Source organism: Coregonus clupeaformis, unplaced genomic scaffold (genome assembly GCF_020615455.1).
Source record: "Coregonus clupeaformis isolate EN_2021a unplaced genomic scaffold, ASM2061545v1 scaf0138, whole genome shotgun sequence".
In the NCBI taxonomy this organism is placed as follows: Eukaryota; Metazoa; Chordata; class Actinopteri; order Salmoniformes; family Salmonidae; genus Coregonus; species Coregonus clupeaformis.
The window spans coordinates 568314-632500 of NW_025533593.1; the positions used below are offsets into that span (position 1 = coordinate 568314).

Genomic DNA, 64187 nt, shown 5'->3' on the forward strand with positions numbered 1-64187 from the left:
AGTGAATTGAGAAATGAGGGGAATGTGAGAGAGAGACAGAGAGAGATAGAAAGAGGGATGGAGGGAGAGAGAGAGAGAGAGAGAGAGAGAGAGAGAGAGAGAGAGAGGAAGAGAGAGAAAGTGATGGAGAGAGAGAGAGGAAAGGAGAGATAGGTGAATGTAGAAATGTAGTGAATTAATGGAATTCAGTTTTTAGCACTAAAACTCTATTTCTCCCCTCCCTCCCTCCCTCCCTCCCCTTGTCCTCCCTCCCCTTGTCCTCCCCTTGTTCTCACCCCTCCTCTCTCCCCTCCTCCTCCATCCTCCTCCTCCCCTCCTACCCTATCCTCCTCCTCCCCTCCCAAACCTCCCTCCCTCCCCTCCTTCTCCTCCTCCTCCTTCCTCCTCCACCCCCTCCTCCCTCCTCCCCTCCCCCTCCTCACCTCCTTCCTCCTCTCCCTCCTCCCTCCTCCCTCCTCCCTCCTCCCTCCTCCCTCCTCCCTCCCCTCCTCCTTCCTCCTCCACCCCTCCTCCCCTCCTCCCTCCCCTCCTTCCTCCTCTCTCCCTCCCTCCCTCCCACCCTCTCCTCCTCCCCTCCTCCCCTCCCAAACCTCCCTCCCTCCTCCCTCCTTCTCCTCCTCCTCCTTTCTCCTCCACCCCTCCTCCCCTCCCTCCCCTCCTCCCTCAATCTCTCTCCCTCCTCCCTCCTCCCCTCCTCCCCTCCTCCCACCCTCTCCTCCTCCTCCCTCCCTCCCTCCTCTCCTCCTCACCCCCTCCCTCCTCCTCCCCCCCCCCTCCTCCCTCCTCCTCCTCCCTCATCTCCCCCCCCCTCCTCTCCCCCCTCCCCCCACCTCCTCCCCCCTCCTCCCTCCCCCCTCCCCCCTCCTCCCACCCTCTCCTCTCCCCCCTCCCCTCCTCCCTCCTCCCCTCCCCCCTCCCTCCTCCTCCCCTCCCCCCTCCCTCCTCCTCCTCCCTCCTCCTCCCCCTCTCCCTCCTCCCTCCCTCCCCCCTCCTCCCTCCCTCCCTCCCTCCTCCCCCCTCCTCCCTCCTCCCCTCCCCCCTCCCCCTCCTCCCTCCCTCCCTCCCTCCTCCCCCCTCCTCCCTCCTCCCTCCCCCTCCCCCTCCTCCCTCCCTCCCCCTCCTCCCTCCTCTCTCTCTCCAGGGTGTTCACAGTGACAGCAGTGGCCCAGCTGTGTGTGTTGGGTACTATGTGGATATTTGGAATGTTCCAATTCCAAGAGGAGGGGACAGTGGTCATGACATATCTCTTCACCATCCTCAACTCTCTACAGGGAGCTCTGCTGTTCATCATGCACTGCCTACTGAACAAAACGGTAAGGTGTGTGTGTGTGTGTGTGTGTGTGTGTGTGTGTTTAACACTGTGCTTTGCTGCCCCCATCAGGTGAGAGAGGAGTATTGCACGCTCCTGTCCTGTATCTGCACACCACAGAAGAAGAGATACTCAGAATTCAGCATAACCAATCCTTCCTCCAGCCACTCCCAGGTACACACACACACAAACACAAACAGAGAGAGAGAGAGACCACTTTCAGTAGGTTAACCTCTGTCCTTGTACCATTGTGTGTCCTAGGGGTCAGGGAGTGCCCGGGGAGTCGCAGATATGATGACATCACCAATCCCCCACAATGCACCTCTTTACTCCCCCTCCCTTTCCAGGCCTGGTCAGTAGAAAATGTGCCCTACTAGCCCGGCTGGTTAGTAAAAATTTGCCCTATCTAGAACCTAAAAGGGTTCTTCGGCTGTCCCCATAGGAGAACCCTTTGAATAACCCTTTTTTTGTTCCAGGTAGAACCTTTTTGGGTTCCATCTTGATCCCTTTCCACTGAGGGTTCTACCTGGAACCAAAAAGGGTTCTACCTGAAACCAAAAAGGTGCTTCTGTGGGGACAGCCGAAGAACCCTTTTGGAACCCTTTTTTCTAAGAGTGTAGCAGCCCGACTGGTCATACCCCACTTGATGTTAACCACTGTCTTATCAAGCGTTATGTTATCAGAAGTTATATGATCTTCATGTCATCCAATAGGAATCCATATGATCTTTGTCATCCAATAGGAATCCATATTCTCTTTACGTCATCCAATAGGATAAGAGGGAGTAGGAAGTGACAATGATGCAACTTTTTCACAGTCGTTCCATTTTCACCAACATTACATTTACATTTCAGTCACTAAGCAGACGCTCCTATCCAGAGCAGCTTACAGACAGAAAATAAAGAAGGTCCTATGATCTCTGTCATCCAATCAGAAGTTATGTGATCTTTATGTCATCCAATCAGAAGTTATATCATCTTTATGTCATTTTTACAGCCACAAAAGAAAGGTACTATTTTACACCAACTCATCAAATAGACAGATGAAACCATAATCATGAACATAAGCTTTCTTCTTTTACATTTATGTGATAGATTTATAGTCATATTTATTACCAAGAGCACAAGATATGGTGACTTTTCTACACAAATAAATCCAGAGGGATTTAGAAAAAAGTCAGATTATGTGAAGATATGTGTTAGTTGTGACCTAATGGAATGTTATACTGTAACTGTTATACAGTCATTAACACTTCATAATAACTTTCAAGAATAAGTCTTTTTAGCTCAGCTCTGTAGCTCAGCTGGTAGAGCACGGCGCTTGTAACGCCAAGGTAGTGGGTTCGATCCCCGGGACCACCCATACACAAAAATGTATGCACACATGACTGTAAGTCGCTTTGGATAAAAGCGTCTGCTAAATGGCATATTATTATATTATTATAAATGATGATACATATTTATAAATACTTATAATTATTATTTCAAATGTTGTTTAAATGCTAATGGAATGGAAGGCTTGTAATGCTTACACATTCTTATAAATGTTTATAAATGCTTACAAATATGTATTTTTTTATAGTTCATAAATCGCTTGTTAAAATGCTTATTCATTATAGTTACTGTGAAGTGTTACCATAGCAACCTCTATCAGGGGTTTCATGCACCCCAAAAATCTGAGGAGGCACAAAGTATGAGAGAATGGTCTGGAGGGGGCTGGTTGGATAATTCTGCATTTTTCAAACACCTGAAACAGCTTTTTCCTGCAATCTAGAGCCATAATCATCATGCTTGATTCTATGTAAAAAAAAATATATGTCTATTTTTCTTCATATCTAAGTTTACCTCTTCAGCTGTCTGCATCCTCCTGACTGGTGCTTATTTTTAAAGAAACTAAATATGCTTCTCTGTATCTCTGCTAAAATCTGGGTAAAAGATTGAAAGGAATGTGAGTCTTATTCAGTACATTTAGTTATTGCTTGTTTTTCTATAGTCTACCAACCTTGGCAGCAGACATGCCAGCTAAGACAATTAGACAAGCTAGCTACTCTAACTCGATTGATAGCCTGAAATGGCTTCTTGGTAGCTAGTTATGAGGTTGGGAGATTGGGAACATATCTGGGCTAAAGCCAACTTCATGGAATTGCTAAGTGGCTAGTAGTATTACAGATGTATTTTATCTGTATATATACAGTACCAGTCAAAGGGTGTGCAAAAGCTGTCATCAAGGCAAAGGGTGGCTATTTGAAGAATCTTAAATATAAAATATATTTTGATTTGTTTAACACTTTTTTGGTTACTACATGATTCCATATGTGTTATTTCATAGTTTTGATGTCTTCACTATTATTCTACAATGTTTTATTTTTATTTTTTAAAGATAAAATAAATGAAAAGTTTAAATAAACTGCAGTTTTCCTGGACACAGATTAAGCCTAGTCCGGGAAAATGCTTTTCAGTCCAGGATTAAACTTAATCTGGGTCTGGGAAACCGCAGCTAAAAGTTTGTTGGACAAAATGAGTGATTTGTTGTCACTCGTGGCTCTGTCTTAAAGGTTTGTCTATTTCTGACCCGGGTCCAGCGACTATGAACCCAACACCTTAGTTGTTATGCCAAGAGATCCGAACCGCCTGACGAGGTCGCTAGGTGTTGGGTGAAGGTCGCTACAATAGATAATACAATAATATTATGAATAAAGTACTGTGCAGTTCAGTCATGGTAGAGGTTGTCTTTAGCCACAGATCTAGGATCAGTTTACCCACCCCAAAACCTAACTTCAAGGGGCAATCCGGGATTGGTAAATCTATTTTATATTTGTAAACTTTAAATAGGGATTTATAGCCATTGATTCTTGATTAATATTAATTTTAAATGCCTAATATGTTTAGTTGAACTGACGTACCCCATCAGAGCCCAAAATATAAGCTTGTGTTAATCCATTGTTTGTAAATAATGTCACATGGTTAAAAACTATAATTTTGATCTCATGGATGTTCTGTCCTTGCATCCATAGCGCCGTCTATAATTTGAAAGTGGTCACATTTCTCCAGCCCCGTCCCTCAGCTGATAACCAAAACAAGTGTCTGCATTCAATATTTTATGTATTTCTATTCTATTCTGTTGCAGTTTTACTTCAACAATCAGTTTGCTTTAGTTTATTTAAAAAATGACTTTGTATTAAATGAAGAAGAATTTTAAGCAATTATATATATTTTTAGAATGTACGATTGTTATGTCCTTCTATGAGCAGAGTTCTGAATGTAAGCACTTAGTGTTGTACTTGACTGTGTTCTCTGTAGCAGCTGTGTGTGTGTGGGTCTGCTTCGGTACATCTGTCATTTTAGCCACAATTAAATTATTGTTACAAAGAACCTACTGTAGATGTCTTCTTGCCACACACACACAGAGACACACACACAGACACACACACACACACACACACACACACACACACATAAACATACACACACACACACACACATACATAAACACACAAATTTGTCTTACTATCCTTGTGGGGACAATTGATTCCCATTCAAAATTATATTTTCCTTAACCTAATCCTAAACTTACCCCAAAACCCTAACCTCAAAACTAAACCTAACTCCTAACCCTAAATCTCTTACCTGAATTCTAACCCTAATTCTAACCCTAATTCTAACCCTAATTGTAACGCTAATTCTAACCCTAATTCTAACCCTAATTCTAACCCTAAATCTAAAAAAGCCTTTTTCCTTGTGTGTTCCGGCGAAATGTCCCCACTTGTCAGAATTGTCCTTGTTTTACTATCCTTGTGAAGACTACTGAGGGGTGTCCTACAGTGAGGGAAAAAAGTATTTGATCCCCTGCTGATTTTGTACGTTTGCCCACTGACAAAGACATGATCAGTATATCATTTTAATGGTAGGTTTATTTGAACAGTGAGAGACAGAATAACAACAACAAAATGCAGAAAAACGCATGTCAAAAATGTTATAAATTGATTTGCATTTTAATGAGGTAAATAAGTATTTGACCCCCTCTCAATCAGAAAGATTTCTGGCTCCCAGGTGTCTTTTATACAGGTAACGAGCTGAGATGTCGCGGTTTCGGCCGAGGCTGCCTCTCTTCCTTGCTCGGGCAGGCTTCGGCGTTCGTTGTCTCCGGAATACTAGCTGCCACCGTTGTATGTTTCTATGTTCGTTTGGTCTTGTCTGGAATTGTACACCTGTTGTCGTTTAGTGTCATTAGTGTCCTATAAGTTCTCGTTGTGTTTGTCAGGTGTTGTGTGTGATTGTTTTCGATGTCGTGTATTTGCTCTACAGTATACCGTTTGCTCTTTGTAGCTTTTCTCCTCTGTTAAGGAGAATATGCTCGCACATGTTTAGTGCGCCCCTTTTGTTTTACGCCTGCGTGCGGAGTTTCTCGCCTCAGGGCTTTTGTCTCGTGTATTAGTTTGTGCCTTCACTAAAGTCTTTTGGACTTATTTTCTGCGTCCTGCGCCTGATTCCAACACCACACCCACCTACAGCAAACACTGACAGAATCACACACCATTCTGAATGGAATCAGCAGGAGCCGCAGCAGCACCGGAGACGTTGGAGGATCGGGTCCGGGAGCAGAATGACCAGATCCTGCGGATCGGGACCGCCCTGCAGGATGTGATCAACACACTCCAACGCTGGGAGACCCGAGGGACACCCCCAACGCCACCTTCCCTGCCATCACCATCAGCAAGTCAGCCCATTCCCGCTCCGGAACCCAGAGGAATTCGACTCTCGCTCCCGAGGGCCTACGATGGGACCGCTGCCGGGTGTCAGGGCTTCCTTCTCCAGGTGGAGCTTTACCTGGCCACCATGCACCCGGCGCCCTCGGGACACGAGGCGTGTCCGCCCCTTATCTCCTGCCTTTCCGGCAAGGCGTTAGAATGGGCCAACGCCGAGTGAGGAGGATAGACGCTACCACCATCACATACGCTGAGTTCTCCCGCCGCTTCAGGGCGGTGTTTGACCATCCACCGGAGGGAAAGCGGCGGGGGAGCGTCTGTTCTGCCTCCGGCAGGGAAGAGGAGTGCCCAGGAGTTCGCGTTGGAATTCCGTACTCTAGCGGCGGATGCAGGGTGGAATGAGCGGGCCCTCATCGATCCCTACCGCTGTAGTCTACGTGAGGGCGTCCGTCGGGAGCTGGCCTGTCGGGACACCAGCCTCTCTTTCGACCAGTTAGTCGACATGTCCATCAGGCTGGACACCCTGCTGGCTACCCGTGGACGTCCCGAGAGGTCCGTCCATTTCACCCTCCAGCGCCTCCGAGCCGAGCCCCATGGAGCTTGGGGCGCTGGCGCTAGAGAGAGAGGAGGGGTCGGAGTACGGGGGTGTCCATCTCCTGCACCAACTGTGGTCGGGAGGACACACCGCGGCTAGGTGCTGGGGATGGCCTCCTAGGGGAGAAGACGACAGGCCCCGCACTGGGGAGTCCTTCCAGGTGAGTGGCGCCCCACTCACCCAGAGCTCTCTGTTGCGCACTTCTGTATACCTGTGCGTTTTCCACAGGTAGCACCTCATTCCCAGCATAAGGCGCTGGTAGATTCAGGCGCGGCTGGGAATTTTGTGGATAGGACATTTTGTTTAGATTTAGGGATTCCCCTTCTTCCTGTTGACGTCCCCTTCCCCGTTCATGCCCTAGATAGCCGTCCGTTGGGATCGGACTTGATCAGGGAGGTCACGGCGCCACTTAGGATGTGTGTGCAGGGGGGTCATCAGGAGATGATCCAGCTATTTCTGATCGACTCGCCTGTGTATCCGGTGGTGCTGGGCATGCCCTGGTTGAGTACCCATAACCCGTCTATTTCGTGGCAGGAGAGGGCTCTGATGGAGTGGTCTGACCAGTGTGTGGGTCGATGTTTGCGTTTCCGTAGGGGCTACCTCGGTGGAGAGTCCAAACCAGGTGCCCGCATTGCACGTTCCCCCTGAGTATGGGGATTTGGCTATTGTGTTCTGTAAGTCGAGGCGACGCAGTTGCCTCCCCATAGGCAGGGGAGATTGTGCGATAGACCTCAGGCAGGAGCTGCGCTCCCACGGAGCCATGTGTATCCTCTGTCTCAGGAGGAGAAGAGAGCTATGGAGACTTACATAGACGAATATCTGAGACAAGGATACATACGGCCCTCCACTTCCCCTGCGTCCTCGAGTTTCTTTTTTTTGAAGAAAAAGGATGGTGGGTTACGCCCGTGCATTGATTACCGTAGTCTCAATCAGATCACGGTGAAGTACAGTTATCCACTCCCGCTGATTGCGACCATGACGGAGTCATTGCACGGGGCGCGTTTCTTCACTAAATTAGATCTCAGGAGCGCGTACAACTTGGTGCGCATTAGGGGCGATGAATGGAAGGCAGCCTTTAGTACCACCTCGGGCCATTACGAGTATCTTGTCATGCCATACGGGTTGATGACGCTCCTTCAGTTTTCCAATCATTCGTGGATGAGATATTCAGGGACTTGCAGGGGCAGGGGGTGGTGGTGTACATAGATGACATTCTCGTGTACTCGTCTGCCGAGTCGAGCATGTGGCTCTGGTGCGCGAGTGTTGCGGAGGCTGTTGGAGCACGACCTGTATGTCAAGGCAGAGAAGTGTCTGTTTTTCCAGGAGTCGGTCTCCTTTTTGGGTTATCAGTTGTTCGTCAGGGGTGAAGATGGAGGTAGACCGGGTGTCAGCCGTGTGTAATTGGCAAACGCCAACCACTGTGAAGGAGGTGCAGCAGTTTTTGGGGTTTGCGAATTACTACCGGAGGTTTATCCGGGGTTTTGGACAGGTGGCAGCTCCCGTAACGTCTCTTTTGAAGGGGGGTCCGGTGCGTTTGCAGTGGTAGGCCGAGGCGGACAGGGCGTTTGGGAGGCTGAAGGACCTGTTTACCTCGGCTCCGGTGCTGGCGCATCCGGATCCCTCTTTACCATTTCAGGTGGAGGTGGGCGCGTCAGAGGGCGGTATAGAGCCGTGCTTTTATAGCGGTCCGGCACGCCCCCTAAACTCCGCCCCCTGTGCCTTTTATTCCAGAAGCTCAGTCGGCGGAGCGAAATTATGACGTAGGGGACAGGGAGCTGTTAGCCGTGGTACAGGCCCTAAAGGTGTGGAGGCACTGGCGAGGGCTCAACACCCTTTCCTCATTTTGACGGACCACGTAACCTGGGTACATCCGGGCAGCTAGGGAGACTGAACCCTCGCCAGGCGCGGTGGAATATGTTTTTGACCGGTTCGTATTTAAGATCACGTACATCCCTGGGTCACAGAGCGGTAAGGCAGACCGCACTGTCTCGGTGGTATGACACGGAGGAGAGGTCCGTGGAGCCCACTCCCCATACTGCCGGAGTCTTGTCTGGTGGCACCGGTAGTGTGGGAGTCGATGCTGAACTCGGCGGGCGTTGCGCACCCGACCCTAGTCCACCTCAATGCCCGGAGGGTCGGAATGCGTTCCGCTCGAGGTTGGGATCGATTGATCTATTAGGCTCACCACGTCACCCTCCTCTGGACATCCTGGTATCGGCCGGACAGTGCACTGCCTTAGTGCTAAGTACTGGTGGCCCACGTTGGCGAGGGATGTGAGGGTTTATGTCTCCTCCTGCTCGGTGTGCGCCCAGTGTAAGGCGCCTAGACATCTGCCTAGGGTAAGATTACTACCCTGCCCGTTCCACAACGACCATGGTCTCACCTCTCGGTGGATTTCATCACTGACCTTCCTCCCTCACAGGGAATACTACTATACTGGTGCGTTGTGGACCGGTTCTCTAAGGCCTGTCGTTTTGCTCCCTATGCCGGGCCTTCCTACTGCCTACAGACCGCGAGCGCTATTCACCCATGTATTCCGGCACTACGGGGTACCGAGGATATTGTGTCTGATCGAGGTCCCCAATTTACCTCCAGAGTCTGGAGAGCCTTTATGGAGCGGTTGGGGGTCTCGGTGAGCCTCACCTCGGGTTACCATCCGGAGAGTAATGGGCAGGTGGAACGGTGAACCAGGATGTGGGTAGGTTTCTTAGATCATACTGCCAGGACCGGCCGGAGGAGTGGGCGCGGTACGTTCCCTGGGCAGAAATGGCCCAGAATTCCCTACGCCATTCCTCCACTAACCTAACCCCTTTCCAATGTGTGTTAGGTTACCAGCCCGTTCTGGCACCTTGGCAGCAGAGCCAGATCGAGGCTCCTGCGGTGGATGAGTGGGTGCGGGCTCGGAGGAGGCGTGGAACGCTGCACCGTCCACCTGCAGCGGGCCCTCCGTCGTCAAAAGGCGGCGCCGATCTCCACCGCAGTGAGGGACCGGTGTACGCACCTGGTGATCGAGTCTGGCTCTCTACCAGAAACCTGCCCCTCCGCCTGCCCTGTCGGAAACTGGGTCGGCGGTTTGTGGGACCGTTTAAAGTCCTGAGAAGATTGAGCCGAGGTGTTTTGCAGATTACAACTACCTGTTGAGTATAAAAGTATTAACCCCTGCGTTCCATGTGTCTCTTCTCAGGCCGGTGGTAGCTGGCCCACTCCAAGAAAATGAGATCAGGGAGACTCCTCCGCCCCCATTGGACATCGAGGGGCACCGGCGTACTCCGTGCGGTCCATCTTGGATTTGAGGCGTCGGATGGGGTCTCAATATCTGGTGGAGTGGAGAGTGCGGCCCGGAGGAAAGCGGTGCTGGGTGCCGAGGAGAGACATTTTGGACCCGTCTCTCCTGACGGAATTCCATCGTAGTCACCCGACGCGCCCTGCTCCGCGTCCTCTGGTCGTCCCCGAGGCCGGAGTCGGCGCACGTCTGGGCCGCCGCGTCAAGGGGAGTACTGTTCGCGGTTTCGGCCGAGGCTGCCTCTCTTCCTTGCTCGGGCAGGCTTCGGCGTTCGTCGTCTCGGAATACTAGCTGCCACCGTTGTATGTTTCTATGTTCGTTTGGTCTTGTCTGGAATTGTACACCTGTTGTCGTTTAGTGTCATTAGTGTCCTATAAGTTCTCGTTGTGTTTGTCAGGTGTTGTGTGTGATTGTTTTCGATGTCGTGTATTTGCTCTACAGTATACCGTTTACTCTTTATAGCTTTTTCTCCTCTGTTAAGGAGAATATACCTAGCACATGTTTAGTGCGCCCTTTTTGTTTTACGCCTGCGTGCGGAGTTTCTCGCCTCAGGGCTTTTGTCTCGTGTATTAGTTTGTGCCTTCACTAAAGTCTTTTGGACTTATTTTCTGCGTCCTGCGCCTGATTCCAACACCACACCCACCTACAGCAAACACTGACATGAGATTAGGAGCACACTCTTAAAGGGAGTGCTCTAATCTCAGTTTGTTACCTGTATAAAAGACACCTGTCCACAGAAGCAATCAATCAATCAGATTCCAAACTCTCCACCATGGCCAAGACCAAAGAGCTCTCCAAGGATGTCAGGGGCGATTGTAGACCTACACAAGGCTGGAATGGGCTGCAAGACCATTGCCAAGCAGCTTGGTGAGAAGGTGACAACAGTTGGTGCGATTATTCGCCAAATGGAAGAAACACAAAAGACCTGTCAATCTCCCTCGGCCTGGGGCTCCATGCAAGATCTCACCTCGTGGAGTTGCAATAATCATGAGAACGGTGAGGAATCAGCCCAGAACTACTCAAGGGAGGATCTTGTCCAATGATCTCAAGGCAGCTGGGACCATAGTCACCAAGAAAACAATTGGTAACACACTACGCCGTGATGGACTGAAATCCTGCAGCACCCGCAAGGTCCCCTGCTCAAGAAAGCACATATACAGGCCCGTCTGAAGTTTGCCAATTATCATCTGAATGATTCAGAGGAGAACTGGGTGAAAGTGTTGAGGTCAGGTGAGACCAAAATCGAGCTCTTTGGCATCAGCTCAGCTGCGCCGTGTTTGGAGGAGGAGGAATGCTGCCTATGACCCCAAGAACACCATCCCCACCGTCAAACATGGAGGTGGAAACATTATGCTTTGGGGGTGTTTTTCTGCTAAGGGGACAGGACAACTTCACCGCATCAAAGGGCGATGGGCGGGGCCATGTACCGTCAAATCTTGGGTGAGTACCTCCTTCCCTCAGCCAGGGCATTGAAAATGGGTCGTGGATGGGTATTCCAGCATGACAATGACCCAAAAACACACGGCCAAGGCAACAAAGGAGTGGCTCAGAAGAAGCACATTAAGGTCCTGGAGTGGCCTTGCCAGTCTCCAGACCTTAATCCCATAGAAAAATCTTTGGAGGGAGCTGAAGGTTCGAGTTGCCAAGCGTCAGCCTCGAAACCTTAATGACTTGGAGAAGATCTGCAAGAGGAGTGGGACAAAATCCCTCCTGAGATGTGTGCAAACCTGGTGGCCAACTACAAGAAGCGTCTGATCTCTGTGATTGCCAACAAGGGTTTTGCCACCAAGTACTAAGTCATGTTTTGCAGAGGGGTCAAATACTTATTTCCCTCATTAAAATGCAAATCAATATATAACATTTTTGACATTCGTTTTTCTGGATTTTGTTGTTGTTATTCTGTCTCTCTCTGTTCAAATAAACCTACCATTAAAATTATAGACTGATCATGTCTTTGTCAGTGGGCAAACGTACAAAATCAGCAGGGGATCAAATACTTTTTTCCCTCACTGTACATACCTGGTTTGAGGAGTTAGCGAGGTAACTTTGGCCAACTCTGAGTTCAACTCGGGATAACCGGTCATACGAAAGTGGCTCACCTTTTAGCCAGGTAAATTTCAATGGCAACGAATCCTTCAGAACTAACCTGCTTCCGGGCTAGGCTAACTCATGGCTAACTACACTTACCCTGAATGAAATGACTGAGCCTTGGGTTGAGGACCAATGAAATCAGATTCCCTCATTCTTGCGTCATCATCCCCTTCAAACACATGGTTTCCATGTGTTTGATGCCATTCCATTACTCGTTCCAGCCATTATTATAGCCGTCCTCCCCTCAGCAGCCTCCACTGCTCTCCTTCACCCTCTCTCTCTCTTTTCCCCACCTCTACTCCACCCTTTCTCTCTACCTTCTCTCTCTCTCTCTCCCTCCCCACCTCTCCACCCACCCTCTTTCTTTCAATTCAATTTCAATTCAATTTAAGGGCTATATTGGCATAGGGAAACGTGTGTTAACATTGCCAAAGCAAGGAAGTAGATAGTAAACAAAAAGTGAAATAAACAATAAATATTAACAGTAAACATTACACTCAGAAGTTTCAAAAGAATAAAGACATTTCCAAATATCATATTATGTATATATACAGTGTTGTAACAATGTGCACTCTCCCTCTCGTTCTCTCTCCATAACCTATAGTTGCAAACGTAGCCGTGGGAATTACGGGCGCTGAAGGTGCTGCGCACCCCCTGGTGGTCAATGGTAAAACTGCAGTAATGTGTGTTTCAATAAAAAAACGATTAAACAATGTTTCTGTTGCGTTATTGATATAAATGATAATGGGATTTGGGTGGGGAAAGAAAAAAAAACATGGGATATTTATATATGGAGCCCATTCGCATGGAAGCTCTCAGCTCTGTTTTGGAAGAGTGCGCTCTTAACTATTCAGTTGTGGGGGGGGTTGGAGTCGGACACACGCTCTGCTATATGATAGACAGTTTGGTTTTTGTTAAGTCGGGTCTCCCTATCTCCCTCTCTATCCCTCTCCCTCTCTCTCCCCCTTGTGGTGGATATCAAGTGATCTGGGGCAGTGCTCGCAATAGTTTTCCACTTCTATTTTCTATTGGTTTACAATTCTAAACTTGGCGAAAAGGGAACATGGCATTATCTCGCCCTCAGCTCGCAGGCGTGCTCCTGCCCATGTCAAACATGTAGGTGTACTAGCCCTTTAATCTAGTAAAGCAACACAGTGCTGGGTGCAGCCCCAGAAGTGGTGCTTTCCACTGGCTGGTATTGGATCAAGGTGGGCGCTTTTCTCCACGATGGATCGCACAGCTGTCCATTTGTGCTCAGTTTTAATAAGCACAATCTTAGTTACAACACCCCTCTCATTATCTCTCTCTCTCTCACACACACACACACATTGTAATTATGCAGTACAAATAAATGTGCGCTCTGTTCACAACCGTATGTATTCCTAGGCAGTTTGGGTGTTTCAAGTTTTGGGAAGCTTACATTTTATCCTACCATTTCTACCGATCTACGTACCAGTTATGATTTTCATATGCGCATTTTCGTGGAACAGTTTCCTTTCAATAATAACGTGTTCATTTCGCAAAATCACTGTCACGTGATTGAAATACAAATCGGAATTTAAATGATTAATAGAAGAGCACAGACCCTCCCATATGGACACATTGACTCACCATGAGCCATTGGCCAACCTGGTCTCAGAGCATTTCGTATTATTCTGTATGTAACTCTGTAACACTCCCGTTTACATTTTTAGTAATTTAGCAGGCGCTCTTATCCAGTCGCATACATTATTTATTTATTTTTCATACTGCCCCCGTGGGAATCGGAACCCCACAACCCTGGCGTTGCAAACACCATGCTCTACCAAATGAGCTAGATCCCTCCCCTACCCTGGGCCGAGCTGGGCCAATTGTGTGCCGCCCCATGGGTCTCGGCCGGCTACGACAGAGCCTGGATTCGAACCAGGATCTCTAGTGGCACAGAGATCTAGCCTTAGACCACTGCGCCACTCACCTAGTATGATATTTTTAAGTTTGTGGATGTCCATCACCCATTTCGTATGATATGTTACGAACTACAATTCGTATTATATGTTCGAATTTGAAAACATATAATATGTTAAGTATTTGCAAAATGTACTATATGTTGTGAATTTGCAAAAGCGATGATATGTTACAAATTCTAGCTATGTGGCTGGGTGGCTAACATTAGCAAGCTGGCTAACATTAGCTGAGGCTGGGGGTTGGGGTTAAGTTAAGTTTGGGAGTTAGGTTAAAGAGTTAAGGTTAGGTTGGGAGAAGGGTTAGCTAAAAGGGTTAAGGTTATGATTGGGAGAAGGATTAGCTAAAAGGGTTAAGGTTAGGGTTAGGGAAGGATTAGCTAAAGGGTTAAGGTTAGGGTTGGATTAGCTAAAAGCGTTAAGGTTATGATTAGGAGAAGGATTAGCTAAAGGGTTAAGGTTAGGGTTGGGGGAGGGATTAGCTAAAGGGTTAAGGTTAGGGTTAGGGGAAGGGATTAGCTAAAAGGGTTAATGTTAGGGTTAGGATTAGCTAAATGGTTAAGGTTAGGTTAGGGGAAGGGTTAGCTAACATGCTAAGTAGTTGCAAAGTAGCTAAAAAGGAGTAAGTAGTTAAAAAGTTGCTAATTAGCTAAAATGCTAAAGTTGTCCATGATGAATTCGAACTCGCAACCTTTGGGTTATATACCCACCTGTCCACCTAACCAACCACCCTATTAAGTATCCATCTGTTTTATGTAAGCAAACCAAATGTAACATATCATACTAATTTCAGTGTGCGGATTTACATTGACTATGTTACGTCTAGTCCATGATACCAGGCTGCATTGGCGGCTAAAGAAGTGAGTGCATGGAACTGAGAGATAGCCTAGGCCAACATAGCAGTGGGCTTAAAACTTCCATCATCAAGTAAAAATACATAAAACCGACAAATAAAAACAGTAGAAAATATCCAGATGAAAATGCAGGTTCATTCAATCACATTCATCTCTCTACTCCACCTGTCTGCCTCCCTTTCTATCTGTCTTGGCTTGAGCTATTGCTAGTGAAGTGCAACATTGTATCAAATCAATCAACTGGGTCCAAAATGCATAAATAATGGTATGAAATAAACCAAAACTTGTTTCTCACAAGTGTAGCAGGTTGTGAATTCTGCAAACAACGTTTCCACTCCGAGAATGAGAACGGTAAGTGACTGTAGGCTTAATCAATCCATGCATTAACATAAATTAATGTAACCAAATTATGGTATTAATGGTACATTTACTACTGGTGAAATGTGTAATGGGAGAATTGATTAAAAAAATCAACAATCAAAGGGAAACACGCTTGTGATTTTAAACAATCCACAACTTTAACAGTTTAAAAGGAGCTAATGATCCTCTGTGGCTAAGGCATGCTGTCTGGTGAAGTTTAATTATTTTATTTATTTCTGTATAGACAGGAGTAATTATACAATTTTGGCAAATGTATTTTTAATTTACTTTAGGCTGCAGTGACTACTGTTATCGAATATTGTCCTATGCTTGGGCTACTCATCACATTAGGAGTTGTATTTTATTGTTAGCCTGCAAATGCTTTATTATAAAGAGGTTGGGAGAGAGGAGGGGAGAGAGAGTCAGAGAGAGAGAGAAACACTCAGCACCCCCTACAGAACATCTTCCTGCGGCTTGTGGTTGCACAACTGTTCCACCGCCAGCGATCAACTTTACATTTCGAAATAACTGAACTGAATTGTGCTGGCAGAAGAGTGCGTGACTGATACCCTTGCCACAACTCTCTGGTACCGTCGACCAATAGCGAACGGGCTCAGTTTGACTGGCAGCTACCGGAGCCAATTATGGGCTCGGATGGCCCGATGCCCGTGACGTTTGGGCCGGGTTTATTTTGGGGATTTGCTGAAAGAGTGAGAGAAGAGATAGAGAGAGATACCTGTGTTATCCGCGGCTGAACTTTGTAAAGATTTTAGTTTTTCACTTTGGTGTTTTATTGATCTATTGCGTTACTTTCTTACATTCATGGGTTACTTTCTGTTGGTTGTAGTTATGCGATAGGCTGACTGTACATCAACAGTGAAGTTTAGCTTGCTGTTTCTAGCTCCAGTTAAACGAAATAAGCAACAGCAACCTAGGGGTACCGGTGGAGTAGTCGGGTGCTTAGCCGAGAAGTGCTCTTATCGTGGCCGCCGACACACAGAGTCCGCTATCTGCAACGGATACGTAGCACCCTGAACAGGGGTTGAACACATCACGTAGCCGGTCAAACTATCATACAGGTGAGCACCACTATTCATAAACATTGGGGGTAGCGCCAAATTCATGATATTAATAATAAACATTTACATTTGGATATTGTCTTTTAACAATTACATGTATATACCATTTAGAGCAAGGGATAACTCCTGAGTGGCGCAGTGGTAACTGTGTCACTAGAGATCCTGGTTCGAATCCAGGCTCTGTCGCAGCCGGCCGCGACCAGGAGACTCATGGGCGGCGCACAATTGGCCCAGCGTCGTCCAGGGTAGGGGAGGGAATGGCCGGCAGGGATGTAGCTCAGTTGATAGAGCATGGCGTTTGCAACGCCAGGGTTGCGGGTTCGATTCCCACGGGGGGCCAGTATAAAAAAATAAAATAATAATAATGTATTCACTAACTGTAAGTCGCTCTGGATAAGAGCGTCTGCTAAATGACTAAAATGTAAATGTAAAATGGATGGGCAACTTTAATGAGGCAACAAAACATCAGCGGAGAGAACATTTTGACGTTTTAGAGTTAAAGATTTTAAGTTAAAGATTTTGCAATTCTATAACTAATTTCCTGCAATTCTACACATTTTGCCATAGGGTTGATACATGTTTGATGTGTGTGTCTATATGTACGCCTTGGGGAGTGTTATACCCCCAAAATATTGGCATGTTGGAGATGTTGAAGCAAATAAGAAACATTATGGATGTTACATGAAGTGGACAAGGTTCTTGGGGAGACTGAACTTAACCCTGAAAAAAGAATACTGACAATGGAAAAGAAAGCAGTTGTAACCAGATTAAAAACTTGCTGGAAGTTGCTTTACAGAGAAAGTTTCAAGATTAACCAGTGTAAGGCGTTGACTAACTGTGGTTGTACATTGACTAACTGTGGTTGACTTTCCCTCAGAATCTCTTGGATATGATGGAAATCAGTATGTTGACTTCATTGTTTAAAAAAAAATTCCTCAATACATTTCAATGTGTGTTTTGCTAACTTCCTAGGCAATAATATATGTATTTTACATTTGTCATATACAATGAATTCATTCAGTCATAGATAGTTATTGTGTGTAGTTATAGTGTACTACTTTTGCCCAGGGCCTAGGAACCCTATTCCTATGTGGTGCACTACTTTTGACCAGGGCCCATGACTTTCTCTTTATAGTGCAATATAATGAAGGATGTAGTGTATTACCTAATAATCCTCTGTTGACCAGGTAATATAATGAAGGATGTAGTGTATTACCTAATAATCCTCTGTTGACCAGGGTAATATAATGAAGGATGTAGTGTATTACCTAATAATCCTCTGTTGACCAGGGTAATATAATGAAGGATGTAGTGTATTACCTAATAATCCTCTGTTGACCAGGGTAATATAATGAGGATTAGTGTATTACCTAATAATCCTCTGTTGTTGTTCTCCTCTCTCCTCCACCTTCCTCCTTACTTCCTCCTTGTTGTATCTCCATCTCTCCCCTCTCTGTTCTTCGTCCCACACTTTCCCCTCACATTCCTCCTCCTCTTCTATGCCTCCCTCCCCTCTCTCCTCTTCCCCTCCCCTTCCTCCTCTCTTCTCGCCTCCCCTCCCCCTCTCTCCTCCTCCCCTCACATTCCTCCTCTCTTCTCGCCTCCCCTCCCCTCTCTCCTCTTCCCCTCACCTTCCTCCTCTCTTCTACATTGCTTTTCCCCTCTCTCTCCATCCCTCTCCTCTTCTCAACTCCCCCTGTACCCTTTCTCACCCGCTCCCTTGCTTCCTCCCCCTCTCCATTCCTCCCCTCTCCATATCACCCCCCTCTCCATTTCACCCCCTCTCCATTCCTCCCCCTCTCCATCCTCCCCCTCTCCATTTCTCCCCCCTCTCCATTTCACCCTCTCCTCCCCCTTTCTCCTCCCCTCGCCACTCTCTCACCTCCTCCCTCCCTCCCCTCCTCCCTCCCTCCCTCCCCCTCCCTCCCCTCTCTCTCCTCCCCTCTCCCCCACCTCCTCTCTCCCCTCCCCACCAGTAATAATGCTGCTTGGCAGTGTGTCTGCATCTCTGAGATCCATAGGGGTGGTGCTCAGTTCTGTACCCTGGTCGTGGACCCTGGCGGCTGAGTTAGGACTGTACCTCACCCGGGGATGGAGGTTCCTCTATGTGGCTCTACGAACCGCCAAGAGAGACCTAATGTTAGTGTGGCTGTGAGAGAGAGGGAGGGAGGGAGGAGGAGGGGAGGAAGTGGTTGGAGTGGGATGTCTATCTGTCTGACTTGCTGTCGGTCCTCCTCCTCCCTCCCTCTCCCCCTCTCTCCCTCTCTCCTCTCTCCCCAGCAGGTCTATATGTGCTGCTGCGTGTTATACTGCATCCGGCAGCACCTCCGTAACAACAGTACTGTACCTTCCATGTTTGCCCATACGGTGGCGCTATACCCAGACAAGCCTGCGCTGGTCTGGGAGTCTCCGGAGAGGTATGTTATATTAATTATATCAACAACAAACAAATTATAGTTTTTACTGTAAAAGTGTGAGTCCTGGTGAAATACACTTTAAATACATTGTGATATGATTTACATTTACATTGTTGAATATACACTACCGTTCAAAAGTTTGGGGTCACTTAGAAATGTCCTTGTTTTGAAAGAAAAACAATAGTTTTGTCCATTAAAATAACATCAAATTGATCAGAAATACAGTGTAGACATTGTTAATGTTGTAAATGGCTTTGTAGCTGAATGGCTGATTTTTTTATACAATATCTACATAGGCGTACAGAGGCCCATTGTCGCAACCATCGCCTGTGTTCCAGTGCGCGTTTGTTTGCTATATGCCTTTGTTGTAATGTTTTGGCGCCAAACTGGTGGAGTGTGAAAAAAAGTCAGCAGTGAGGTAGTAAAATAATGCTATTGTTGATATGTTTTTTCATTAATTAGGCTTTTACTTTTGCCGTCTGCTTCCCTAGAAACTCATGGGTAATATACAAAATGAATATATTACACAGATATAAAAAATTAATAATATACGAATACATTCTTTAAACGTTATTCAAGCATAAATTACCAAAGTTAGAATTGATTGCCATAGATTACCTGTTAGTTACTAAAATTACAGAAGATTCCGGGTAGCTTTGGTAAGGTTAGCGGTAGCTTTGCAACCGTATTTTATCACAGTCATTGCAAGTAGGCTATTGGATTGAGTGGGACGTGTAACAGGCCAGCCCTAGCGCAGCTCGGGTGGCTCGGTTTGGAGCCTAAGCGCCAGCTCGGTGTGGCTTCGGTTTGGAGCCTAGCGCAGCTCAGTGTGGCTCGGTTTGGGCCTAGCGCAGCTCAGTGTGGCTGGTTTGGAGCCTGGCGCAGCTCAGTGTGGCTCGGTTTGGAGCCTGGCGCAGCTCAGTGTGGCTCGGTTTGGAGCCTGGCGCAGCTCAGTGTGGCTCGGTTTGGAGCCTAGCGCGCAGCTCGGTGTAGCTCGGTTTGGGCCTACGCGCAGCTCAGTGTGGCTCGGTTTGGAGCCTCGCGCAGCTCAGTGTGGCTCGGTTTGGAGCCTGGCGCAGCTCGGTGTGGCTCGGTTTGGTTTCTGTGAATCAGGCTTATATGTATTGTAGAGAACTCAGGGTGGTGGCCTTGACTGGAACTCCATGGTTCCAGTGACTGTCCACCCAACACTTTAGCCATTGACGTCAAGTGATCTGAACCCCCTTGGCGAGGTTGCTGGGTGATGGCCTTAAGGTTCGCTACAGTCTTTTTATATTTGTGAAATAAAAACATTTCTTCCTTCAGGTGTGGACCTTCAGGAGCTGGCAGGGCGATGCCACCAGGTTGCCCATTGGGCACGGACACAGGAGCTGGGAAGGGGGACGTGGTAGCCCTCTGCCTGGAGAGTCGCCCCCTAGTGGTGGTGCTGTGGATGGGCCCTGGCGCAGGTAGGCTTTGTTTTCATTCATTCCATTTTAAAGTTTATTTAATTTTAATTTACTTTTATTTAATAGTAATTTAATTTGGATTTTAATGTCTCACTTTCTTTTATACATTTATTTATAGAGGTATATCCCATTGAGATCACATATGTATTTTACGAGGGAGAATTCTGTTTTGTTCAGTAAAAGTGTTTTGTTAATGTGATGTTTTGAAAGCGATATTTAAGTAAAGTTTGGTCTGGTTTCATTGGAGGTGGGTGTGGGGCGGCCCTCATCAACTTCAACCTGCGCAGTGATTCGCTGCTTCACTGTGTGGGTGTGTCCAGAGCGAAGGGGTGGTGTTTGGGGTGGAGCTAGCAGAAGGTAAGAAGGGAGAAGAGGAGGATAGGGTTAGGGAGGAGGCAGAAGAGGGTGAGGGAGGAGAGGAGAAGGGACCTAATTGTTCAATTTTGAGAGCAGCTTCTGTCAGTCAAATCTACTTTGGATACTAATGACCAATGTCCTCCCCCTCCCTCCCTCCCCCCCCTCCTCCCTCCCTCCCTCTATATCTGTGTTGGAGGTGTCTTGTTCTCTAGACCAGTCTATGGTACTGTTCAGTACTGGGCTGGTCTGGGTGAGGACCACCCTGCCCTCTCTACCCTCTCAGCCCAAAACCTGGACTCTTTACTGGCCTCCTTTCCCCGGGACCCCCCTCCTGTCACACACGTCAAGGGATTCAATGGTGAGACATTGGCCCCAGGGTGGATGTGTGTGTGGGACTGGTGTGTGTGTGGGACTGGTGTGTGTGTGGGACTGGTGTGTGTGTAGGACTGGTGTGTGTGTAGGACTGGTGTGTGTGTGGGACTGGTGTGTGTGTGGGACTGGTGTGTGTGTAGGACTGGTGTGTGTGTGGGACTGGTGTGTGTGTGGGACTGGTGTGTGTGTGGGACTGGTGTGTGTGTTGGACTGTGTGTGTGTAGGACTGGTGTGTGTGGGACTGGTGTGTGTGTGGGACTGGTGTGTGTGTGGGACTGGTGTGTGTGGGACTGGTGTGTGTGTGGGACTGGTGTGTGTGGGACTGGTGTGTGATAGGATCTTGCAGTACATTTTACAACATGCTCATAGCAACAGAGAACAGCTATAGAGTTACAGTAGCAAGCTCTTGCATGGCATCCTCTACCCCCCCATCACTTTCTCTCTTTGTCTCCCTCTTTCTCTCCCTCTCTCTCTCTCTCTCTCTCTCAATTCAACTCTCTTTTCTCCCTCTCTCTCTCTCTCCCCCTCTCTCTCTCTCTCTCTCCCCCCCTCTCTCTCTCCCCCCTCTCTCTCCCTCTCCCCTCTCTCTCTCTCTCCCTCTCCCCCTCTCTCCCTCTCTCTCCCCTCTCTCTCTCTCGCTCTCTCTGTGTGTTGACTCTATCTCCCCATCATTCCTAAGGTGATGATGATCAAGCCTGTTCATGTTCATTTGCTGACACTCTTACTGTATTCCAACTATCTACAGGGGCCTGTCTGTACAGTGGGGAAAAGGATTTGATCCCCTGCTGATTTAGTACGTTTGCCAACTGACAAAGACATGATCAGTCTATAATTTTAATGGTAGGTTTATTTGAACAGTGAGAGACAGAAAAACAACAAAACAATTCAGAAAAACGCACATAAAAAATGTTATAAATTGATTTGCATTTTAATTAGGGAAATAAGTATTTGACCCCTCTGCAAAACATGACTTAGTACTTGGTGGCAAAACCCTTGTTGGCAACCACAGAGGTCAGAGCGTTTCTTGTAGTTGGCCACCAGGTTTGCACACATCTCAGGAGGGATTTTGTCCCACTCCTCTTTGCAGATCTTCTCCAAGTCATTAAGGTTTCGAGGCTGACGTTTGGCAACTCGAACCTTCAGCTCCCTACACAGATTTTCTATGTGATTAAGGTCTGGAGACTGGCTAGGCCACTCCAGGACCTTAATGTGCTTCTTCTTGAGTCACTCCTTTGTTGCCTTGAACGTGTGTTTTGGGTCATTGTCATGCTGGAATACCCATCCACGACCCATTTTCAATGCCCTGGCTGAGGGAAGGAGGTTCTCACCCAAAATTTGATGGTACATGACCCCGTCCATCGTCCCTTTGATGCGGTGAAGTTGTCCTATCCCCTTAGCAGAAAAAACACCCCCAAAGCATAATGTTTCCACCTCCATATTTGACGGTGGGGATGGTGTTCTTGGGGTCATAGGCAGCATTCCTCCTCCTCCAAACACGGCGAGTTGAGTTGATGCCAAAGAGCTCAATTTTGGTCTCATCTGACCACAACACTTTCACCCAGTTCTCTTCTGAATCATTCAGATGTTCATTGGCAAACTTCAGACGGGCCTGTATATGTGCTTTCTTGAGCAAGGGGACCCTGCGGGCGCTGCAGGATTTCAGTCCTTCACAGCGTAGTGTGTTACCAATTGTTTTCTTGGTGACTATGGTCCCAGCTGCCTTGAGATCATTGATAAGATCCTCCCGTGTAGTTCTGGGCTGATTCCTCACTGTTCTCATGATCATTGCAACTCCACGAGGTGAGATCTTGCATGGAGCCCCAGGCCGAGGGAGATTGACAGTTATTTTGTGTTTCTTCCATTTGCAAATAATCGCACCAACTGTTGTCACCTTCTCACCAAGCTGCTTGACGATGGTCTTGTAGCCCATTCCAGCCTTGTGTAGGTCTACAATCTTGTCCCTGACATCCTCTTTGGTCTTGGCCATGGTGGATAGTTTGGAATCTGATTGATTGATTGCTTCTGTGGACAGGTATCTTTTTATACAGGTAACAAGCTGAGATTAGGAGCACTCCTTTAAGAGCCAGGTCTGCCTCTGTTAAGTATTTATGCATAGTACATTAACTCTACCCACATGTACATATACTCCAACTACTACTGTCGGGTGCCCCCGCACATGACTATGGTACCCCCCTGTATATATATAGCCTCCCCTACTGTCATTTATTCTATTGTATATATAGCCTCCCTACTGTCACTATTTTTACTTCTGCTCTTTTTTTCTCAACACTTTTTTGTTGTTGTTTTTATTCTTACTTTTTTGTTTAAAATAAATGCACTGTTGGTTAAGGGCTGTAGTAAGCATTTCACTGTAATGTCTGCACCTGTTGTATTCGCGCATGTGACCAATAAAATTTGATTTGATTTGATTTGATTTGATTTGATTTTTGATTTATAAAAGACACCTGGGAGCCAGAAATCTTTCTGATTGAGAGGGGGTCAAATTAAATTAAAATTATAGACTGATCATTTCTTTGTCAGTGGGCAAACGTACAAAATCAGCAGGGTATCAAATACTTTTTTCCCTCACTGTATCATGCACATGTTTTGTTCTTCTATCCTCGTAAAATAGATTTTCAAAATGGTATTTCCCCTAACCCACTAACCCTAACCCCCTTACCCTAACCCTAACCCCTAAGCTTAAAATAGCCTTTTTCCTCATGGGGAGGTGGGAAATGTCCCCACAAGGGACAATTTTCCTTGTTTTACTATCCTTGTGAGGACCTTTAGGTCAACACACACACACACACACACACACACATACACTGTGTAGCGTGACAGACCGGGTCTTGACCTTTGACACATACTGGATATATACCTTTCTCTCTCTCTCTCTCTCTCTCTCTCTCTCTCTCTCTCTCTCTCTCTCTCTGCCTCTCTCTCTCTTTCTCTTCCTCTCGCTCTCTCTTTCTCTCTCTCTCTCTCTCTCTCTCTCTCTCTCTCTCTCTCTCTCTCTCTCTCTCTCTCTCTCTCTCTCTCTCTCTCTCTCTCTCTCTCTCTCTCTCTCTCTCTCTCTCTCTCTCTCTCTCTCTCTCTTCTCTACCCATCTCTCCCTCCCAGTTTTCTCTCTCTCTCTCATTCATTCTGTACTGGCCCACACTTGATTGGTATGCAACCTTTACCCCACTTCCCTAGGCCCCTCCCCTTTATGTCTGTCTGTATCAATTTCAATTTAAGGGCTTTATTGGCATGGGAATGTATGTGAACATTGCCAAAGCAAGTGAAGTAGATAGTAAACAAAAGTGAAATAAACAATAAATATTAACAGTAAACATTACACTCAAAGTTCCAAAGAATAAAGACATTTCAAATGTCATATTATGTATATATACAGTGTTGTAACAAAGTACAAAAGGGAAAATAAATAAACATAAATATAGGTTGTATTTACAATGGTGTTTGTTCTTCACTGGTTGCCTTTTCTTGTGGCAACAGGTCACAAATGTTGCAGCTGTGATGGCACACTGTGGTATTTCACCCAGTAGATAAGGAGTTTATCAAAATTGGGTTTGTTTTCGAATTCTTTGTGGATCGCAGGAGGTTAGGAAGTGCAGCTCAGTTTCTACCTCATTTTGTGGGCAGTGTGCACATAGCCTGTCTTCTCTTGAGAGCCAGGTCTGCCTATGGTGGCCTTTCTCAATAGCAAGGCTATGCTCACTGAGTCTGTACATAGTCAAAGCTTTCCTTAAGTTTGGGTCAGTCACAGTGGTCAGGTATTCTGCCACTGTGTACTCTCTGTTTAGGGCCAAATAGCATTCTAGTTTGCTCTGTTTTTGTAAATTCTCTCCAATGTGTCAAGTAATTATCTTTTTGTTCTCATGATTTGGTTGGGTCTAATTGTGTTGCTGTCCTGGGGCTCCGTGGGGTCTATTTCTGTTTGTGAACAGCTTGTCTCTCTCGGTCTCCGCTCTCTCGCTCAACTCTCTCTCCCCTCTGTCTGTATTTCCGTATTTTTCTGCCTGCCTATCCCCCCCCACCCCAAATCTCTTCCTGTATCTCTCTCTCTCCCCTCCCTCTCTCTGTCTGTATTTCTGTATGTTTACCCTAGATGCCCCTCCCTCCCTACACACACAAACACACACATGGGTTCTCAGTGTTTGTATAGTGTTATCTAAAGGACAAACACACACTGACTTCAAACAAGCATTCAGACTGGACCAGTTCTCTCTCTGTGTGTGTGTCTGTGTGTGTGTGTCTGTGTGTGTGTCTGTGTCTGTGTCTGTGTGTGTGTGGGTGTACCCTCTTCACCCTCAGAATATGTCATGTAGTGGGTTTGAGTTCAACACACACACAGAGACACACAGACACACAGAGACAGACACATAGACACAGAGACACACAGAGACACAGAGACACACAGACACACACACAGACACACACACAGACACAGACATACAGACAGACACAGAGACACACAGAGAGACACACAGAGAGACACACAGAGAGACACACAGAGAGACACACACACACAGACACAGACACACAGACAGACACAGACACACAGACAGACACAGACACACACAGACACACACAGAGACACACACACACAGACACACAGACACACAGACAGACAGACACACAGACACACACAGACACACACAGACACACAGACAGACAGACACACAGACAGACAGACACTGAGACACACAGACACACAGAGACACACAGACACACACAGAGACACACAGACATAGAGACACACAGACACAGAGACACACAGACACACACTGAGACACACAGACACACATACACACAGACAGACCCACAGACAGACACAGACAGACAGACAGACAGACAGACAGACAGACACATAGACACCCACAGACACACATACCCACAGACAGACCCACCGACAGACACACCGACAGACACATAGACACAGAGACACACAGACAGACAGACGGACAGACAGACACAGAGACACACAGAACACAGACACTCAGACAGAAACACACAGACACACAGACAGACACATAGACAGACACACAGACACACAGACAGACACACAGACACACAGACAGACACACAGACATAAAGACACACAGACACTCAGACAGAAACACACAGACACACAGACAGACACACAGACAGACACACAGAGACACACAGACAGACAGACACACAGACACAGACACACACAGAGACACAAAGACACAGAGACACACAGACACACACAGACACAGACATACACACAGACATACACGCACACGCAAAACGCACACACACACACAAACACACACACAAACACAAACACACACTGACAATTGGATCTGTGACTACGAATGAATCATTCAATTCAATGATAATGAGTCACTATGACTCATAATGTGATATACTTGTCTGAGTGAGTAAGAGTCTGAAAAGGTAGAATAATAACATGAAAATGTGTGTGTGTGTTAACTTTGTGATTAACATCTTACAACTGCTGTAATAACCATTCCCTCCCTCCCTCCAGATAGACTATTCTATATCTATACCTCTGGTACAACAGGAATGCCTAAGGCTGCTATTGTGGTGCATAGTAGGTGAGTGACACCTAGTGTGTTCTAGTTAGTGTCTTCTAGTGTTCTAGAATGGTGTTAGTGTGTTCTAGTGTGTTCTAGAATGGTGTTAGTGTGTTCTAGTGTGTTCTAGAATGGTGTTAGTGTGTTCTAGTGTGTTCTAGAATGGTGTAAGTGTGTTCTAGTGTGTTCTAGAATGGTGTTAGTGTGTTCTAGAGTGTTCTAGAATGGTGTTAGTGTGTTCTAGAAATGTGTGTAGTTTGTTCTAGAATGGTTCTAGATTGTTCTGTGTGTATGTTATCAGGTACTATCGCATCGCTGCCTTTGGGTTCCATTCCTTCGGCCTGCGTCACGATGACATAATCTACAACTGTTTGCCTCTCTACCACTCCGCTGGTATGTACTCATCATTGTGTGTGTGATAGGATCTTGGAGTATTATTACAACATGCTCATAGCAACAGAGAACAGCTATAGAGTTACAGTAGCAAGCTCTTGCATGTCATCCTCTACCCCCCCCCATCACTATCTGTCTCTGTCTCTGTGTGTGTGTGTGTGTGTGTGTGTGTGTGTGTGTGACCTCTCTCTAGGTAACATTATGGGTGTGGGACAGTGTCTGCTCCATGGGTTAACTGTTGTAGTGAGGGAGTAAATTCTCTGCTAGCCGTTTCTGGGACGACTGTGTCAAGTACAACTGCACGGTGAGTTTATCAGCCAATACACACAACAACAATGGGAGGTCTGAGACCTTGAACCCAACTGAGGTGAATGAGCCGTTCAGACAGGGTTTTGTTTAATGGGTTGTTTTTCTGTTGTTGATGTAACATAATTGTTTTGTTAAAGGTCCAATTCAGCCATTTTTCTCAATATCAAATCATTTCTGGGTAACAATTTTCAATTAAAATGGTCAAAAAGGAACAAAAATAGCTTCTTAGCAAAGGGAACTTTCTCAAGCAAGAACTTTGCTAGGACTGTCTGGGAGTGGTCTGAGTGGGGAGGGGAAAACTGAAAACGTGCTGTTATTGGCAGAGAGGTTTGGAACTCTCTTTCTTATTGGTCTATTAACTAATTTACCGCATGGTGATGTCACCAGGCAGGCCAAAACTCCATCCCACTAAAACAAGCTGATATTTCAGCCAGTCTTTTCAAACAGCTCTTACACTAAAAGGGCATTATCACAATTTCACAGTATTATTCCAACTTTATAGTGTGGAAATATAAAACACAGGAAAATCACGTTTTTGACTGCACTGGGCCTTTAATACCAGTCAGTGGTTGGGGTCGTGTATAGCACTTTGTGACATCTGCTGATGTAAAAAGGGCTTTATCAATACATTTGATTGATTGATTTATAGTGGGGTGGCGGGAGAATTACAATAATCTGTATTCTTAATTTTTGCATCGGACAATATACAAAGTTTCTTGAAAGATAATTAGAAAAATACAATTTTATTGAGTACATTTATTTATTGGTTATCTTAATTTTGAAAAGAGAGAACCTTCAATTTATTACATTTTTTATTTGTATATATATATATATATATATATATATATATATATATATATATATATATATATATATAGTATGTATGAGAGAGATTTAAGGTTGTCATTAGATTTGGGGGTTTGGGGTGAAAAAAATGGGGTCCCCGCTGAAAAGGTTTGAATACCACTGCTCCAAGTGTATCCTTTTGCCACAAGATGGTGTGGTTGTGCAAGAGATTTGTGCCCACTTCAATTCTACTTTGTGTGTGTATGCATATACACTGAGTGTACAAAACATTAAGAACCCTTTCCATGACATAGATTGACCAGGTGAAAGCTATGATCCCTTATTGATGTCACTTGTTAAATCCACTTCGATCAGTGTAGATGAAGGGAGGAGACAGGTTAAAGCAGGATTTTTAAGCCTTGAGACAATTGAGACATGGATTGTGTACGTGTGCCATTCAGAGGGTGAATTAGCAAGACAAAAGATTGAAGTGCCTTTGAACGGGGTATGGTAGTAGGTGCCAGGCGCACCGGTTTGTGTCCAGAACTGCAACGTTGCTGGGTTTTGCACGCTCAACAGTTTCCTGTGTGTATCACGAATGGTCCACCACCCAAAGGACATCCATCCAACTTGGACACAACTATGGGAAGCATAGTCCATGCCCCGACAAATTGAGGCTATTCTGAGGGCAAAAGGGGGAGGGTGCGGGCGACTCAATATTAGATGTTCTTAATGTTTGGTATACTCAGTGTATGTGTGTTTGTGTGTGTATCAGTGGAGGCTGATGGGAGGAGCTATAGGAGGATGGGCTCATTACAATGACCCCGTCCTCCTATAGCTCCTCCCACCAGGTGTTTCTCTCCATCCACAGGTGGTTCAGTATATAGGTGAGATGTGCAGGTACCTGTTGGCCCAGCCAGAACGTCCCTCCCAGGTGTGTCACCGTGTGCGTGTTGCCGTGGGTAACGAGCCTCCGCCCCGCCGTGTGGGAGAGAGTTTACACAGCGCTTCAGGATTCACCAGGTGGCAGAGTTCTACGGCGCCACCGAGTGTAACTGTAGCATCGCAAATATGGACGGAAAGTGTGTGTGTGTGGGGGGGAGTGTGTGTGTGTTCTTATGTTATGTCATGTCATTATTATCTGTGATGTAAATGTAATGGTGTGTTGTGTGTTTCGGCATGTGGCCCTCTGGGCGTGTGTCCATCCGTGTGTGTGTGTGTGTGTGTGTGTGTGTGTGTGTGCCAGGTGGGTGCGTGTGGGTTCAACAGTCGATCTGCCCAGTGTGTACCCCATCAGACTGATTCAGGTGAACGAGGGGACGGTGGAGCTAGTACGGGACAGACCACGGGCTCTGTATACCCTGTCAACCTGGTGAGAACACACACTATCTATCTTTCTATCTATCTATCTATCTATCTGTCTGTCTGTCTGTCTGTCTGTCTGTCTGTCTGTCTGTCTGTCTGTCTGTCTGTCTGTCTGTCTGTCTGCAGTGCATTCGGAAAGTATTCAGACCCCTTGACTTTTTCCACATTTTGTTACGTTACAGCCTTATTCTAAAATGGATTCAATTGTTTTTTCCCCTCATCAATCTACACACAATACCCCATAATGGGTTTTTATAAATGTTTGCAAATGTATTACAAATAAAAAACTGAAATAGAACATTTACATAAGTATTCAGACACTTTACTCAGTACTTTGTTGAAACACCTTTGGCAGCAATTACAGCCTCGAGTCTTGGGTATGACGCTACAAGCTTGGCACACTGTCACGCACGTTGACTGATGACTCGTGGAACCAAGGCGCAGCGTGATAAGCGTACATCTTTAATTAGTACTTAACACACGAACAAAACCAAAACAACAAACCAACGATACGTGAAGTCCTGAGGTTACACACACCAAACCTTTACGGATCAAGATCCCACCAACTAACTGGTGCCAACAGGCTGCCTAAGTGTGGTCCCCAATCAGAGACAACGAGCTACAGCTGTCTCTGATTGGGAACCACCCTGGCCAACATAGATCAACACGATCTAGAACAAAAACATAGAAAACTAAACAATGAAAATCCACACCCTGGCTCAACATTTAAGAGTCCCCAGAGCCAGGGCGTGACAGTACCCCCAAAGGCACGGACTGCGACCGCTACACAAACACAAGAGGGTAGGGGCCGGGTGGGCATTCTGCCTCGGAGGCGGATCCGGCTCCGGGCATGACCACCACCTTTTCTCCACCTCCCGTTGCGCCCCTGGTCTGGTCTGGCCCCGCTGACTGGAGCTGGACTCGACGACGGTGGACCAAACCTTACCAGCTCCGGACTGGAGCCGCTGGCCGAGCTGGACTGGACACCGGTGGAGCGGATTGCTCTGACTCCCGGAGTGGAGCAGCTGACCGGTGCGGACCAGGCACCGGTGGAACAGGCACGGGCCATGCCGGACTGGACACACGCACCACTGGCTTGGCGCGGGGAGCAGGAATGGGCTGGACCGGGCTGACCGCGCACCACTGGCTTGGTGCGGGGGAGCAGGAACGGGCCGGACCGGGCTGACACACGCGCACCACTGGCTTGGTGCGGGGAGCAGGACCAGGCCGGACCGGGCTGGCGGCGCGCACCACTGGCTTGGTGCGAGGGACAGGAACAGGCCGGGCTGGACTGGGAACATGCACCACTGGCTTTGTGCGGGGAGCAGGAACAGGCCGGGCTGGACTGGGAACACGCACCACTGGCTTGGTGCGGGGGAACGGGGCGACGGACCGGGCTGGCTGACGCGCACCACTGGCTTGGTGCGGGGAGCAGGACCAGGCTGGACCGGGCTGGCGGCCGCGCACCACTGGCTTGGGTGCGAGGGGCAGGAACAGGCCGGACCGGGCTGGCGACGCACCACTGGCTCGGTGCGCGGGACAGGAACAGGCCGGGCTGGACTGGGAACACGCACCACTGGCTTGGTGCGGGAAGCAGGAACAGGCCGGGCTGGACTGGGAACACGCACCACTGGCTTGATGCGGGGAACCGGAACGGGCCGGGCCGGACTGTGGAGGCGGACTGGAGGTCTGGAGCGGAGAGCTGACACAACCCGTCCTGGCTGAATGCCTATTTCCACACAATATGTGTGAGGCATCAGCACAGGACGTACAGGGCTGTGCACTCGTACTGGCGCTACAGCACGTGGCACTGGCGCAGGATATACGGGACCGAGGAGGCGTACTGGAGGCCACGAGCGTTGAGCTGGCACACCCCGTCCTGGCTGCATGCCCATCTTAGCACGACACGTGCGTGGTGCTAGCACCGGACGTACAGGACTGTGCCGGAACACTCGCGGCACAGTACGTGGCTCCGCATAACACGGAGCCTGCTCAGTCTCACGCTTCCTAGCCTGAGTACGGGGAGTTGGCTCTGCTCTAACTCTAGGCTCCGCCAACCACCCTTTTAGCCCCCCCAAAAAAAATTATTGGGGCTGTCTCTCGGGCTTCCTCCTCGGCCGGTACCCTCTGCGTTGCCGCTGCTCCTCTCTGTAGCGCGCCTCCACAGTCTCCTCCCAAGGACGGCGATCCATTCCGGCCTGAATCTCTTCCCAAGTCCAGGAACCCTTCCCGTCCAGGATCTCCTCCCAAGTCCAGGCTGTCTGTTCCTGGACACGCTGCTTGGTCCACTTTAGGTGGGATCTTCTGTCACGCACGTTGACTGATGACTCGTGGAACCAAGGCGCAGCGTGATAAGCGTACATCTTTAATTAGTACTTAACACACGAACAAAAACCAAAACAACAAACCAACGATACGTGAAGTCCTGAGGTTACACACACCAAACCTTTACGGATCAAGATCCCACAAACTAACTGGTGCCAACAGGCTGCCTAAGTATGGTCCCCAATCAGAGACAACGAGCTACAGCTGTCTCTGATTGGGAACCACCTGGCCAACATAGATCAACACGATCTAGAACAAAAACATAGAAAACTAAACAATGAAAATCCACACCCTGGCTCAACATTTAAGAGCCCCCAGAGCCAGGCGTGACACACACCTGTATTTGGGGAGTTTCTCCCATTATTTTCTGCAGATCCTCAAGCTCTGTCAGGTTGGATGGGGGAGCGTTGCTGCACAGCTATTTTCAGGTCTCTCCAGAGATGTTCAATCGGGTTCAAGTCCGGGATCTGGCTGGGCCACTCAAGGACATTGAGACTTTTCCGAAGCCACTCCTGCGTTGTCTTGGCTGTGTGCTTAGGGTCATTGTCCTGTTGGAAGGTGAACTGTCACCCCAGTCTGAGGTCCTCAGCGCTCTGGAGCAGGTTTTCATCAAGGATCTCTCTGTACTTTGCTCCATTCATCTTTCCCTCGATATTGACTTGTCTGCCACTGCAAAACATCCCGCAGCATGATGCTGCCACCACCATGCTTCACCGTAGGGATAGTGCCAGGTTTCCTCCAGACGTGACGCTTGGCATTCAGGCCAAAGAGTTCCATCTTGGTTTCATCAGACCAGAGAATCTTGTTTCTCATGGTCTGAGAGTCTTTACGTGCCTTTTGGCAAACTCCAAGCGGGCTGTCATGTGCCTTTTACTGAGGAGTGGCTTCCGTCGGGCCACTCTACCATAAAGGCCTGATTGGTGGAGTGCTGCAGAGATGGTTGTCCTTCTGGAAGGTTCTCCCATCTCCACAGAGGAACTTTAGAGCTCTGTGAGAGTGACCATCGGGTTCTTGGTCACCTCCCTGACCAAGGCCCCTTCTCCCCCGATTGCTCAGTTTGGCCGGGAGGCCAGCTCTATGAAGAATCTTGGTGGTTCCAAACTTCTTCCATTTAAGAATGATGGAGGCCATTGTTCTTGGGGAACTTCAATGCTGCAGATTTTTTTTGGTACCCTTCCCCAGATCTGTGCCTCGACACAATCCTGTCTTGGAGCACTACGGACAATTCCTTCGACCTCATGGCTTGGTTTTTTCTCTGACATATACTGTCAACTGTGGGACCTTATATAGACAGGTGTGTGCCTTTTCCAAATCATGTCCAATCAATTGAATTTACCACAGTTGGAAACATCTCAAGGCTGATCAATGGAAACAGGATGCATTTGAGCTCAATTTCGAGTCTCATAGCAAAAGCTCTGAATACTTATGTAAATAAGGTATTTCTGTTTTTCATTTTTAATAAATTTGCAAATAATATATAAAAAAATTTATGAGGACATTTTAGAATAAGGCTGTAAACATAACAACATTTTGAAAAAGGGAAGGGGACTGAATACTTTCTGAATGCTCTGTATCTAACTCTATACCCCCCCAGGTGAACCAGGTCTCCTGGTTGGTTGTATAAACCAGAATGATCCTTTGAGGAGGTTTGATGGTTATGCCGACCAGAGCGCCACCAATAAGAAGATAGCTCACAACGTCTTCAGGAAGGGAGACATGGCATATCTCTCAGGTAGATACATCTCCTCTTTAGATACATAGAGATACATCTCCTCTTTAGATACATCATCTCCTCTTTAGATACACAGAGATACATCTCCTCTTTAGATACACAGAGATACATCTCCTCTTTAGAGACATAGAGATACATCTCCTCTTTAGAGATATAGAGATACATCTCCTCTTTAGATACACAGAGATACATCTCCTCTTAGAGCAATAATCTCCTCTTTAGATACACAGAGATACATCTCCTCTTTAGAGACATAGAGATACATCTCCACTTTAGATACACAGAGATACATCTCCTCCTTTCTCTTCTTCCCTCTCTCTTTTTTCTATTTTTCTGTGTCACTCTCATCTCGTTCCCTCTTGCGGTCTCTCTCTCAAACTAACGCTCCATCTCAAAGTGTAGAGTTGCAGGAGATGAGCTTTAAAACTTCACAATTTTCTCTCTGCCGCATGGCAAAATGTGTAGCATTGTAGGAAATGAGCATTAAAACAGCAAAATCTTCTCTCCACCAACAAGAGTGGTGTGAACAGTTTGGGGTTCAATCTGAACCTTTGCCACCTAGGACATTTGTATGGCCCGGACCACTTGAGGACCCCTGTGTAATAGAGACCAGTACTGGAGGTACTGTTGGAGGTTTCAGTGAGGAGGTAGACAAATGGACCCAGTGCATTGCCCGTGGTGAGGGCTTTTAATGGGGGAAATCACAGTGCCATGCTATATACACTGCTCAAAAAAATAAAGGGAACACTTAAACAACACAATGTAACTCCAAGTCAATCACACTTCTGTGAAATCAATCTGTCCACTTAGGAAGCAACACTGATTGACAATACATTTCACATGCTGTTGTGCAAATGGAATAGACAACAGGTGGAAATTATAGGCAATTAGCAAGACACCCCCAATAAAGGACTGGTATTGCAGGTGGTGACCACAGACCACTTCTCAGTTCCTATGCTTCCTGGCTGATGTTTTGGTCACTTTTGAATGCTGGCGGTGCTTTCACTCTAGTGGTAGCATGAGACGGAGTCTACAACCCACACAAGTGGCTCAGGTAGTGCAGCTCATCCAGGATGGCACATCAATGCGAGCTGTGGCAAGAAGGTTTGCGGTGTCTGTCAGCGTAGTGTCCAGAGCATGGAGGCGCTACCAGGAGACAGGCCAGTACATCAGGAGACGTGGACGAGGCCGTAGGAGGGCAACAACCCAGCAGCAGGACTGCTACCTCCGCCTTTGTGCAAGGAGGAGCAGGAGGAGCACTGCCAGAGCCCTGCAAAATGACCTCCAGCAGGCCACAAATGTGAATGTGTCTGCTCAAACGGTCAGAAACAGACTCCATGAGGGTGGTATGAGGGCCCGACGTCCACAGGTGGGGGTTGTGCTTACAGCCCAACACCGTGCAGGACGTTTGGCATTTGCCAGAGAACACCAAGATTGGCAAATTTGCCACTCTTCACAGATGAAAGCAGGTTCACACTGAGCACATGTGACAGACGTGACAGAGTCTGGAGACGCCGTGGAGAACGTTCTGCTGCCTGCAACATCCTCCAGCATGACCGGTTTGGCGGTGGGTCAGTCATGGTGTGGGGTGGCATTTCTTTGGGAGGGCGCACAGCCCTCCATGTGCTCGCTAGAGGTAGCCTGACTGCCATTAGGTACCGAGATGAGATCCTCAGACCCCTTGTGAGACCATATGCTGGTGCGGTTGGCCCTGGGTTCCTCCTAATGCAAGACAATGCTAGACCTCATGTGGCTGGAGTGTGTCAGCAGTTCCTGCAAGAGGAAGGCATTGATGCTATGGACTGGCCCGCCCGTTCCCCAGACCTTAATCCAATTGAGCACATCTGGGACATCATGTCTCGCTCCATCCACCAACGCCACGTTGCACCACAGACTGTCCAGGAGTTGGCGGATGCTTTAGTCCAGGTCTGGGAGGAGATCCCTCAGGAGACCATCCGCCACCTCATCAGGAGCATGCCCAGGCGTTGTAGGGAGGTCATACAGGCACGTGGAGGCCACACACACTACTGAGCCTAATTTTTGACTTGTTTTAAGGACATTACATCAAAGTTGGATCAGCCTGTAGTGTGGTTTTCCACTTTAATTTTGAGGGTGACTCCAAATCCAGACCTCCATGGGTTGATACATTTGATTTCCATTGATAATTTTTGTTTTTTTGAGCAGTGTACAATAACAAACATAAACCATGACTGAACAGGAAAACTGGGGATGAATGAATACATCCAATAATTACTGAGCTCTCAAATGAACCAGGCTTGAACCATGCCTGTAGCAACCTGTCCCCCTGGGAATGGCCAACAATAACATAACCCAACAACAGGATAAATCGTGCTTCAGACCACGGACCTCGTTTGACAATTGGCACCCCCTAACGCAGCAGGAAGAAATAATTCACCTCTTCAATAAATGAGGAAGTAAACAGGGAAGTTTGTAACATATATATATTCCAGTAGAAATAGTGATGTCAATACGATGTGCACTTTGGAAGGCAAACTGACGAAAAGACATGAATGGAAAGACTAAATAACACACCACAGAAGGACATTACATCATAGACACATGACATCATAAACACATGACATCATAAACACATGACATCAGAAACACATGACATCATAAACACATGACATCGTAGACACATGACATCATAAACACATGACATCATAAACACATGACATCATAGACATATTCAATAAACTGCCTTTTCAGAAAGCCAGAAATCGTTTCGGTGTCTGGGGCTATTAAACAGTAAGGTATCAGACTGACACCAGCTCCATGACACCCTCCTCTACATCTTCACACATAATGTTGGTTTTCTGTACTGAATTAAACCTCTCTATCCCACCTTCACCTGTCCCCACAACAGGAGGTTGGTGGCACCTTAATTGGGGAGGACGGGCTCATGGTAATGACTGGAGCAGAATCAGTGGAATGGTATCAAATACATCAAACACATGGTGTCAAGGTGTTTGATGCCATTCCATTTGCTCCATTCCAGCCAATATTATGAGCCGTCCTCCCCTCAGCAGCCTCCACTGGTCCCCACACATCTCTCTCCTCCCTCTCCCATCCCTCCTCTCTCCCCTCCCTCTCTCCTCCCTCTCCCCTCTCTCTCTCCCTCTCTCCCCTCTCTCTCTCCCTTTCTCCCCTCTCTCCCCTCCCTCCTCTCTCCTCTCCCCTGCCTCCTCTCCCCTCCCTCCTCTCTCCTCTCTCTAGGTGATGTGTTGATGATGGATGATCTGGGTTATATTTACTTCTGGGGCCGTAGTGGAGAGGGTTACACATCTCACGTATAAACACTCTTTCTGCCCCCCTCTTCTCTTTCTCTGTCTCTCTCTCGCTCTCTCTCTCTCTCTCTCTCTCTTTCTCTCTCTCTCTCTCTCTCCCTCCCTCTAGGTGATGTGTTGGTGATGGATGATTTGGGGTACATGTATTTCCGGGACCGTAGTGGAGACACGTATCGCTGGAGAGGAGAGAACGTCTCGACTACGGAGGTCGAGGCAACACTCAGCGGTCTGCTGGGACAGACTGACGTAGCAGTCTATGGAGTCACTCTGCCAAGTAATGCACATGACATAGGTGTCTATGTAGTGCCTGTGTCAGGTTATATACATGACATATGGTCTATGTAGTGCCTGTGTCAGGTTATATACATGACATATGGTCTATGTAGTGCCTGTGTCAGGTTATATACATGACATATGGTCTATGTAGTGCCTGTGTCCGGTTATATACATGACATATGGTCTATGTAGTGCCTGTGTCAGGTTATATACATGACATATGGTCTATGTAGTGCCTGTGACAGGTTATATACATGACATATGGTCTATGTAGTGCCTGTGTCAGGTTATATACATGACATATGGTCTATGTAGTGCCTGTGTCAGGTTATATACATGACAAAAGGTCTATGTAGTGCCTGTGTCAGGTTATATACATGACATATGGTCTATGTAGTGCCTGTGTCAGGTTATATACATGACATATGGTCTATGTAGTGCCTGTGTCAGGTTATATACATGACATATGGTCTATGTAGTGCCTGTGTCAGGTTATATACATGACATATGGTCTATGTAGTGCCTGTGTCAGGTTATATACATGACAAAAGGTCTATGTAGTGCTTGTGTCAGGTTATATACATGACATAAGGTCTATGTAGTGCCTATGTCAGGTTATATACATGACATATGGTCTATGTAGTGCCTGTGTCAGGTTATATACATGACATATGGTCTATGTAGTGCCTGTGTCAGGTTATATACATGACATATGGTCTATGTAGTGCCTGTGTCAGGTTATATACATGACATATGGTCTATGTAGTGCCTGTGTCAGGTTATATACATGACATATGGTCTATGTAGTGCCTGTGTCAGGTTATATACATAGTATAGTTAAAACAAGACAGTCCCTGTACTTTATATACTACCAGGCTATATACTAAATATGACAAAGAAACATGACAATGAAGTCCCTTTGCCAGGTAATAAACATGAGATGGTAAAAAAAAAGACACTATACTGACCTCTTTTAAAATGTACCTGTGTCTGTCTACAGGTGTGGAGGGAAAGGCTGGGATGGCAGCCATTGCTGAGGGTGCGGATCAGTTTGACTTTGATGTGTTCTTGGGGGCGGTGCAGAAAGCCCTGCCTCCCTACGCACGCCCACTCTTCCTCCGGCTCCTTCCCCAGGTCGACACCACAGGTGAGACGGGCGCACGCAACATGCAGTCCAATGGACACACACACACACACACACACACTTCCTCATCCCCCCCTCCCTCTCTAGGCACCTTCAAAATCCAGAAGACCCGTCTGCAGAGGGAGGGATACGACCCTCGGCACTCTGCTGACCGGATCTACTTCCTCAACAGCCGTGCAGGATGTTATGAGGTTGTTACTGAGGAGTTGTATATTGCCATTACAGAGGGAAGAATGTCTCTATGAGAGGGAGGGAGGGAGGGAGGGAGGGAGGAGGGAGGGAGGGAGGGAGGGAGGGAGGCTGGGAGGGAGGGAGGGAGGGAGGGAGGGAGGGAGTAGTGAACTTTTGGGGAGAGGGGACATAATGAACACCTTGACTCAGGATGGTCTTCGTTGCTATGGCAATAGTGAGACCAGATTGTGATGTACTTAAGGTCAATGGCCTTACGAGTCCAAAAAGCTGTGTGTGTCTGCGTACGTGTGTGTGTGTGTGCCCATGCGTGTGTTGCTGCTAGAATGAATCTATTACTGCTGGCCTGAATCTAGTAGTCTGGGTAGGAGCAGATATGGACAATATAAAATATGAGACTTAACGTACTTCAGAAAGCCATAATAAACTGAAAGTCAGCGTTAGGCAGCTGTCATTACAATCCAATAGAGATTCTCTCACCAGCGAACACCTGCCTTCTTTAAGTTCTTTCTGAGATATCTACACACGTGTACCCAGCTGCCTGCCTTCATAGGCTGCTTTTACACAGGCAGCCCAATTCTGATCTTTTCCCACTAATTGGTATTTTGACCAATCAGATCAGCTCTATTGTCAATAATTGGCCAAAGTTCAGATTTGGGCTGCCTGTGTAAACGCAGCCTTATACTCAGCTAACATGTGCCTTCGTAAGGCTCAGGGGGAGACCCAAGTGGCACCCTATTCCCTATGTAGTGCACTACTTTAGACCACGGGCCATAGGGCTCTGCTGGGTCAAAAGTAGTGAACTATATAGGGAATAGGGTGCCACTTGTGTCTAACGTCCTTACCTTCTGATCATGGCCATATTCAGTGTTTGCCATGTTTAAAGGGGCAATCTTCGATTGCTACATCCATTTTTGTGCTTTTAAATTCATGACATATAGCCATTGATCCTTGAAGAATATAACTTACAAATGCTTAGTCTAACTGTGTAACCCACATCAGAACCCCAAATATAAGCTTGTTTTACTCCAGTGTTAGTAAACAATGTTAATTTAAACACTATATAGCCTCATAACATGGTTCAAACTATAATGTTGATATCATGGATGGTCAGTCCTTGTCTTTTGAATTTGAGAATGGTTCCATTCCTCACAGAAAACAGTGGCGGCCGCTTCATCGTTGTTTGAACTGCAGATGTCCCTTTAAGGGCGCGGAAATCGGTGGCCATTTTGTTTGACTATAATGTGATGGAAGAACCGATACAGGTCTTCTAGGGCTTGTCTATTGCTTACATGGCTGCATCCCAAATGGCACCCTATTCCCTATATAGTGCACTACTTTTGATCTTAGCCCAATAGAGAATAGGGTGCCATTGTAGCTGTGCTTGTGAGACACTACACTGCACTTTACTGTAGTGTCTAGTAGTCTGTTTTATCTTGTCTTGGGTTGGGTTGGGGGGGAGAATTATGAATTTGATATGAATAAATGTTTGTATAAAAAAAGTGACTATTGGGATGTATTAATTTGTGTGTGAATTTGTAAAGCATAGTGTTTGTATGTGTTAAATCACTCAAACAATATACATTTATTTTGTCTTTATTCAAAACACATTACATTGGGAGACCTGAGATGCAACATTACCTCCACTATAATACACTCAACAATGTGTGTATTACAACATTACACAGAAATGCTTGTAAGACATACCAAATATAGTGTGTTGATCTAATCAATGACAGCAGATCAGAGATCTAGTCTGTGGAGGTAGGGGATCTAGTCTGTGTTGGGTGATCTCGTGTGTCGGATGATCTGGGCTGGGCTGCAGGGCGACTTGATCTCTGTGTTGTTGCTTTTGGATCTCTCAGTGGATCCAGTGGATCCTGTCCTCCTGACCTGGACTAGCGGCCTGTCCTTCGTGATGTGGTAGCTTCCATTGGATCTGGTGTTGGTGATCTGCTTTGGAACAGTGGATCCAGTCTGTGGGATCTTGCCCTTTCCCTTTCCGGTGGATTTAGTCTTTGGGATCCGGACCATCTTTTGAGCGGATCCGGTATTTGACGTTTTGTCAGGGGATCTTGCCTCTTGGTTCTGGTCAGTGGTTGGGATCTTGGGAGATTCGGTCATTGGGATGTGGGCTTCGACAGGGGATCCGGTTTCTGTCAGCTTGCTGTCATCAGTGGATCTAGTCCCGGAATCCTCTCCCCCATTGGATGATCCGTCGTGTGGGATCTGGTCTCCATCGTCCTCCCCAGGGATAGGATCTAGCTCTACCTCCACACACACTCTCTGGGGTAACACCACCAGCCAGCACTTAGAACAGCTGCTCTCGAAGTACGGGTACAGCGTCTCTGTGAAGCGGTGAGTAAAGGTGAACAGGAGTTTGTCCCTCATCGCGTCCCAGAATTCCACCTGACCCTCCTCCCAGTCCAGTAACACCTAAAGATAACATAAAACGTCATTGTCCATTAGCCACTAAATGGAAACTGGTTATTTGAAATGAAGTTGACATTTTTTTCTTGTGTGTCCCCTCCAGGCTAGGAGATGATGGACTTTTCTGTAACAAATGATCAATTAAGAAAAAAGGACATCTGTTGTTGGCGCTCTGGTTTACAGGGTAAAACTACAGCAACAGACAGAAACAGGACATCTGTTGTTGGCGCTCTGGTTTACAGGGTAAAACTACAGCAACAGACAGAAACAGGCAGAAGACTAAGTTAGACACACAGGGTCAACAGTTCATTAAGTAAATCTATTTTATTATATTCTAATACTTGTGGATGTGCCTCTCCACCCCCTCAAGTGCCCCCTCTATCTAACTATGGCCCCACCTTGATCCTGTGAAAGGGGCGGGACCAGTCCAGAGGGAGGGTGGTACAGGGTGTGGTCATGGCACGGTACGTTCCGTTCCGTAGGCTGAGGGTCCATAGCCCCTCCTCCGGACACGCCTCAAACTCCTCCCTCCTACGCACCGATTGGCTGGCCACACCAACTGTCCAGTTGCTGCTCTCGCCAACCTTGAAGCAGGATATATTTGTTATTTTTAATAGTATTATTATACTCATGTATATTTAAAATTATATTTTGAATTGTAATGACAAACGTAACAGCCCTGATACCTGCACACTGTTGAATATTCCTCCTATTGCATCAATAAAACTGCAAGAACCTCCATCAGTGTGCGTGTATGGACCCTGGTCAAATGTAGTGCACCAAATAGTGAATAGTGTGCCATTTGGGATGCATCCTCAGTCATTAAGTGCCCCACCTCCACGGTCCAGCAGTGGGTGCCGGCGCTGAATCCTTCCCAGCCCAGAGTGCAGGCGTACGGGTCGAATCTCTCCGGGTTAGCAGGCTGGATCTGGATCATCTCCTTGCCCAGCTGGACAGAGGTTAGCCCAGGGGAGAGGACCAGAGACGGGCAGGACGTGGTCGGGTCCAGGGTTACTGGAGCTGGAAGGGGAGGGGTTGGGGGAAGAAGTGGTGTGGGGGAGGAGGTGTGTGGGGGGGAAGAGATGGGGACATGGGGAGGGAAAGTGAGAGGGGGAGATAGGACACATGCACACACACACACACACCACTCCGCCTCTCCCCCCAGACTCACTGTAGGGGGCTATGTGCAGCATGTTGTTCCAGACGGTGTATCGGAGGTTGGCCAGGTGTTTGGACGGGTCTATCAGAGGACCACACACCTTCTCTGGCTCCCCATGACTCTGCCACGTCCTACACACCACACACACACGCTCTATTCTGTTACAGGGCTCAGTGTGCGTGTGTGTCTGTGTGTGTGTCTCTGTGTGTGTCTGTGTGTCTGTGTGTGTGTGTCTGTGTGTGTGTGTGTGTGTGTCTGTGTGTGTGTGTGTGTGTCTGTGTCTGTGTGTGTCTGTGTGAGTGTGTGTGTGTCAAAAGGAAAATGAAAGAGGCATACAGAGAGAGTGAGAAATAGACAGAGATAAATAGAGAGATAGAGTCTGCATACCTCTTTACTGTCTCCTGGTAATTCTGTAAGACAAAAGCAATGTCTTATTATCACAATTACGCCAATGCACAGTATGCCATCACACACACACACACACACACCTGCAGAAAGGTGATGTCATCCCCCTCTTCCTTGATCTCCTCCTCAATCTCTCGGATGGTTTTAGCCAGGAACTCCATCTCTTTTCTCATTCTTTCTCTCTTCTCCTTCATCCCTTTCTTCCTCTCCTCCTCTTCCTCCCTCAGCCTGGCTAGCCTGGCCTCCTCCTCCTCTCTCAGGAACTGGTGCAGCTGTTTAAACTCCTCCTTGATCTGCCTCTCTGTCTGCTGGGCGTGGCTCTGGGGAGGGAGGGAGGAATGGAGGGGGGAGGCAGGGAGAGGGAGGGAGGAATGGAGGGGGGAGGCAGGGAGAGGGAGGAATGGAGGGGGGAGACAGGGAGAGGGAGGGAGGAGTGGAGGAATGGAGGGGGGAAGCAGGGAGAGGGAGGGAGGAGTGGAGGAATGGAGGGGGAGGCAGGGAGAGGGAGGGAGGAGTGGAGGAATGGAGGGGGAGGCAGGGAGAGGGAGGACACATTGTTGAGAGGTGCACAAATGTGATAACTTTTTGACAGCTGAATTTGTGGCAACTCATGTAAAAAGGGCTTTATAAATACATTGATTGTTTAATTTTGATTGATTAATTGACAGACCGACAATGCAAGTCGTACCTGGTTGTGTTGGGAGGCGTGTTCAAAGATCCGCGTAACCTTCTCAAACCTCCTGCTCTTCCCTAGAAGCTTACCCAGTGAAGAGTTCAGCTCCCCCTGGTGGGCAGTAGGAAGAATGACAACTAGCGTATCACAATACAATACATGTATACATTTTTTTCGTTCTTTATTTTTGTGTCCATAAAAGCCCATATAGGGACTGGTGTTGAACATTTGCTAGTAATACTTAAGCGCAATGCATCGGACGATTTTTTGTGCAACGTGTCAATGTGTTTGTACTTGTCCCTATCCAAATAAACCAAATAAAAAAAATGCAAAAGTGATTGATTATGATAAACGCTATCTGCCTCCCCAATGCAAACTAGTTAAAAAATGTAAATATATGTTTTTTTACGTTTCTGAACGACGCACCATACCCAGGGGAGAACTACTCCCTCTCATTGAAGCCACGGAAGTTCGACCGCGGTACCGCAGACATTGTTAGCAGAAAACAGGATCCTCCATTATAGTGAATGGGGAAATAGCAATCTTCATGGTCAATCCCCCCCACCCAAAAAAAAAAAATCGAAGACAATCATGGTACCAATAATTGCTTCTAATACACCAGATGTATGTCCTTGAACCGACTATTTTAAAATCGTACACATAAGAAGTTATAAGGATCATTCGGTTGATACTGGAAGCCTGCAGTACCCCGGTCGGCCTTCAACTTGAGTTACTCAGAGGGGGCAGCACTGAGCTGGCCTGCAACGTCACTTCCTGGAGTAGCAAACTGCACATGTTATGTCTCCATGAAATGCCATCTTAACTGACTTCATTTGGCTTCAATGTGCTATTGACTCTTCCCATAGGAATGAATGGTGTCACTCGATGGCTTTGCCCATTCTTTTTACAGTCATTGACCCATGCTACGGGTTCGCCCGGTCACTTGACAGGCCATATTCAATATTGGCAGTACAGTATTGTGTTTCTAAACCATTTCTGTACCAGTGACTGGCGAGACAGGGTCCTCCTCCTCTTGTTTAACCAGCTCATGTTTAAAACATATACAATATGTAAAAACATCAATGGAGATCAGTGGAGGCTGGTGGGAGGAGCTATAGGAGGACGGGCTCATTGTAATGGCTGGAATGGAATAAATGGAACGGTATCAAACACATCAAACAAATGGAAACCATGTGTTAGACTCCGTTCCAATTATTCCATTCCAGCCATTACAATGGGCCCGTCCAGCCAACAGCTCTCCCCACCAGCCTCCACTGCTGGAGCTCCAACTCACCACTATCACTGTGCCTCTGCTCTACTTATTTTGTTTGCCTCCCTGTTGTGGCGTCTACCTGTCTCAGCATCATCTCTGCTGTCACTCTGTGCTTCTTCTTGTTCTGCCTGTATGTTATAAAAGTCACGCTAATGACATAGGCTATATTGCAAATGAGTGCCAGTTCTGTGTTCCCCTGAATCAACGCCTCCCCTAAGTGTTAACCTCCTAGAGTCTAAGCCAGGGAGAAACTATTTGATTAAACTTTGAATTTGGCCTTACTGCTATTAGCCCATAGAAACACATTGAATTCATACAGACAGTCCCCCACAAAAAAATCTAAAAGAAGTTTGCTTAGAAGTGTCTGTCCTATATCTGAGAGATATAAGAGATATCTAACAGAAGTTTGTTTAGAAGTGTCTGTCCTATATCTGAGAGATATAAGAGATATCTAACAGAAGTTTGTTTAGAAGTGTCTGTCCTATATCTGAGAGATATAAGAGATATCTAACAGAAGTTTGTTTAGAAGTGTCTGTCCTATATCTGAGAGATATCTAACAGAAGTTTGTTTAGAAGTGTCTGTCCTATATCTGAGAGATATAAGAGATATCTAACAGAAGTTTGTTTAGAAGTGTCTGTCCTATATCTGAGAGATATAAGATATATCTAACAGAAGTTTGTTTAGAAGTGTCTGTCCTATATCTGAGAGATATAAGATATATCTAACAGAAGTTTGTTTAGAAGTGTCTGTCCTATATCTGAGAGATATAAGATATATCTAACAGAAGTTTGTTTAGAAGTGTCTGTCCTATATCTGAGAGATATAAGATATATCTAACAGAAGTTTGTTTTGAAGTGTCTGTCCTATATCTGAGAGATATGAGATATCTAACAGAAGTTTGTTTTGAAGTGTCTGTCCTATATCTGAGAGATATAAGAGATATCTAAAAGAAGTTTGTTTTGAAGTGTCTGTCCTATATCTGAGAGATCAGGATTTTTTTTTTACACATATTTACCCCCTTTTTTAGGCACTAAACTACTTCCAGGTAAACTTCCATTAATTTTTTTAAACTGGTACTGGGGTACCTTCAGACGAGTCTTGTGAGGCTTGTCGCCGTCCCAGAGCGAAACAACCGTCATGTACGTGTCCGTGAGTCTCACCTTTCCATAGAGGGGTCATATTACTATATAGCCCAAACTGTTCGGACGCTAAAGACAGAAGTTGGCATATCGGCGGTACCGACCTCAGACGAGAATTAACATAATAAAATCAATTCCCATCTAAATCTGTCTGTTTAAGCTGCAGATATCTGTTTTTTTTAAATGGGCTGCGTCTCAATCCACCCCATCCGCCTATGTCAGCCTTCAGCATCTGTGGTGAAAGGTGGCCGAGCTACAGCAGTGTTTGTCAGACCAGGAGACATCCCGAAAATCGTGAGAAGACAGAAAACGTGAGAACTATGAACTAATACGAAAGATTGACCACTCTATGCTCTACGACCCCCACAAGCCCCACGGGAACTCGTCTGAAGTCGGTACCATCGATGTGCCAACTTCAGTCTGTAGCATCCAAACCATTTGGGCTACAAACTAATATGACCCCACCAGTGTCATGGGAGTCGTCTAAAGGTAACCCAATACCGGTTTAAAAAATGTATGGTAGTTTTGTGGCAACAAAAAAAAAGGTGTTAAATGTATCCCACATTTTTTTGCTCCTAGATATAGGACAGACACTTCAAAACCTTATTCATTATGATTTCATTTTGGACTGTCTTTTTTGCCATTTATGAATGTGTTATTCAATGTGTTTCTATGGGCTTTTGTAGCAAAGGACAAATTCCATATTTTATCAAGTAATCTTTGCATATATATTTTTTTATATATACCTACAGGGGTCCTACAATTCCAAATCAAATAGCTATTTGATCCACGGTGTGACCATCTTAACACAATTCCATATGTTAGTTTAGTAGAACCCCAGGTGGGTGGAGATTTCACTTAAGGACCAATGGAATGGTCTAAAATGTACTAACTCCACCCATCCAGGGCACCAGGCCATGCAGAACCAACTCGCCACTGTAAGACTCTGCTTACTACTGGATACGGAGTGGCTGCCCATTGGTGGACAATTTAAATCATGTGCCGTCTATCAAATCGTGTGGTACTTCACTTGAGAAGCAAAATAACAGTTGTAGCCTAGGTTACACAGATTGTTTTTCCCCCAATGCAAAACTCATGCCAGGTGGGGAGTTACATGCAGCTATCTCGGCAGCATATTCCACACAAGCAAGACACAGACAGACAGTCTACACAGCAATTTAATGTTCTGTTTTCAGCATCATTACAAACACTGGCTAAGCAGGGGACAGACAAGCAGTCAAAATAGTAGTGTTCTTTTTCAGCATCTCAGGCTAAGATATGACACCATTACTATAAAGATTACATAATCACAAAAGGTAAACGTGTGGTTAAAACGCAGATTATTTTGCCCCAATGCAATGCCCTGCTTCTGCAATATCCTTAGTTACACCAGACAGAGAAGGTTGTATCCTTCTGCTACTGTAATATCCTTAGTTACGACAGACATAGCAGGTTGTAGCCTTCTACTACTGTAATATCCTTAGTTACAACAGTCAGAGAAGGTTGTAGCCTTCTGCTACTGTAATATCCTTAGTTACGACAGACAGAGAAGTTTGTAGCCTTCTGCTACTGTAATATCCTTAGTTACGACAGATATAGCAGGTTGTAGCCTTCTACTACTGTAATATCCTTAGTTACAACAGTCAGAGAAGGTTGTAGCCTTCTGCTACTGTAATATCCTTAGTTACAACAGTCAGAGAAGGTTGTAGCCTTCTGCTACTGTAATATCCTTAGTTACGACAGACAGAGAAGGTTGTAGCCTTCTGCTACTGTAATATCCTTAGTTACAACAGACAGAGAAGGTTGTAGCCTTCTGCTACTGTAATATCCTTAGTTACAACAGACAGAGAAGGTTGTAGCCTTCTGCTACTGTAATATCCTTAGTTACAACAGACAGAGAAGGTTGTAGCCGTTTGCTACTGTAATATCCTTAGTTACACCAGACAGAGAAGGTTGTAGCCTTCTGCTACTGTAATATCCTTAGTTACAACAGACAGAGAAGGTTGTAGCCTTCTGCTACTGTAATATCCTTAGTTACGACAGACAGAGAAGGTTGTAGCCTTCTGCTACTGTAATATCCTTAGTTACAACAGTCAGAGAAGGTTGTAGCGTTTATCCTTTATTACGACCCATGATCTTGGCTGTCTAACTGACGACAGTCTATATTGGCTGTCTAACTGACGACAGTCTATATTGGCTGTCTAACTGACGACAGTCTATATTGGCTGTCTAACTGATGACAGTCGGAGCACATCTCTTTGCTGATGGCGCGTTTGACTTTGAATGCGAGTTTGACCTCAGCTCAGCCTATCAGAAAATGGGCCAGCCCAACTTGGTAGGGGGGCCAGCTGTTGCCCACTGATCGAGAAGGGTCCATTGCACTGATCAGCCAAAGGCTTATTAGTATAACTGAGAAATTGCGCAAAAATGGTAAAAATATATGTGTATTAACAGGTCCATGGGCCACAGGCCATGTCACCCTTTTCATTTTTGTATTTTTATATAAAAACAATATACATGTGTGTCAATTTCAACCAGCCCACCCAACAAAATAAATCTGGCTTCTATCCTGTATGTGTTATTTCATGCTCTTTCAGGTTCCCTAACTGACTAATGTCTTCTCCTCCAGTGTGTGTATTGTCTCATGCTTTTTCAGGTTCCCTAACCGGGTAAATGTCTTTTCACACTGAGAGCAGTGGTAGGTCTTTTTTTCTGTGTGTGTTCTCTCGTGATATTTAAAGCCCCCTAACTGGGTAAAAGTCTTTCCACACAGGGAGCACTGGTAGGGCTTTTCTCCTGTGTGTGTCCTCTCGTGTGTTTTCAGGTTCCATAACCAGGTAAAACCCTTTCCACACTGGGAGCATTGGAAAGGCTTCTCTCCTGTGTGTGTCCTCTCATGCTCTTTCAGATGGGATGACTGGTTAAATTTCTTTTCACAATGAGAGCATTGGAAAGGCTTTTCTCCTGTGTGTGTCCTCTCATGCTCTTTCAGCTTTGATAACCATTTAAAACTCTTTCCGCACTGGGAGCAGTGGTTTGTCTTCTCCTCCTGTGTGCGTATTCTCTCATTATTTTTCAGGTTCCCTAACTGGGTAAATGTCTTTCCATTCTGAGAGCAGTGGTAGGCATTTTTTTCTCTGTGTGTCCGCTCATGATATTGAAAGCCCCCTAACTGGGTAAAAGTCTTTCCACAAATGGCACATTGGTAGGGCTTTTCTCCAGTGTGTGTTCTCTCATGCTCTTTCAGCTTTGATAACCAGGTGAAACTCTTTCCACAGTGGGAGCAGTGGTGTGGTCTCACTGGTTTAGGCGTCTCTGGGTCTGGTTCCCCTGAAGGACACTTCCCACTGTCAGAGGGAGAGTCTGGCCTCTCTCCTGCCAAAGACAAACAGAGTATTTAGTTAAACAGAAATGAAACCGCCACATTATTAAACTATCTTCCTATGAGGTTTAATCCAGACTAGATCCCAAATGGTAAATTTGGATCCTGATTGGTTGATAGCCGTTAGTTATTCACAATAATCCACAGGTAATGCCTGTTAAATGGATATTTCGGGATTTTCACAATATCTACTTCCCCAGAGTCAGATGAACTCATGGATACTATTGTTATGTCTATGTGTGCAGTCTGAAGGAAGTTGCTAACTAGCCCTAGCAGAATTGCTAACTAGTGTTAGCATAATGACTGGAAGTCTATGGTATCTGCTAACATGATTGCAGAAACTACCTCCAACTGCCTTCATACTTGACACAGAGACATAAAAATTGTATTCACAAGTTCATCTGACTCTGGGGAAGTAGATATTGATAACACAATTGAGATTTAAAAAAACAAATGATTTAAATAATGTTTTAAAAAATTATAATTTTGCTCTCATGGGCAAACAACTGCAGAGTTTGAGCCCCTGTTAAAGTGTGTACACCATTGATAAAGATGAAGAAAAATGACTGTCTATAATAAATAATACACATTCTGAGCTATATTGTCTGCTCCAAAAAATTGGGAAATTATATTATTTTATACTATTACAATTGATTTTGTTTAACAAGTAATAAAACATTCTCAAAAAGGGAGGGGTCAAAATTATGGACATCTTGGTTTTCAATTCCTGAAACTCCTCTGTTCTCAATACCACTGGTGTGCATGGCCAAAGAGCTCTATTTTAACGTAATCTGGCCAAAGCACCGGTTCCAATCCAAGTGCCAATGCTGGTTAGAAAACTCCAGGCCTTTACATGTATTGGATGACATGAAAATAGAGCCTTTTGACCGCGCACACCAGTGGTGGGTTTGGCGTCGAAATGAGAATGCATGAGCAGAAAATAACCCCATCCCTTCTGTAAAATATGGTGGTGGATCTTTGATGTTATGGGGCTGTTTTGCTTCCACTGGTCCTGGGGCCCTTGTTAAGGTCAACGGTATCATGAACTTTACCCAGTACCAAGATATTTGAGCCAAAAACCTGGTTGCCAGGAGGCTGACACTTGGCCGCAAGTGGATCTTCCTGCAAGACAATAACCCCAAGCACACATCAAAATCCATAAAGAAATTGATAATTGGCCACAAAATCAACATTTTGCAATGGCCATCTCAATGACTTGAAACCCATTTGAAAAGCTGTGGTTTGAATTGAAAAGGGCAGTCCATAAGAGATAAAAAGATTTCAAAGATCTGGAAGGATTCTGTATGGAGGAATAGTCTAAGATCCCTCACAACGTGCTCGCCAACACTTTATAGAAACACATGGCTCAGTGCCGTTATTCTCACAAGGTGAAGTATTGAAAGGTAATGAAAACAGAGGTGTCCATCATTTTGACCCCTAACTTTTTGCGAATAAAATGAACACTACCTTTGAGAAATCACTTTCTCTGAGCAATTGTATAAAATAATTCCTCCATTTTGTGAGCATACACTATAGGCTAGCTCAGTATTTGAATAATGTATTGTTTTCTTGATCTTTATCAACCATCAAGGCCTTAATCATGACTCTCAGTTCCATTACATTACACATAATTCCATTATTTTACTTTTTGATTTGTGTGTATTGTTGTGAATTGTTAGATACTACTGCACTGTTGGAGCTAGGAACACAAGCATTTCACTACACCCGCAATAACATCTGCTAAATGTGTGTATGTGACCAATAACATTTTATTTTTATTTGATAAAGAATCATTGGACGAAGGCGTCTTCTGTATGGGGGAGTTTTGTTAAGAGCCCCGACGCTCGGTCTGAACATTAACAAGCATCACTTGAGGTACGGTTTTGGAAGCATAAGGACCTTATTTTTCATATCAGCAAGAAATTATATATATATATATATATTTTTTTTTTTAAGGTTCCATTGACACACCTTTATAGGGTTAGGGTTCCCACACGGCCATCGCCATGGTTACAGCACGTGGTCACAGATAACAGACGGAAGACAGAGTCGACTACTTGTGCTAATTAGCCATCCGTGTCTCCTAACACCTGTGTGTGAACAGAAGACGGACGCCACAAACGTGTTGTCACTGAAAAAGACTGTTGGCTGCAACTGTTTAAACTACAGAGATAGACGGAGGACTCATCTTTGTATCTGTGCCATTATAGCGTCTGTGACAGCATTGGGCAGCACCATTGAGGCTATATCCATTTTGAAGTAGTCCATTTTCTTCTTCACAATTGGCTGATCCCTCCTGATGACCCGGTTGGACATGGACCTTCCAGTTCTCTGCTGCCAATGACTGGAACGAATTGCAAAAATCTCTGAAGCTGGAGACTCTTATCTCCCTCAATAACTTTAAGCATCAGTTGTCAGAGCACCTTACCGATCACTGCACCTGTACACAGCCCATCTGAAATTAGCCCACCCAACTACCTCATCCCTATATTGTTATTTATTTTGCTCTTTTGCACCCCAGTATCTCTATTTGCACATAATCTCTTGCACATCTAGCATTCCAGTGTTAATACTATTGTAATTATTTTGCACTATAGCCTATTTATTGCCTTACCTCCATAACTTGCTACATTTGCACACACTGTATATATATTTTCTGTTGTATTTTTGACTTTATGTTTTTTACCCCATATGTAACTCTGTGTTGTTTTTATTGCACTGCTTTGCTTTATCTTGGCCAGGTTGCAGTTGTAAATGAGAACCTGTTCTCAACTGGCTTACCTGGTTAAATAAAGGTGAAATAAATAAATAAATAAATAAATAAATGACTCCAACTGGGTCACCAGGAGGGCTCAGCCAATGAAGTTGGAAATCCCACCCAGTTGACTACATTAAAAATGGTGGAAGCCGTCAATGGCGCTATCCATGCTAATACAGCCTTTTGGCCACTAGAGGCCTCTATCGCGCTCTATGGTTAAAATAGTGTACAGCAGTGGAGGCTGGTGGGAGGAGCTATAGGAGGACAGGCTCATTGTAATGGCTGGAATGGAATTAATGGAACGGAATCAAACGTATGGAAACCACGTTTGCCTCTGTACCATTAATTCCATTCCAGCCATTACAATGAGCCGGTCCTCCTATAGCTCCTCCCACCAGCCTCCACTGCTGTACACTATTTTAACCATTTGTGAAATGATTTTGATGTGATATGAAACTAAAGGGATTTATGTTTCTAGAACCGTACAGAAATTGAGAACCGATTCACGTTTAGATGGCGTTTTTGGCTGCCAGAGCCAATTCGCCTCTAAACAGAACATTAAAGGTCAGGCTATCACTCCACTAGCTAACTTTACTTACCGGTGTTAATCACATCTCCTGTCTTTTCTTCTTCGTCTTCCAATGTGACAGTAACCTCCCCCTGCTCCTTCACTCCAAAAACGACATCCTCCTCTTTCTCATCCCCCTCCTTCTCTTTCACTTCTTTAACTCCTTTCACTGTGACGTCCTCCTCTTCCTCCTCTTCTTTCACGACAATATTAAGCCACAGACCCTCTTTCTCCGTCCAGCAGACCTCCTGTTCTTTAGCAGTGGGGGAGTAGCTTAGTGAGCTCATGGTCGTGGATGTTAGCTAGCTAGTTAGCATAAACAACTAGCCTAGTGCTAACTTAACCAGCCAGCTAGATGACTAACAACGTAAATGCGAAATTAAACAGGGTAACTAGTAGATACGACAGACCTGTGTTTAAAATACAGCGACTTCCCATACACCGAAACCGTCTAAAGAGCTGCTATGTTGGCTAGCAAGCTACGGAGGTGCCTGACCAGCTTCTTCTACTTCTTCGGGGATTTATAGGCGGTTGGCATCCAACGTTAATGGTGCATTACCGCCACCTACTGTACTGGAGTGTGGTCCAGAGACGGGAGGCATTAAATCCTGCCGGCCCTTTACAAATAAATAAAAGATTGGAGACTGTATATAATTATGTTCTACTTAGTATGCTCTTTAAACAGTGGTTTAGTGACAACTTTTTTAGTTGCCAGCGCACAAAAAAAAAAAAAAAATGGTGTCATAATTTCTGAATCAAAGTTTGCACCATAGCCTATAGAATAATATAATTTTATATAATCCTATGCCTACACACATTGACTTGAAGAAATGTTTGTATTTTTAATACCCTCAAATACCAAATTAGGTCTACCTAATTTCAAAATAGGCCATCATCATTGTCAATCGTGAATAATATTCTCTATGATCTGTGATAAAAGAAATGCTTCTCTGTGACATCACAGGGTAGGATTACATCACAGTATGAAAATATATACACTCACTAACTGTAAGTCGCTCTGGATAAGAGCGTCTGCTAAATGACTAAAATGTAAATGTAAATGTAAATGATTAAAAGTAAGAAAAACAGTGATTTTCAAAACCTGCAAAGAGTTTCTAGCCAGAGGGAGGGTATTCTCCTACTCCCCAGGTCACCACGAATCTCATAGTGTTTGAAAATCACTGTTTTTAAAATGTTTAAACTATTGATGATGTCATCAATAGACATTTCTTACTTTATTTTTTTTCTTCTGCAAAACGTAGAAATGTGCCGTTTTCACATATGTAGACACTGGTATTGCGCTGGAGATAATGAAAATGAGGTTGCAAAGTGGTGGAATTGCACTCAAAAACTATCTACTGAAGAACTTTCAAAATACAAAAAGTGTCACAGTATGATCCGTTTTGCTTCACACATTTAGAAAGTTCTTGACAACTTGATTGATGACATGCAAAACATGTTGGGACTGTATCAACAGTGGACTAATGAAACAAATACCAAAATATCGTTTTTGAGTTGTATTTTTCTTTAAGGCCCCCACACTGGCCCATTTTTTATTTTTTTTTACCTTGAAGCCTTTTTTGTGAACCCCCCATTATTACCCAGATAATGATAATTTTGCTAAAAAAACGAACAAGTTAGACTGGCCCACTGGGCTAAAAGTGGACCAGCCTATCTGGTATTTGCCCGAATTGCCAGATGGCCAGTCCACCCCTGCTTGTGTGTCTGTGTGGCCTCATGGACTAGGTCATGTTACTCTATGTCAGTAAGGTGTCAAGCACATGGAGACAGGAACCAAAATAACACTTCATGAGTCAAACATCTACAGGTGTAGGATCTTAATTTCATAACTCTTTTGTTGCTGAGAATTTTCCTGCACCACAGGAAATGCAGATGAGCTTAATGATTTACATACATTCACTGAAAACCTGCACATACACAGGGTTATATTAACAGTATCACACTTTTCATGTAGCCTAATTTTGGCCAGCTAATAGCCAAACCACCGATCAAGCAACATTATGGACTGAATGTTAAAACCTGTCTGCCTGTCTGACTGTCTGTCTATCTATCTGTCTGTTTTTCTGTCTGTTTTTCTGCCTTTCTGTCTGTCTGTCTGCCTGTCTGTCCGTCCGTCCGTTAGTCTGTCTCCTACCTTACAGTCAGGTACAGCCTCCGTTATGGGGTAGACTCTGTGCCCCTTGTGGGTCTCAGTCGGTCCACACTGACTGCACACCGGCTCCAGGTCATCCACACAGAACAGGGTAAACTTCTCTCCATGCTCCCGGCACAGCTCTGGATCTCCAGGGGGAAGGACGGAGTCCTCTGCCCCAGGGAGAAGGGCCTTGAGCGAGGTGGAATCCCCTGAGAGGGACCCTAAGGCTGGAGCTTCTAGTCTGAGAGCCATCATGGATTCTTTTTCTGAGCAAGAGTGGAAGAAGGTAGCGAGAAGAACGAAAATAGAGGAGGAGAGAAAGAGAGAGAAAGAGAGAGAGAGCGGGAGAGAGAGAGAGAGGGAGAGAGAGTGGGAGGGAGAGGGGAGGGAAAGTAGTATGTGTGTATACGTTGCGTTGGTATTTTGTGTTCATTGTGTGTTTGTGTGTGCGTATACATGTGTTTGTGTGTGTATGGGTGTGTGTGTGTTTGTGTGTGTTTGAGTGTGTGTGTCTATATCAGTACCTGTGTACAACTCCATGAACTGAATGTAAGATGTATGTGTGCCATAGAGGTCAAATCCAGACGTGGGTTCTAATAGTATCTGAACTCTTTCAAATACTTTGAGCGTTTGCATTAGCCTACATGTGCCAGATGGGCGGGGTTTACCTTTTTGGGACTATTCTATTGGTCCTTAACGCCAGGCAATCACAGATAAAGTTGTTTTGAATCCAGAATAGGTCAAGTTACAACCCCCCCCTCTTTCTCTCTCTCTCTCTCTCTCTCTCTCTCTCTCTCTCTCTCTCTCTCTCTCTCTCTCTCTCTCTCTCTCGCCCCCATCCTCTCTCTCTCTCTCTCTCTCTCTCTCTCACCAGACAAACCAATCCCTAGGGCCCCAATCCTTACCACGTCCGTGGTTGGTATCTGTGGGTTGAATCCTAATTTAAGCAGTGCACATGGAAGCTATACCTCACATGCACACATAACTGGAGACTCAAACTGACACTAATGCTTGATTTAATGCTTGTTCAGGTTACGAGCAACTATACCTGGGTTCAAATAGTATTTCCTTTCTTTCAAATACTTTCTGGGCTTGATTGAGCTTGCCTGACAGCAATGGAACTCACAGGCTAGTCTAAAAAAATATGAACCCCGCCCATCTGGCATTCCAGCCAGGCTAAAGCAACCAATCAAAGTATTTGAAAGAAAGGAAATACTATTTGAACCCAGGTATGGTCGCTTGTAACCTGAACATACCCTTAAATCAAGCATGAGTGTCAGTCCGAGTCTCCTGTTATGTGTGCATGTGAGGTACAGCTTCCATGTGTGCTGCTTAAATTAGGATTCAACCCACAGATACCAACCACGGACGTGACTTCGTTGCAACAGAAAGTCTGTGCACTCAAATGGCACCCTATTCCCTATGTAGTGCACTACAGCGTATAAGTATGTCTATACAGTAAGTGCTCTACAGTAAGTGCATTACTATACCATATACTTAAGATACAATTATCACATAATATTAATAATATATAAATGTAATGGTAATGTACTGTAATGTAATAGTAATGTACTAATATTATAATATCATATTTCACATAGATCGTTTTTTAAATGCTAGTGACAGGGTCAAAGGTCACACACACATCATTGGCATAAAATGTAAAAAGAGAATAAAGTTTTCCAGATTCACCTGACTGGCACATTACGTTTACGTTTCAGTCGTTAGTGGACGCTCCTATCTAGAGGGACTTTCAGTTCATTCATTCAACCTAAAGGAAAAATATTTTTGTGTTTTTTTTTAACTGGTCCACTGTTGATTCAGCCCCAACATGTTTTGCATGTCAGCAGTCAAGTTTTCAAGATATAGGACATTTCAAGATTTAGGACTCCAGACCAAAGGACAAATTTGTCCATTGCTCGTGTTTCTTGGCCCAAGCATGTCTCTTCTTCGTATTGGTGTCCTTTAGTAGTGGTTTCTTTGCAGCAATTCGACCATGAAGGCCTGACTCACGCAGTCTCCTCTGAACAGTTGATGTTGAGATGTGTCTGCTACTTGAACTCTGTGAAGTATTTATTTGGGTTGCATTTTCTGAGGCTGGTAACTCTAATGAACTTATCCTCTGCAGCAGAGGTGACTTTGGGTCTTCCATTCCTGTGGCAGTCCTCATGAGAGCCAGTTTCATCATAGCGCTTGATAGTTTTTGCGACTGCACTTGAAGAAACTTTAAAAGTTCTTTACATTTTCCGGATTGACTGACCTTCATGTCTTAAAGTAATGATGGACTGTCATTCCACTTTGCTTATTTGAGCTGTTCTTGCCATAATATGGACTTGGTCTTTTACCAAATAGGGCTATCTTCTGTATACCACCCCTACCTTGTCACAACACAACTGATTGGCTCAAACGCATTAAGAAGGAAAGAATTTCCACAAATTAACTTTTAAGAAGGTACACCTGTTAATTGAAATGCATTCCAGGTGACAACCTCATGAAACTGGTTGAGAGAATGCCAAGAGTGTGCAAAGCTGTCATCAAGGCAAAGGGTGGCTATTTGAAGAATCTCAAATATAACATATATTTTGATTTGTTTAACACTTTTTTGGTTACTACATGATTCCATATGTGTTATATCATAGTTTTGATGTCTTCACTATTATTCTACAATATAGAAAATAGTACAAATAAAGAAAAACCCTTGAATGAGTAGGTGTTCTAAAACCTTTGACCGGTAGTGTACATATTCTAATATCTTATAATATCAAAAGCAGATAGTTAAGTACTCATAAAAAATAATCTACGGTGAAGGATAAGATGGCACATGTATGCACCTTTATTTATTTAATGTATTTATTTATTTGCACATAAGAAAAAATACCAAAACGATATGATGAGAATTCAAAGGCAAAATAAATGGTGTTTACATGACAGTATTAGCTATTACCTTGGAGGACCTCCGTCTGCAGACGGGGCAGTCCTGGCTGCCCCCTGACCTCCAGGTCTCCTCCAGGCAGGTCTTCCAGAAGCTGTGGTTGCAGGAGAGGAGGACAGGGTCCCTGAAGATATTACAGCACACAGGACAGGACAGGTCCTCTTCTAGGGGAGAGAGACTGCTGGTTGCCATGGCACACAGGACAGGACAGGTCCTCTTCTAGGGGAGAGAGACTGCTGGTTGCCATGGCACACAGGACAGGACAGGTCCTCTTCTAGGGGAGAGAGACTGCTGGTTGCCATGGCACACAGGACAGGACAGGTCCTCTTCTAGGGGAGAGAGACTGCTGGTTGCCATGGCACACAGGACAGGACAGGTCCTCTTCTAGGGGAGAGAGACTGCTGGTTGCCATGGCACACAGGACAGGACAGGTCCTCTACTAGGGGAGAGAGACTGCTGGTTGCCATGGCACACAGGACAGGACAGGTCCTCTACTAGGGGAGAGAGACTGCTGGTTGCCATGGCTGTTTCAAAGCTGTGTGCCGGTGTGTGTGTGTGTGTGTCAAAGTCAGCGTCAGAGCAACTCCGTCGAACAATACACTCTCTCACTTTTCACAGAAATGAAACTTAAAATACCCCCAGAATATTGACTTTCCCTAACGATCAAACCACAGAAACCCCTGAGCAACAAAAGCAACACAAAATGTACTCAAATCAACTCTTTCCTTCCCAGAAGTTGTGTCTGTCTGAATTGTGGGCATGAGAGACGATAGATATTGTTTCAAAGAGGGCTGCAAAGGTATTTCCTCATTGCTGGCTTGTGGGCAGGGCTTGTGATAACAGGGTATTTCCTCATTGCTGGCTTGTGGGTAGGGCTTGTGATAACAGGGTGTGGTTGGGCAGACACGTAGAAAAACAAGTTCAAAGATACCAGGGGGTGGAGACATTGGAAATCAAGTTTTAGTGTGTCTGTGTGTGTGTGTGTGTGTGTGTGTGTTTGTGTGTGTGTGTGTGTGTATGTGTGTGTGTGTGTTTGTTTGTCTGTGTCTGATAGTGCCTTTGTCTGCCAGTGTGAGTGTGTGTGAGTATGTTTCTGTGTGTGTCTGTCTGCCAGTGTGTGTGTGTGTGTGTGTATGTGTGTGTGTGTGTTTGTTTGTCTGTGTCTGATAGTGCCTTTGTCTGCCAGTGTGAGTGTGTGTGAGTATGTTTCTGTGTGTGTGTGTGTGTGTGTGTGTACCATATGTCAGTGGCTGGACTCAATGTACAGTTTGCATGACCCAAATGTACGTCAACCAGATACAGTGGCAGGGCTGGGATCTGAGCTGAGCAAAACTCACTGTAGGTTTCGTCCCAAATGGCACCCTATTCCCTATGCAGTGTACTACTTTTGACCAGGACCCATAGGGTAGTGCACTATATAGGGAATAGGGTACCATTTGGGATGCAAAACTCAGTCACCAGATCATCCATTACCTTACAGTAGTCGTCTGTCTGACCAATCAGAATATACTGTGTATGGAAATAAGGGGGTTTATATGTCCATAGATTGCACTATAAAGAGTGTATTGAGAAATGTTCAACTCAAAGTATCAAGTCAAAATAAAAGTCCAAACCTGTCGCTATCCGACTGTTAACTTAGTTTGACTGTAGCTTCTATGTTTAAAGAGCCAACAGTAAATCAATAACCATTATACCCATTAAAACCCTTGTCTCCTATTTACACCTGGGTTCAAACTCTATTCTAAATCTTTAAAAAATGATTGACATTTTCCCCTAGCCTGCCTGGTTTAGTGGGTCTGCACTTTGGGGAACTGGTTCATTGGTTGCGCTGCACCAGACAAGCTCAACCAAGCCCAGGTGACGTGTTTGAAGTGATTTTGAATACTATTTGAACCCAGGTCTGTTCCTACCTCACACATCATACAGTTTACTAGCTGAGGATGTTAGCCAGTCAAAACAAGGATTAGTGCAGGCATCCCCTATGGGCCCTGGTCTAAAGTAGGGCACTATAAAGGGAACAGGGTGCCATTTGGGATGCACCTTAGAGCTATGACATTTGGAAAGTGATACGTGCTTTCGAACATACAGTACACAGTACCTACTTGCACGGTAGGAACATGTTATGGATGAATGTGTGTGCGTGTGTGTGTGTGTGTGTGTGTGTGCATGCATGCATGTGTGTGTGTGTGTGTGTGTGTTTGTCAGATTCTCAGGCAGAGTCTCAGGCACATCAGGGACAGGACTGACTGCAGTTGTCTACCAGGGATCATACACTACACTTCTTCAGAATAGATTATTAACATCAGGGACAGGACTGACTGCAGTAGTGTGTTGTACAGGAGCTGTAGTCATGTGATGTAACTACATGTTATACAGGCGCTGTAGTCATGTGATGTAACTACATGTTATACAGGCGCTGTAGTCATGTTGTGTGTGTGTGTGTGTGTGTGTGGTGTGTAGGACGTGGCACAGTCATGGGGAGCCAGAGAAGGTGTGTGGTCCTCTGATAGACCCGTCCAAACACCTGGCCAACCTCCGATACACCGTCTGGAACAACATGCTGCACATAGCCCCCTACAGTGAGTCTGGGGGGAGAGGCGGAGTGGTGTGTGTGTGTGTGTGTGTGTGTGTGTGTGTCAAGAGCAGGACAGAAATAGCAGTGTGTAGTTAACAGTGTGTTGCTGGAGGTTGTTGTTGTACGAAGGATTCTCTGTCTACGCCCCAAATGGCAACCTATTCCCTATAGAGTTCACTACTTTTTACCAGAGCCCTGTACACCTTGGTCAAAAGTAGTGCACCATATAAGGAAGAGACAGGCCATTTGAGATACAGGCTGAGTGTTTACAGTCAATATGGTAGAATACTAATGAGTTAAATGAGCCATGTGTGACAGAGAGACAGAGAGACAGAGAGAGAAGGTGACAGAGAGACAGAGAGAGAAGGTGACAGAGAGACAGGGAGAGAAGGTGACAGAGAGAGAGAAAGTGACAGAGAGACAGAGAGACAGAGAGGGAAGGTGACAGAGAGACAGGGAGAGAAGGTGACAGAGAGACAGGGAGACAGGGAGGGAAGGTGACAGAGAGACAGAGAGAGAAGGTGACAGAGAGACAGAGAGAGAAGGTGACAGAGAGACAGGGAGGGAAGGTGACAGGGAGACAGGGAGGGAAGGTGACAGAGAGACAGAGAGACAGAGAGACAGAGAGAGAAGGTGACAGAGAGACAGAGAGACAGAGAGGGAAGGTGACAGAGAGACAGGGAGAGAAGGTGACAGAGAGACAGAGAGACAGGGAGGGAAGGTGACAGAGAGACAGAGAGAGAAGGTGACAGAGAGACAGAGAGACAGGGAGGGAAGGTGACAGAGAGACAGAGAGGGAAGGTGACAGAGAGACAGGGAGACAGGGAGGGAAGGTGACAGAGTAACAAGGAGACAGGGAGGGAAGGTGACAGAGAGACAGGGAGGGAAGGTGACAGAGAGACAGGGAGACAGGGAGGGAAGGTGACAGAGAGACAGGATGAGAAGGTGACAGAAAGACAGGGAGGGAAGGTGACAGAGAGACAGGGAGGGAAGGTGACAGAGAGACAGGGAGAGAAGGTGACAGAGAGACAGGGAGAGAAGGTGACAGAGAGACAGAGAGACAGGGAGGGAAGGTGACAGAGAGACAGAGAGAGAAGGTGACAGAGAGACAGAGAGACAGGGAGGGAAGGTGACAGAGAGACAGAGAGACAGGGAGGGAAGGTGACAGAGAGACAGAGAGAGAAGGTGACAGAGAGACAGGGAGAGAAGGTGACAGAGAGACAGAGAGAGAAAGTGTCAGAGAGAGGGGAGAGAAAGAGTGTGTGTGTGTATATGTGTGTGTCAAGGGGGGGGTTGTCTAGGTGTGTGTGTGTGTGTGTGTGTATCTGTAGGTGTGTGTGTCTCTCTACGTGTGTGTGTCTGTGTGTGTCTGTGTGTGTGTGTGTGCGCGCTCGTCATTATCAAGGTCTCTGCCTAGAGGATCTGGAAGTAGCCACGCCCATCTGCAGCAGACTTAACGCCACACCCGGCAACACTTCCTGGAAACTTGCGATGACATTGTGGCCAAGGGCTCCACCGGTCTTCCAATGAAAGAGGTGATGATTGATTGATTAATTGGTTGGTTTAACTATTTTGTGTGTGTGTGTGTATGTGTATATGTGTGTCTGTGCTCTAGCTGCTAAGGCCTTTGTGCAGCCTAGCCCTGGGCTCAGCCAGGGTGTGGCAGTACCTCAGGAGGTTGGAGATGGGGCCTGCAAGGCGGGCATGGCTGGAGGACAGCTGGGGGGTCCATGGAGGTTCCTGGAGACCGCTGGAGGAGGTCAGAGTGCTCTCTACAGGGTACAGAGTATACACACACACACACCTGCAGGACAAGACAGGACAGGACGGGACAGAGACAGAGACAGAGACAGAGAGAGGACATATCCATCCTGCCCTGGCTTTCGAAAGTATTTGAAAGCCAAGTTAACAAACAGATCACCGACCATTTCGAATACCACCGTACCTTCTCCGCTATGCAATCCGGTTTCCGAGCTGGTCACGGGTGCACTTCAGCCACGCTCAAGGTCATAAACGATATTATAACCGCGATTGATAATAGACAGTACTGTGCAGCCGTCTTCATCGACCTGGCCAAGGCTTTCGACTCTGTCAACCACCGCATTCTTATTGGCAGACTAAATAGCCTTGGTTTCTCAAATGACTGCCTCGCCTGGTTCACCAACTACTTCTCAGATAGAGTTCAGTGTGTCAAATCGGAGGGCCTGTTGTCTGGACCTATGGCAGTCTCTATGGGGGTGCCACAGGGTTCAATTCTTGGGCCGACACTTTTCTCCGTGTATATCAATGATGTCGCTCTTGCTGCTGGTGACTCTCAGATCCACCTCTACGCAGACGACACCATTTTGTATACATCTGGCCCTTCATTGGACACTGTGTTAACAAACCTCCAAACGAGCTTCAATGCCATACAACAATCCTTCAGTAGCCTCCAACTGCTCTTAAACACTAGTAAAACTAAATGCATGCTTTTCAATCGAACGCTGCTGGCACCCGCCCACCCGACTAGAATCACCACTCTCGACGGGTCTGACCTAGAGTATGTGGACAACTACAAATACCTAGGTGTCTGGTTAGACTGTAAACTCAACTTCCAGACTCACATAAAGAATCTCCAATCCAAAGTTAAATCTAGAATCGGCTTCCTATTTCGCAACAAAGCCTCCTTCACTCATGCTGCCAAACATGCCCTCGTAAAACTGACTATCCTACCAATCCTTGACTTCGGCGATGTCATTTACAAAATAGCCTCCAACACTCTACTCAGCAAATTGGATGTAGTCTATCACAGTGCCATCCGTTTTGTCTCCAAAGCCCCATACACTACCCACCACTGTGACCTGTACGCTCTTGTTGGCTGGTCCTCACTACATGTTCGTCGTCAAACCCACTGGCTCCAGGCCATCTATAAATCACTGCTAGGCAAATCCCCGCCTTATCTTAGCTCATTGGTCACCATAGCAGCACCCACCCGTAGTCTGCGCTCCAGCAGGTATATCTCACTGGTCATTCCCAAAGCCAACACCTCCTTTGGCCGCCATTCCTTCCAGTTCTCTGCTGCCAATGACTGGAACGAATTGCAAAAATCTCTGAAGCTGGAGACTCTTATCTCCCTCAATAACTTTAAGCATCAGTTGTCAGAGCACCTTACCGATCACTGCACCTGTACACAGCCCATCTGAAATTAGCCCACCCAACTACCTCATCCCTATATTGTTATTTATTTTGCTCTTTTGCACCCCAGTATCTCTATTTGCACATAATCTCTTGCACATCTAGCATTCCAGTGTTAATACTATTGTAATTATTCTGCACTATAGCCTATTTATTGCCTTACCTCCATAACTTGCTACATTTGCACACACTGTATATATATTTTCTGTTGTATTTTTGACTTTATGTTTTTTTACCCCGTATGTAACTCTGTGTTGTTTTTATTGCACTGCTTTGCTTTATCTTGGCCAGGTCGCAGTTGTAAATGAGAACCTGTTCTCAACTGGTTTACCTGGTTAAATAAAGGTGAAATAAAAAAAAAAAAAAAAAAATTGGTATAGACACAAACGTTCACTCCCATTATATCCCTCCGTTCTAATCTCCTCTCTCGCTATTGCTCCCACTCCCCGCTCCCGCTCTCTCTCTCTCTCTCTCTCTCTCTCTCTCTCTCTCTCTCTCTCTCTCTCTCTCTCTCTCTCTCTCTCTCTCTCTCTCTCTCTCTCTCTCTGTCTCTCTCTCTCTCTCTCTCTCTCTCTCTCTCTCTCTCTCTCTCTCTCTCTCTCTCTCTCTCTCTCTCTCTCTCTCTCTCTCTCTCTCTCTTCCCTCTCTCTCTCTCTCTCTCTCTCTCTCTCTCTCTCTCTCTCTCTCTCTCTCTCTCTCTCTCTCTCTCTCTCTCTCTCTCTCTCTCTCTCTCTCTCTCTCTATCTATCTATCTATCTATCTCAGGTGATTGACAGTTCAGCATTGATGTTCCGGAGGCTTGTTTCTCGTCATATCTGTTTTTCTCTCGACCAAGCAGAACTGACCGGTGTCCTATGTAGGGTCCGAGACAGAGTGGGCAAGGTGTGTGTGTGTGTCTGTGTTTAACTTCCTCTAAAGTGTACATTAACCTTGAAACTCTCTGTCTTTCGCACGCACGCACACACACACACACACACACACATGCACACAGAAACTGGATCTGGAACTGAGGACGGTTTCGGACACAGTTGGTTCTGGAGTCTCTGCTGCAGATCACCTTGCCAACCCTCCTACAGTCTAGGAACACAGGTAAGAGTGTGTGTGTGTGTATGTGTGTGTGATAGTTTGTGTGTGAGACAGAGAGAGCAAGTAAGCAAGCAATGTACACTACACAATGTACGTATATATACACACTACCGGTCAAAAGTTTTAGAACACCTACTCATTCAAGGGTTTTTCTTTATTTTGTACTATTTTCTACATTGTAGAATAATAGTGAAGACATCAAAACTATGAAATAGCACTTATGGAATCATGTAGTAACCCAAAAAAGTTTTAAACAAATCAAAATATTTTTTTTTG

The 64187-nt window shown here is 45.9% G+C and overlaps 3 protein-coding genes and 1 pseudogene across 4 annotated transcripts in view; 2 read left to right on the forward strand and 2 right to left on the reverse strand.

Annotated features, from left to right (window-relative positions):
- The window catches only part of LOC121533228 (adhesion G protein-coupled receptor E5-like), a 14448-nt gene extending 12706 nt beyond the window's left edge, over positions 1-1742 (forward strand). The window contains exons 14-16 of the mRNA XM_045213664.1: positions 1142-1313; positions 1382-1483; positions 1571-1742. Coding sequence (XP_045069599.1) covers positions 1142-1313; positions 1382-1483; positions 1571-1669 — 373 coding nt within the window. The 3' untranslated portion in view covers positions 1670-1742. The remainder of the gene's footprint in view (positions 1-1141; positions 1314-1381; positions 1484-1570) is intronic.
- A 17388-nt stretch (positions 1743-19130) lies between these two features.
- On the forward strand, positions 19131-38257 carry LOC123481312 (annotated as a pseudogene).
- Positions 38258-39781: 1524 nt separating this feature from the next.
- On the reverse strand, positions 39782-54484 carry LOC123483496 (E3 ubiquitin-protein ligase TRIM35-like). The gene is made up of 8 exons (XM_045213678.1): positions 54145-54484; positions 42884-42979; positions 42279-42515; positions 42178-42200; positions 41803-41921; positions 41467-41651; positions 41030-41215; positions 39782-40637 (listed from the first exon to the last, which is right to left on the reverse strand). The coding sequence occupies exons 1-8, from the start codon at positions 54397-54399 to the stop codon at positions 39975-39977; spliced, it is 1764 nt and encodes a 587-aa protein (XP_045069613.1). The 5' UTR covers positions 54400-54484; the 3' UTR covers positions 39782-39974.
- LOC121533226 (zinc finger protein 436-like) lies at positions 47884-52499 on the reverse strand. Of its 2 annotated transcripts, XM_045213681.1 has the most exons (3): positions 52400-52442; positions 52021-52242; positions 47884-48656 (listed from the first exon to the last, which is right to left on the reverse strand). In XM_045213681.1, exons 1-3 carry the CDS (start codon positions 52425-52427, stop codon positions 47884-47886), a joined length of 1023 nt encoding a protein of 340 aa, XP_045069616.1. In that variant the 5' UTR covers positions 52428-52442. The 2 variants fall into 2 exon arrangements, with proteins under 2 accessions (XP_045069616.1, XP_045069615.1); XM_045213680.1 differs by having other exon boundaries at positions 52021-52499.
- Positions 54485-64187: the final 9703 nt, after the last annotated feature.

What these genes read in the sequence shown, in the direction of transcription:
- LOC121533226 (XM_045213680.1), bottom strand. Translation starts at nt 52,276, where the DNA reads ATGAGCTCACTAAGCTACTCCCCCACTGCTAAAGAACAGGAGGTCTGC. An exon ending in AGGAGATGTGATTAACACCG is followed by an intron (nt 48,657 to 52,020) that starts GTAAGTAAAGTT and finishes TGTCTTTGGCAG; the next exon opens with GAGAGAGGCCAGACTCTCCC.
- LOC123483496 (XM_045213678.1), bottom strand. Translation starts at nt 54,399, where the DNA reads ATGATGGCTCTCAGACTAGAAGCTCCAGCCTTAGGGTCCCTCTCAGGG. An exon ending in AGGCTGTACCTGACTGTAAG is followed by an intron (nt 42,980 to 54,144) that starts GTAGGAGACAGA and finishes ACTGCCCACCAG; the next exon opens with GGGGAGCTGAACTCTTCACT. An exon ending in TACCAGGAGACAGTAAAGAG is followed by an intron (nt 41,922 to 42,177) that starts GTATGCAGACTC and finishes TGTGGTGTGTAG; the next exon opens with GACGTGGCAGAGTCATGGGG.